Raw genomic sequence first — 72,089 nt, forward strand, 5'->3', positions numbered from 1 at the left:
AATCATTCTGAACGCTTTCAAATGTATGTGTACATTACATTTTCATATTAAAAATAAAACATCTAATGCACTTTGCAAATATATTTTGATATCTAAAGATTGATAAGTGTAAATTACCATCGCGCTAACATTTATATTTAAGTCAGATCATCACTTTGTGGACAACCCTTTCCATCGCGGAAAACGTGATGTAAGGTAAAATTACCTTTCCGGTATCAGCTTTTGTCAGCTCTTTGTAACTAAGTTAGTAATTATCAAAAAATAAAACAAAAAATATAGCAGACAAATGCATCTAAAATGTGATTATTTTAAAAAGAATCAGAAGAAACCGTTTTGACTTGTTCGAACTCCATATGTATCCAATGGTTGTTGATATTATATGAAATGTTTGAAAAAAAGGTCTTTGTCCTCTCTTAAAATTGTTTGACATGAATTGCAATGAATATTTTCGTTAGATTCAGGTAGTCGAGAATAAACATGAGCTTGTAAATGCATTGATATCAAAGAATAACCTAATTTGTATTATCAGACCTTGAACAATTAATAATTAATTTTGTTTAAAAAATGTTTTTTTAAATATTTAAAATAAAATCAAAACAATTAAATTATTTAGTGAGGATTATTGAATCTGTTGTGTCAAATAAACCTACATATAGTTGGGGAAGACACAAACGATAGGAATGGCTATACATGGCGGCCAATATTAATGATGGAAGAAGAACCCGAGAAAACCCCAAAAAGAACCACCGACCCACGAGAAGCTACTGGCAAGCTTTCTCACATACCCACATTAGCCGAATCCGAGACTCGAACCCACGCAGAGGTGAGATGGCAGCGATCCGTAACGGAGAGCGCTTTAGACCACTCAGCAACTCGGGGCCCGTAATGGGCGTGAACTGACAAGTCCTGCAGACACGTGCGAAATGTTTGAGGCCAATATTGGAAATATTACTTGTGAATACTGAATTCGCAACGCAACGGACAAAGCAAGTAAAGCTTGAAAGACGGACAGAAAGATGGTCAACAAAAATTAATTAGCTAGTATATATATATATATATATATATATATATATATATATATATATATATATATATATATATATATATAGTCAGACTAAAAGTAAATTTCATTCAGCAAATAGAGATATACTAGATTTTTTTCATTTCTTTCCACTGTACGGACTGGTTAAAGATTTATTTCCACGGTAAGGACTGGTTGAAGTAGACTTTCCACTGTAAGAACTTGCTGAATCGTTTGGAGACCATTATAAGATAAGAACCGTATCGTCGTACATATGCTGTTGAAACGCGTGCTTCCTTAGAAGAATATATTTCTCTATATGCTGAACAGAGAAAATAGAAAATAAAAATTTACATTTTAATTTCCTGACGACAGAGAGGACTAAGACTCTTGATTATCTACAGATAACTAAAACTGAGAAACTGTCTTTATTAAATGACTTTTCGTCTTAAACATAAATTCCTTAATTGAAATGATAGCACAAATAATAGTGAGTCAACACCATTTGATACCTTAAATAAACGGTCTTATTACGTAGAATTCGACTTATATCATAAAAAGCTGACAATGCGAAATGAGTTTGTTTCATGTATAGAAAGTATAGCACTGAAAGCACAGGAACCGTGGGAAGTAATTAAGACCTGTTAGATTCGGAAAACCGTCAGACAATGTCGTATAAAAGAATCCCGTGTTTAAAATGTACATCTCGCATAAGAGACATTTCGTGAAGATGTAGAATGAAGCTGATATCAAAACAGCTCTTTAATGTTTCCCTGTTCTTCAATAAACAATGATATTCCTTCTGTCAATTGCGACTGGTCTGTAAAGGTGTTGTCATGACGAAGCTGAATAGACATGATACTTTTTTTTCATTTCCCATTCTTTTATAACAATCATAATCGGTTCGCTTGAAATTCTTTTTTCTCTTCGACCTTTATTAAACAAACTCTTCCCAAATGTACACATATTTATGTTGTGATTTATCCGTTGTTTTTCCGTTTCTGCAAAGAAGAAACAATTTATAGACATAAGTCTCTTGACGTAAAGGGAAATCTTATGTTTTCATCATGTCATTTTGCTGACTTAGTTTATACATACTTTATTTCAAAATTTGTAGTTGGAGATTACAATACAGAAGGTAAATGATTAAAGCGAAAGCCAGTAGCTTATACAGTTCTTCTCCATTTACAACGCTGAATTTAGCACGAAGGAAATGAAATAATATATTTGTCTGTCAGATGCGAGTACAATCAAGCAATTATATTTGGTAATGACGTAGCTCTCACACGGTAGATGAAGCAAAGCCTGCATCGGACAGTCGGCAATACAATTTTTTACGACTATTGACGGTTATTATTGTATTATTGTCTCTATATTTAGAAAGCTGAACTATCGTACAAGCACATTTTTTAAAGAGACAAGTTCAATAGGCAAATGAAGATATGAACGTTAATTCCCGATTCAACAAAATGTCACAAAATGCGGGAGGCAATCCTATTCCGTCTGTTTCATGCAAAACTATTACATTTCAATATGATATAGCCTACAACCAATCACGTGATATACCGATTCACAGTTTATGGTTCAGGTTTTAAAATACAGATTAGAAAAATGAAGATCGATTTAATCTAAAGTAATTTATTTTCAATATATATTTGTGAGACGGAAAGCCAAATCAGCAAACATATGCAATGAATGTACTATGCACTAACTGTTGGCATATGTTATCAACACATATATGCAATCAAAGTACTATGCAGTAACTGCTGGCATATGTTACCGACACATATATGCAATCAAAGTACTATGCAATAACTGTTGGCATATGTTACCGACACATATATGCAATCAAAGTACTATGCAATAACTGTTGGCATATGGTACCGACACATATATGCAATCAAAGTACTATGCAATAACTGTTGGCATATGTTACCGACACATATATGCAATCAAAGTACTATGCAATAACTGTTGGCATATGGTACCGACACATATATGCAATCAAAGTACTATGCAATAACTGTTGGCATATGTTACCGACACAGAAGTTGAACAAAATGTAGTTTTTTTACCAACAAAAACAGAACACTTGCTTAGCTAAAGTTAAAACGATTGCCTATATTTTTTTCTTTGTAGATGTCAGATTATAAGAGGTTGCAATTATCTAAAATTATAAGACGAAACGAGATATAAGGCCAATTAACAGATAAAGAAAGATGCCATTTAAATTCCAAAGATATGTACTAACGGTTCACAAGCGCTTGAAATGTAGAGAGGTTACATTCCTTGTAATATTTCAGCGAAAGAATGAAATTAAATGGTCTTTAATAGCAAATTTTAAATGTTTCAAAGGAGGTTCCTCGCCATCGAAAATTCTAATATAGATAATATTCATCTACTGTAAAAGTCATTTTTTCTAATATAAATGAAGTCAATTAGGATGGTAAAACTACACATAGCAGAAGCAAGTGGAGTGGTATTATTGCAGTCTTGCCATGCAATCTTGACCAGAAATCAATTAGACGGCGGCAGGATTAGCTGTGGAATATAATCTTGTAAGGAATGACAGAAATACGTAAACTCCGAGCTCGAATACCCAATATAACAAATTGCAGAATGAAAGCCTTACACGAGCGTTTTGTTACTGTTTATAATGTTATTTATGGTGAGGCAAAGTAAGCAAATCTCAAAGCAATGTTGATCAGGAAAAGCTGACTCATCAAATATTACACGTTCTGTCGGGAAAAAATAATATGTCGTATGAAAATATCAAAGATAGCTGTTGTGCTTTTTTATCCATGAACTCCTAAAGATAGATCAGCTGAGTAGAAGAAGTGTCACGGCGTTCATCATGAGATTTAGACTAAGTGATTTTTCCTAGCCTAAAGCGATTTTAATAATTTTATTTACGAAATGCTTGAATCTGATTCAAATGCAAACTTTGTACGACCGCATTTAACAAGCATCTATTCGCCGTTTGACTGGTCTGTACTTACTTGTCAATTCTATTTTGAAGATACTTGGAAGAATAACATGGAAATGAATGCTTTACTACAGTGCTTTTCTACACAAATGGGCCCTGATAATGCTATAATGATCGAATGGAGTAGGGTTTCATAGTCTAGAATATATATATATATATATATATATATATATATATATATATATATATATATATATATATATATATATATATATATAAAGAATACAAATTCAATGGCGAATAACAATCCTTTCAAGTGCACTGGATCCAGCAATGGATCACGTGTGTCAGGTTTTGATTAAGGTAGATGCAATTAACTGACAACGAACAGTGCAAAACTAATATCTAACCAGTCTGAGCGTTGTCGACTCTTAATGGGTTTTTTCAAAGGTATATACAAAACATAGACAAAAGAAACAAATAAAACACAAATACCATTTTGTTTGCAAAGCTTTACATGGCTGTTTCTACAGGAATTAAACCTTTAAATATGTTATGTTTCAACCATTTTATTTCAACTTGTTGCGGATGCTGGAAAATATTTTTATCGACCAAGAAATCAATGAGCCGTAACGACATCTGTTATTTTATGTAAATTTATGTAAGTGCAAATTATATCCCGGATATTTCATTGTTATATTAGTAATTATATGTTATTAAGCAACTTTGGAGAATTATTTAAAAGAAATTATGTCGGCTGCAAAATCTAATTTTGTTTGTGCATAGCTTTCTTTTTCTAGTCTTTTTGGTTTAAACCGCTTGGTTTCAATGTTCTAAGGTGGCGTATTCAGTAAGATTCCTTTTCTTTCCTGGTTTCGGAACTCCAGCTGGGCTTGTAAGCGATTGAAGTAAGTGTTATATCACTAAAAGTGTGGCCAGGGGAGGAGAAGTGTTCTGCGACCGGGCTTCTGTACCGCTTCTTTGTCATCCAATCAGATCTATGAAGGTTGATCCTTCTTGGTAGCTTTTCAGTTTCTCCGACGTACTGAAGGCTGCAGATCTTACATGTGATGAAAAAAATTACATTCTTTGTTGATCCTTTTGTGTACCCGATGATTTTACCTACTTTGGGGTTGTCTGGATAGTAGGTCAGAATAAATGGTATCATATCAGCCTTTTCCTTCTTTCCATATTTTAGTAGGACATTGCGGTCTGTTTGTTTAACCCTTTGGGTTGCCTCTGCAATCCGGTCTTTGTCGTAGCCTCGGTAAATTAAATGTTTATTTAGCTCTTCAGACCTTTATATAAATGTTTCATCGTCAGAGCAAATTCTACGTATCCTCAGTGCCTGGCTATATGGGATGTTCCTAATGCACTGCTTTGGATGACAGCTGGTTGGGAGTAGATACTGGTATTTGTCGGTAAAATCATCGGGAAACACTGACCCATCGTGGAATCGTTGGACGTACTAAAGTTAATACTCCCGAACAAACTTGTAGCAGCCAACCGGAGCCCCCCCAAAAAACTGAGAAGACATCCTGGCCAATCACTAATCAAGACCACCCTACTCAATCTGGCCCCTCTGGCGATGAAAGGTGCAAAACCTGTCAAAATATGATGTAGACCAAGACATTTTCTAGCACAGCGACAAGAGAAAAGCTAAACATACATGGTCCAAACAAAACGTACAAAATTATTGTAAAATTGTTTGGGTTCTTTTATTTCAAGGAACATATTTTCCCAAAAAGAACTGCATGGATTCTGAGCAATTTTCACATGACGGCCGTAACAGGTCAATTATTACCCCGTGCCTTAATATTTTTTCTGAGGTGTGGTAAATAAGTGTTATTTATTACTGCCGTAAATAATCTACTTGATTCTGTTTTCCATTTGACCAGTTATTCATACAAAACTATTCGCTATTCACAAAGAAACGGATTAATAAACAGATGTAGTTGCAAATATGACAATAAAGGATGGAATAAATGATTGAATGAAAACATGAACGTGATACGTTTGCCGTCAAGCGAAACATCACAAGTTCCTGCCTTGCTTGAAGGACCATGGGCATGGGTACAGACAATATGAAAGTCTCCTCTATTTTGAAAAACAAACGATACAAAAAAGATATGCTGAATTGAAGGAAGTGAGACGAAGATTCCCTTACAGAGAGGTCTGTGTAACCCTTATTAATGATAAGCGGCAGGGAAACATTCTGGACGCACAAGCATACGAAAAATACAGTGATGGATATAAATAAATCTTACAAAATAACCCTGAGCTGAGAATGTTAAAACGAGAAAGACAAATGGCATACATGATGGATTCAAAACATCCTCAAAGAGTTAGCATCTGTGGACATATTTTACACAAAATTTTAGGGGTAAAATAACTGGTTTAAAAATTAACGCTATCTTGTTATTTTTAATATATATATATATATATATATATATATATATATATATATATATATATATATATATATATATATATATATATATATATATATATATATATATATATATATATATATCCACGTCAAAGATGTAATTTATTATTTCTTCACATTGTACTAATCGGATCATCTTGAATGAATTTACAATCTGAATCGAATCATTTTTGAAACATCGCAGGGCGTGTTTTCTGGTGTTAGATATTTACAAACAAGGGTGTAATGCAGTGAGAACGCGTGGGTAGGATGTTCACTTAGTTTTGCGCGTTCACATATTTGCGCTCGCCATTGTCCCACCGCATATGAATAATATGTGTTCCCTCGTTTCTTTGTTGTGCTCCCTCATTTCTTTATTTAGCACTACACAACTGTTGACAAATCAATATATCATTATTATGTAAATTGTTTTCTAACACATCAATCTTAATATAAAAACATAATTCTCTATTGATACTGAGATTGTTTTCTTTTATATATATTAAATTTAGAAATTATTTCCAACACCTCTCTACAAATTGTGAGTTTATACCAATTTACTTACGTTGAGAGGAAGAAACATACGTACTTTGTTTCGTAATTTGTCACAGGATGTTTTGTTTCACTGGGACACTGTTTTACACAGAGCTACTGCATTATTTAAAATTTACCAGTGTTTTCACAGTCTAGTTTATTTTTCACTCTCTTATAAATGGACAATACAATAAACTAATTTTGCTCCCCTCACTTCGTTTAACAAAAAACTATTTTTAAAATTTTTATAAACACCCAAAAATCAATATTTTGCACATAGTTACATGTTTTCATGCGATTTCATAAGTCTATTAAGTAATATAAGTAACATCTATTAGAGAACTTGCAGATTTACTATATTAGATAATGTCAAATCTCAACAACATCTACAAGGTTTTCACGCGTTATCAGTGCCCCATGCCTATATCAAATGAGCGGTATCGCAGGAAAAGTTTCAGCAGTCTTGCGAATATAAATGTTCTCCTCTGTGAATTTTTCCATTATCCAACACGTTGTGCTAGGTTTCTTTCCTCATTTAAAATACTCTATTCTGTGTATACATATGGCTTATACGTGCTTATTGGCTTTGCGGTGGAAAAATCCCCCCCCCCCAAAAATAAATAAATAATTACTGGTAGACTCCGTGAGGCGTACGTTCGAGGAAAGATTATGGACCTAAAACCCCAGTGAATCTGTACAATTCTGGTTCGTCTATTAGCAGCAGGGAAGCTGAACAGACCAGCGTTTCCAGCCAAAATAAACCTTCCTACGCGAACTTTCTCCGTAGAAGCCTCAGAAATCAAAAATAAAGCCTTCTACGGAGATCAATTTTCATGCATTTCAGACCAAGTGCATCGGGTGGTCGCGCCGTGTGTGTTAGTAAATATAGCGTCCAGGACAGGAAAATAAAAATCAGGGAATAATTTTTTGTGTTATTTTTTTTGTTGCATGGTGGGGCTGCTTTTTCATGAATAAATTTGATCAAGACCAATTCGATACCGACTGCGTGGATCATGAAGATTTATCGTGATGAAACCGTGCGGCGTTGCCTGAGCGCGGCTGAATAGATTTTTAAATTTATTTATATCCATGTCACCGTTGCACCAGGTCTGATGGATATTTCTCAGCGTGTGCGTGTCTACGCCATTGAACACAGATAAAATGTTGCAATTGTCCCTAATCACCTTTGGAATCTGCGTATATCTCTGTGTCACGTAAATAACATCGGTGTTCTTGTGTCTGCCACGCGAGAATATCCTAGCCGGGTTGGTCTGCTTGTCCAGCATAACGTCATCGAAAACAACAAGATTATTAACATCGCCGTCCAAATTCTCCACGGATGGAGCTTCATTGATGTCTGTGATAAATTCGATTGTGCCTTCGTCGGTATTGTCGCTAAATTCTTTTAATACTTGATAACAACGTTGATCGTCAACGGATGGTGCAACCAAATACAATTTGTCCCATTTTAGCCATCGCATTATCAAATTCAATAACAATTGTGTCTTACCAGATCCAGATGGACCGATGATTATCATTCTAATCGAATTCGGTAATACCGCATGATGTTTCACTTGCTCGCGTCGTTTCGTGGCTGAAAAATCAATTACATTCATGTTACTAAAATACATGGATCTATATTGTGTGAAGTGCCGCAAGCACACAGCTACGATAAATCCAACCGAAATCGTCACACGCAACAACAGGAACGCAATTGCATGAGAATGTGAAGTTTGTAAGACGCGCAAGTTCAGATTTGTAAAAAAAAACTAGAACCGGAGGAGACATTGCCGCCTCCATGAAAAATCTACCTGGGCTGCCCTGGGCGAAATATCCCGGAGAGAAACGTCTACCTGGATATAATTATTGCGGACCTGGAACGAGACTCGATATCAGACTTGACGATAATAACCAACCATATCAAGGCGAAAATCCGGTAAACGCTATCGATAAAGCTTGTTACTACCACGATCTTGCATATCGCAGCGGAGATTTACAACAGAGACATCTCGCTGATATCAAGCTAATTCATGCACTAGACGCGATTCCTGATAAAAGTTTCAAAGAGAAATTGGCATCCTGGTTGATAAAAGGCGCGATGAAAGGCAAATTAGTATTCGGCGCTGGTAAATAATATGGAGCAGATATATTATTCTTCGCGAGGATTTTGGCGAGGAAAATCAGCGATCGCCAAACTCGCCAAAGCCGCTAAAGTAAAACAATCCGTCGCTGAATCGTGGTTATCGAAACAGGCAATCTGGCAAATATATCTTCCTCCACCTAAAAAAATACCATACGCGAGTTTCACCGTCAGTGTCCCTAATGAGGTCCATCAAGCGGATCTTATGTTTCTTCCTCATGATACCGTTGACGGAGTCACATACAAATATGTCCTGACAATCGTTGATATCGCTAGCAGGTATAAAGAAGCAGAGCCATTATCGAATAAAACAGCAATGGAAATTGCTAAGGCATTTAGCGAAATTTATTCACGATCCCCGTTAACATGGCCGAATCTTCTCCAGGTTGATCCAGGTCGAGAATTTCTTGGCGCGGTTACTTCACTGATGAAAAAGAATAATGTTAAAATCCGTCGCGGTATTGTAGGTGTTCATCACAATCAAGCTATCGTCGAAAGATTCAATAAAACGCTCGCAGAACGATTATTCGGATACCAATACGCGCGTGAATTTATTCAGGATAATCGATCTCACGATTGGGTATCAAGATTGCCTCATGTAATTAACGCGCTGAATAATGAAATAACTCGAACAATAGCAATGAAACCTGCAATTGCAATTACAAAATCGAATATACCACTAAAGCGAGATTTCACGATTCAGCCTGTACTAGGTAGCGTCACAGTCAGGTATTTGTATAAAGAAGGCGAGGCTGAAGGAGGCAGAAAAAGAGCAACCGATCCAACCTGGAGCGTTACAACACATAAAATATCCGCCGTGACAAGATCGTCAGGAAGACCAGCGATTTATATCCTAGATTCGTTAGCGCCACAACGCGGATTTACCAAAGAAGAATTACAAATAGTACCAGAAGATACTCAACTACCGCCAGCGTCACTGATGTAGTTTACTCGAATTCGTCCTAGCTGGGATAATTTTCTTACTCTCGACACTGCCAAATATACCAAATTTGACCAAGAAATTCTGTCATCGACGATCCAAACTTGACCATCTACGGTCAATCCCTGCGATGAATGTATCGTTGTTGCGTAGCCTAATTTCCACGGTGATTTTTCTGCATTTAGCGCTTCATTGACAAGATTAATATCAACAAAGATAATATCATTCAAGACCAAAATCTTTTCCTCTCCACATGGCAAAATAATATTAATATTTTGTCGTCGAGTATTAGCGGGTCTATAACATAACGGTACCTGCAGCGTTGGAAATTTCTCACAATGTAGCTTAAATAACATTTCCTGAATAATATCACGAACAATTTTTCTACTAGCGACAATCAAATGATCGGGACGCCACAAATTTAGAAAATCGCTCATCGGAGTCTCATCAATTATTTTTCTCATGACGTCACATTGAATCTTATTCGGTTGTAATCGAATCAATTTTTTAAACTCGGTCAACAAAATATCTGTAGATCTATAATCAGCGTCAATTTCCTCGTAATAATCAACGAAGTTTCTGAGCCATTCATGAGGCGATTCGCCATCAATCGGATCAGGTTGGCCGTGATCGCCGCACATTATCACAGCGGTATTTTTCCCTCCCAGCCAAGCTAATATCGATTTTAGTATATCTAAATTTACCGTGCAAATCTCATCAAATATAATGATCTTGTTGATATATTTATCGCCCATACGCACCGAGTCCCATGATCCACCGCTATATTTGAAATAACTGTGATACGTGCAAGAATTAACGCCACGCTGCTTTATTTCTCGCGCTAATCTGTGAGTCGGAGTCAACACGATCATATCGGAGTTCGCAAATAAATTTATTACTCGCGTTGTTTTACCGCTACCGCCAGGCCCATTTAGGTAAACGAATTTGCTGCGTGAAATTGGGTCAAAAGCAGATGCGGCTGTCGAAAATTCCAGAATCGAAGATTCTATCGAAGATTTTTCAAATCTACCTTGATGGAATTCATCGCGATCTTCAACATCGGCGTCTTCACAATAATCTAGGATATCCTCGTTTTTTATCCTCCAGGTTCCCCATGAGCTACCGTCGGTGATTAAATTTTCCAACCTATCTTGGTATTTTTTATCGATATAAAACGAATCTGTCGCGACTCTTACTGCGATATCAGAAAATTTGTTTATCATCGAGAGCAAATTTATACTAACATAAGCGAGCATCGATGATCGTAAATGTGTATATTGCGCTGATTCTCCGTCAAGATAGCTAATTACGGTACCTAACTTTGTTCCATCAATCATAATATTCTCTCTGTTACAAAATATTCCTCTTGATACCGTATCGGCGATTATAAAATCCATCTCCGCATCGTTGATAAACAACCTTGCGTGTCGATGTTTGTGATCAACAGATCCACCTTGAGTAAATTTGCCAATTATCTTTCTTCCTATATCTTTCGCGTTGTCACAGTCCGTCGGTAGCCACACATCGGTCTGTGTCCTATACGATATAATCGCCTCGCTCACCGTCAACGACACTAACATCGACGAATCTAGCATATATCTCAATAACACCGTAGGAACCCAACGACGCTGAGATAAATACCTGCCGAACCAAATATAACAAATTTTATGTAAATTTTCAGCAAACTCAAACGACGTAACACAAGCGAATCCGGTCATGACAAAATCAGGCAACGGTCCGTTAATTGCTACTCTTGTCATTTCGCTGGTAGGATGGCCGAATTTAGCAAAATAATCTGCACAATCGCCATATCCAAGGAAACTTCCAGGATAACACGCGCTCATGTCAACGGAGATCATTTCTTCGAAATCATACCTGGTATTCCACAGTCCGCCATGACCGTACTCGATACAACTAAGTTGAATATCAGCGAGATATTCGTTCCTCGTAGGCTTCCACGAGTTTTTCTCTCTAGCGGCATGAGCGGCCACAGACGGAATTGTGAAGCAATTCGTTAGTAATTGATCGGGATTCGACGAATATTTCACCGCGAGTTTCCTCATCGACTCGTGCAATAGTTCGTCTCTGTAAATATCACCGCATGGTAGGATAAATTGATCGTATCTTTCTTCGCTCGAAAACAACCATATCGATATTGGATTGGATGCGCTTATTTTTTTGATAAATCTAAACATGGCATCGGAATTATCTTTCGCAACATCCGCCGTGGAAAATTTCAAGGGATAAAATTTGACCATACGATCCCGCGGAAATATCATTACCGATTGCGACCACGCATGGGAATTGTGATCGACAATCTCGATTGGTGCTCCTCGGGATCTATACGGCGACGAGTATAATATTTCTCCCGATAACGTTTTCACCGTGATTGGAAATTTAAGTTTTTTTACTCAACACAGCTACATCATCCACCGATGCACCATCAGCGACAGTCTTCGCCCACGCGTTAATTTTATCTAGCCTCAACTGGGTCAAACCAGATCCACGTCGAGCGTTTTTCATGTGCTCGATAATACGCTCGGCCACGCAATTTATCATCGGTGATTCTTTCATCGTAGGTAGATTTTTCACATCCGGGTTGTTATTTAGCCGATAAATTCCATAAACAACAGCGCTGGCCGGGTAAGATCTAGCATAATAAGGGCCATCGATTCCAAGTAACAATCCAGGCTTAGAATTCTTATCGAGAACAACGTTTTTCTTGCCACCACGCACAGGATCTCGCTTATCGCGAATAATCCAGGTATCATCGGGCATTTGTGCGATAAATTTTATTCCAAAGATAAATCGCTCTTCGTGGTACTTGGTCTTTATATGCTCGATTATTTTCTTGGCTCGCTCCAAATTCATCGTAGCATCGATGGAATTTGTTTTCCAGGTCGACCAAGTGTGAACAGCTCCATCGTCAAAGAATTCTTTCTTCGCTCGATCAACCTCAGGTATAATATATTCTGCCTCATCAAGATCAAATACATCCATGATTATATTTTAGACATATGTTTAAATTATAATGAATCAATGCAAGTGGATATTAATCGGCTCAACAAAATTCTGTGACAAATCCTGCAGAGGCGATTATTGCGGCGCTCACATACATGCGATTCGGCGTGGTAGTAAAGGACCACAACGTTGCTTAGTTTGCCAAGTTGGCACGCGAGGAAAAACTCGATTATGTCTGGCTTGTGGAGGAAAAAATTTTCGGGAATTGCGGCGGTATTATGAAAAAAGATCCTCGTCGGTCATAACATGCGAAGAAGATTATATTAATCGATTTCAAGCTAATAACGATTTAAACATATAGATATTACTATATGAGTCTGAAATCAGCAATTCCAGAAACAACAATGACATGCGAATTTAAATCTCACCCAACGATCACTGGATACGAGGCGTCGTCCGATGGTATCGTTAGGAATATTAAAACAAAGAATCGTGTTGGTCATGTTTGTAATTCAGGTTATCTTATTTTTACCATTAACAAAAACAAAAAACGAAGATGCGCAAGTTATTTTTGTCATAAGTTCGTATACGAGCGTTTTCACGGACCAATAAAAGTCGTCTTGTTATCGACCACATCGACGGAGATAAACTTAACAACAAACTGTTAAATCTTCAGGTGGTAACTCCGAGTGAAAATTCCAAATTTGGTAATACTGGTGGCGTACGGCGACCATCTAAGGCAGTCAAATCAGTAAATCAAGAAACAAATGAGGAAATTGTGTTTACATCGATGAATATCGCTGCAAGATATTTTAGTATTAATCCAGCCTCAGTAATGCGTGCGGCAGAAAAAATAACTAGCGCGGCATTCTCCTACCGATTTGGTGTGTGGATCAAATTTTATTATGTTCCAATAATATCCGAAGAAAATTAAATTGAAGATTACAAATATAATATAAAATGAACGAGGAAAACGTAAACAACATCATCAAAGCCATCGAGGATCTGAAAAATAAAAATATAAATTTACCTTCGGATTTGGACGCAGGTAAAATCCGGTCCGAATTTGAAACGATCGTCCAAGGAAAACTCGAGTACAGGTACACGCTGCCATCCGAATACAAGTTCATAAAGAAAATCCAGATTGCGATGTATCAATCGCTTGCGTCTGTCAGCGATGATCAAATCGAGGATTTCGTTAAATTATCGACGCTGGTAGAAAAAGTAAGGTCGAGTTTATCAGACGAGTACGAGTCGAGAAAAATTACAAGTTCGCGCGTCAGGCAGCTAAAAAAGCTGGTTGATGAGAGTAAAATTAGAATCGAAGATTCTTAAAAATTTCTATCAACAAAAAAAAAAAAATTTCAAGAATCTCCGATTCTAAATTTTATTATTTTTTTTATTTATTTTACTGAAATTGTGCAATTTTCTTGTTTCTGACTACCATTTACCTAAACAAATTTACGAAATTATATAAATTACTCAATTTGACGGGTATTTACCCCAGCAGATTTACGAAATTATATAAATTACTCGATTTGACGGGTATTTACCCCATCAAAAACATAAAATTACACAAATTTCTTAATTTCTCTGATTTTTATTATTTTTTTTTATTATTTACTAAATTAATTTATTTACTGAAATTGTACAATTTTCTTGTTTCTGACTACCATTTACCCCATCAAAAACATAAAATTATATAAATTACTCAATTTGACGGGTATTTACCCCAGCAGATTTACGAAATTATATAAATTACTCAATTTGACGGGTATTTACCCCATCAAAATTAAAAAATTTTACTAATTTTGAAAAATTTCCTGGTTTTTATTTATTTTTTTTGGCCATTTTTTCTGCGGGGTAGAACTTGAAGAATCTTAGATTATTTCACGATCTCACCAGCAAGTTGATACTTAGTGTTTCCCCGCGTATATCAAGCAAATTTCCATTCTGGTCCGTCAGTTTGAAATTTATCTTCGATAATAATCGATTGTGACATCGCAGATAAAACGGATTTACTGGCTCTTTTATTATCAAAAAACCCGGAGATGCGCTAGGTGAAAACGAATATAAGATAAATCCCTGCTGCACCTGCTCTGACACAGACGCATCTGCGTTGTAGCTACCTTCAACGACATCCGCGTGAAGATAAATCGCGATAACCTCCGTTATGTTAACGATACCTGGCGAGATATGCCGCCCTTGCCCGGCAGGATCATTATTATGTTTGAGAATCGATTCTGATTGTATTTTTTTAGTCCACGCGGCATGTAACTTCGGAAATAACTCATCGATGGTATCAACGACGGATTTTCTCATTTTATCAACGTCATAATCAGGAAATTTGAAATTTGGTAATGTTTCCTCGGTTAATCCAAATACTGTCATGAATTTTTGTTTTTCTCCTGAATTTTTGATCAACTTGAAGCTGCTAATAGGAAGAACGTAATCGGCAATTGATATATCGTCGGTTATCGCCCGAATGAACATATTGTGATAATATTCAACATCATTCGCGAGTTGATTTAAAAACTTCACGTGATAGATAATTTCGCTGCATGAGCCTGATTTATTTAAGATACATTCATGAAAGAATCCCCGCAATAAATTTAAATGTATTTTATGTTCTTGATTAAAATCGTCGATGGTTCTTCTTATCAAGATACCGTCTATGGGGGCTATTATCCTGTTAATGTTGGTAGCGTCGAAGATTTCCACACCAGGGGGAATTTTAGGAAGAGGCAACCACGAGAGAATTTTGTTGTCCCTGAAAGTAAAAGCGAACATTACCAGGTTAAATTTGTGGTTGTTCATGAGGTTGATGGCATTGTGGATCGTAATCCTGTGTCTATAATCTCCGTACCATCCTTCGTCGGTGGTAAAATCTGATTTTTTTGACTCCGGTAGCTCTGGAGGAGCTTCTTCGTGCCAACCTGGAATAATAAAATCAGATTTTTCTGGTTTTGCCAGAGGTGTGATTTCGGGCCAACCTAGAACTGTCCTGATCGACGACTGGTAAATATCGACGACATATGGCGATTTTACCTCGATTATCGATGACAGCGTTGGTTCGTGCGCAGATATTTTTATTCCTGGCGTAGCATCGCCGGTTATATTTGATATCCTACCAGTAAGTTCTTTATCGATTTGCTCAATTTCGTAACTGCCTGTTGGTATGCCAACGACGATCCAATCGGGAGTTCCATCGGGACGGTTTTTATTGGCAAAAACAAGCGAATTATTCGACGATAATCTACCAAATGATTTCGATCTAACATTGGGCCAGCTGTTATAGACGCGTAACTGTGACAGCGCAATTTCTTTAACGCTAATTGGTGTTGGAAAATCGATATTAAATTCTGGCCTGGTTGAGCTTGCCGATATCAGCGTTGTTATCGGCGGTGTCGTGTTTGTCACGATTTGAGTTAGTTCCGACATTATTGATATTCATTTGTTCAATCTCAGAGTAGATATTTACCATCATGGAAAATTCTAGATCGGATATAACGCCGTCGTTGAGGCTCTCAGAAAGCAGCGATGATAATTTCGAATACGCCTCGTTGACCTGGGATAATTTACTCGTGTATAGAGACAATTTTTCATTCGTGCATGATGATATTTTTTTTGCGATAATATTAAGAACACCCGCGATTGTCGTTGTCGACGAGATTATTATCGTTGCTACGATTGGCGCGATTGTTGTTACCGCGGATAAGATTATACCTGCGCCGGCGATAATTGCGCTTACCGCGTATACGGCAACATCGATGGCAATTAATCTGCGTTGATATTTTTTTTATTTTTATCTGATATTCGTCGAGGAGCTTTTTTAACGAATCCTGCCATGAACGCGCCTGATTGTATCGGTAATCCGATGCAGTCATTTATTAGTTAGGTTATCTAACCAATTGTGTGGTATGTTCCGGATAAATATTCGATAATTACAACATAACTGGTTGGTCCCGTCGTGGTTCTATCTGGTGGTTCTAGCGTAAATGTTTCCTCGATATTTACAATCATCAAAATATTAAAAAATTCGTCGTGGGTGTGACCCAAGGTTATTATCTTGAATCTTATCACGGAGAGAAAAAATATTCGATATACTCCAGTAATTGACGCGGTAAAGCTAAATGTGTTATTCTCGGGTGTCCATGTACCTTTGTGTGTTTTTAACACAAATGGTACATGGCAGGGAAGATTTTTTGTTTCTACCTCGGATGGTATATTAATACGCGCTAATCTTCCAAGATTTGTCGACGATATTTTTGTGTTAATATCGTTAATTTTTGTAGTTGCGTCAAGAAGTTTCGCACTTAAATCTCGAATTTCTCCGTCGTACAATGATATATCTATCTTTTGACGCGCCAAATCACGTATCGCATTAATTTCCTCGTTAATTTTGATAATATCCTCGTTGATTTTTATTGTTTTCTCGCTGAGATCGTCGTGTAATGTTTTATCGCTTTTCTGACTCATTACGGTTTTTATTTCGGTAATATCGGCGAAAACGTTAGTGATGTCCCTGTTGATTTTTCCTACCTTTTCGCTGAGATCATCGTGCGATGCTTGATCGACTTTTTTCTTTGCTAGTTCATGCGCGGCGGCGGAATTATCGCCGGATGTTTTTATATCTTCCTCGATTTTTTTGCTAAATTTAGCTAAAGTATCATCGAGTTTTTTAAGATCGTTATTTAGCCTGTTAAGTCTTTTTGTCAATCTGTCCTGAAGATCGTCGTATAATGTTTTATCGGCCTTTAGAAGCAACGTTGCTGATAGCTCGTTGTCCTTTTTTTCCACATCCGCGATATTAGCCTTCAGGGGTAACTTCGCTATAATATCGGCGATATCAGCGATGGATTTTGATACCGAATCTGATAGGTGAGTAAATTGATTAATGCGATCGTTATATTCGTCTCGCTTGATTATATAAGTTATTTTGACGTTGCTTGTTTGTAATCTTCCTTCGCGGCTCTGAAAAACAGCAACTTCGCCAGGATCTACCTCTGACAGCGATAGAAGATTATTAATATCATCCCTGGTTGCGAATTTTGATAGATCGACGTCAGTCACTTCTGCTTCCTTCTTCCTGTAGAGGAATCTCCCGTAAATATCAACCATGATATTTATCTATGGCATATTCAAATACGATTCTATGATACGGACCGGATGATTTTTAAATTGCGTCGAGGACATCAATTGATTCTGGGCCGCATATCGGTGGATCCATTAACGTCTGCGTCGGAAGTGTCGAATACCAAATCGGAATATTTAACTTTGACACGTAATTGACGAATTCTTTTGGTGGCGCTAGTCCATACGAGTCAAAATAAACAACTTCGCGAGGATTAATCGTGTAGGCGACCCAATGTGTGCCAGGACCGGTATTTGAATCGAGATTTATTATTCCCGTCTCGGTGGAATTTGGTTTTTCTGGTAGTTGATCCCGCATAAATACGCCTCTGAAAAATTTAATTTTTTTATTTTTTCCTTCGCTGAATAAATCTAAATTTGAATAGGGCGTGCTAATCTTAGGCCGGATCCGTACGGGAGTCGTCTTAGATAAAGGCCGCTTCCCTTTTATTTACCGTATCGCCCTCCCATTACTTTTTGTACTAGTTTGTCGCCTACAGCTCCGGCCGCACCTAATCCTATCGCTTTTGCAATTGCCGGAAGAGCCCCGGATAATAATCCAGGAATAGCGGCTAGGAAAGGGAAAATTCCGCCCGTTTTGACCATGTCTCTGATGGCACCTATACTAAGATTCACATGAACGCCAGAATTCGCTGATTTGGCTTTGGTAAAGCGTTCACGTTGATTTTTAGTTAGCGATAGTTTGTTAGGACCGCCCTGAATTTGATCGTTTTTCAGGGTTAATTTCACACCGCATCGCTTTGCTGTTGCTGTTTGGAGTTTTTTCATCTGACCCGGGGTCAGAGTTACGCTGACGTGTTCGTATGGCATATTAATAATCGTTTAATCTAAATTTAGAAAATCTAGATTTTTGTTACATTTTCTCGACAGGAGCGTCGATGACTCTCATTCTGCCACTGATGCCTTCCAAGATCATTGTTCTATCGCTGAGAATCACCGCGACTGCTTTATGTAAAGCACCTCCCGTGGTAATTCTGGCTTTGAAATGGATATCGACAACAGATTGTTTTACCAAATCGAGATGTTCCAGAGAAAAGTAATAGATAGGATAGTGAGTATTAAAATCTAGCTGTGATATTTGCAATCCGGTATCGATATTTTGATCGCGACCCATGAAACTTAACAAGCGATGATATGCGCGGGCCGTAGAATAGTTGGCAAAATCAATTGATATTTCCTCGGATGGTTCTTGTTGGCCATTTACTCTCAGAGACACATTTGTTGCTTGGATACTATCAAATATCATGTGACTGTGTAATTGATGATATGTTCCGTTACGCAAAAAAGCGATAAAGATATGCCTAGGTGCAGAGGTACCTTGCTGCGATGCAATTCTCCAGGTAAAATCACCATTAATATCGGTATTTGTGGAATCTGTTGTTGTTGTCAGCCATGACATGACAGATTTACCGCCCTGGTTCATGAATGACAATAATTTTTCTTCCTCGATTATTGATGGAGTTATCGCTGGCATCCACAAAGTAAATTTAAGTAATTTTACCACACCGGCATTTACGACATCGGCATTGGCATCTATCACGCCAGTAATGTAATTGATAGCACCTTCTCGCCAGATAGCATCATCGCTATTTCCTTTTCTGACAAACGTTACGGTATGTTTTGCTCCGTAGATAATTTTCCTGAAATGTCTGCAAAATCCAAATATATGGGATAGCGGAATAGCACAAGAGAATCTTCTGCGATCTGGTGTTAGCATAGATTTTCGCGTGGCAAATCCGAGATTATAATCAGGATTAGTATTAATGATCATATCTTCGATACCAGCAGGAACAGCAGGATTGGCACGATCATTTGGTCGTCTGATATCGAATTGTCTGCTATCAGGACGATCAAAATTATCTTTAGCAAACATCATGCTAGGGCCAGCTGATCTAGTAAAATCATCCGAATATCTGGCTAGGCCTATTATCGTCGTTGCTAAATCAACATCATTGGTAATCGATTCAATTTCTCTTCCGTCGATCATATAAGTGGCGTTTTTGAATAATGCCATAATGCCGTTGTTAACAAACCCGACTCTAAAATTTGCTCCATAGGCGGTATTATCCGCCTTAAGAATTTCCCCAACAACTTCGATATATGCCTCAGATGGAAGAAAATATCTTGTCGTATCGTGAACTTGAATTTCCAAGCGATTAGATGTATTTGGTTCAACTGCGTCGTACGAGAAATACTGGAAATCACGCACGGATGTGTCTCTACCTACAGGCTCGTCCATGTCGAACACTTCGTTTGACACTTGTGCGAACATTTATTATTAAGAATTTCATCTAAAACGAAGACCGCTACCCGATATGAAACTTGTGTTCGCAACTTCCTTTGCTAGGTTATTTGCGAAACTTGTATTTGCAACTTCCTGTGCTAGGTCATTTATTTTTTTATTTGCTGCGTCGTTTATAGCTTTACTGACCTCGGCGGGCATTTCGCTGGTGCTAGGTAATTTGACGGGCTGCTTTTTTTTACCCATTAAATTTGATATTTTGCTTTTGACAACATTGAAGCCTTTACTGGCTAAATTACCAATACCAGAGATGACAGTCTCGCCAATTTTTCCTATTGCTTTTGATGCAATTTGTTTAGCTGCAGGTCCGATTTTAGGGACTACCCGCGTGACGAGGCTTCCAACGATATCGCCTAATCCGTTACCGTGAATATATTTATATACGGGCAATCGAGAGTTAACTATGCGGACCTGTCTAGGTCTGCGTTGATGTTTGTGAACGATCATGTTATCTAAATGTGATTGTTTTAATCGATGAGTTCGTCAACGAGCTCTTTGTAAATGTGGGAATTGATGACACCGCCGCGGAATAATCGCTGGCAAATATCTGAGGCCTCGTTGATTATTTCAGAAGAGTTATTTCCGGCTCGCTTTCCTCCTATTAATATTTCGAGGCGAGATACATCGTTGACGACGCTGTCAGGGCAAATGGTATATCCACTTCCTGTTTTTGGTTCTGGTGTTGTTGGCAATGATAATCGTTTCCTTTGCATCTCTTTATATTCATCGACCTCCCTTAGAAATTTTAAATATTCGTGATCGTATAAATTTATCGGCTTTCTTAAACTACCAAAATAAATTATCGCCGGCCAATCTCCTGATCTGATTATATCAACGAAATTTTCTCGCAAGAATAATCTTCTATTTTCTGGAGTATAATTCGCAGCAACATATAATCTTGCAAAATTATCATTGAGCTCATCGATATTGTCTTCTCTGAAGTAATCATCAGCAGGTTTACTGTAATCAATTGATCTTCCTAAACGAGATGCAATTTCTTCCTCAGTTAATGCTCGAACTCTCTCATCCCCAGGTGGTTTGTAATCGCTTGGTTGAACTTTTTCTTCTGGTATTGGTTCCTGGTCGCTCTTATCCTTTTTCTTTTTTGGTTTTTTCTTTTTTTCCCGAGGTTGACTTTTTTCCTTTGGTCTGGCCCCTAATTCCTGTGGTTGAATATCTTCTTCCAATTCCTGTGGTTGAATATCTTCTTTCAACTCCTGTGGTTGAAATTCAAACTCCTGTGGTTGAATTTCTTCTTCCTGTGGTTGAACTTTTTCTTTTCGTTTTGTTTTTCTTCTTCGTGGAGATTTAGGTATTTTTAGCAATTCCGCCTGTTCTTTATTGTAATTTTGTGTTTCCTGTGCAGCCCTAAGAAATCTTCTGTAATATGGATCCGTTTCTCTCACCTGTGATCTTCCCGAGTAAACTTTATATAACATATTATACCAAATTTTACGATTTGCGTATCTTTTTTTCCCTTCATTAGTCAGATATTCTCCTCGACCACTAAAATAATCTTCCGCAAATTTACCAAATTTATCTATATCATAAATCGTCGAGAACGGCTGTGATATTATTTCCCATCCTTCCTCGGTAAAATTTCCTCTTATATCCTCGAGATGGAATGATCTTGCTCCAGTTTTTTTCCTTTTTATTTTAAAACCAATTGCTTTTGTTGGTTGTGCTTGATCGTGTTGTTGTGCTAGTATTGCCAGTCGATCCGGTAATACTCGTGAATGTTCCTCAATACCTCTCAACACAGGAAGAATTCCACGTTTTCTGATATCCGGATCGTCATCGTCGCCAAAAAAGACTCTTTCGGTTACTTCCGTGACTGGCTTTAATAATTTTGATGATAATTCGGTAAAACCCTGCTCTACGTCTTCGTGCTCACGAACTTTTTTCTTATATAATTCTTTTGCCGGGATAAGTTTCTTTATTGCCGCTAATTGTTCTCGCGCTAATCTAGCAGAATGAGGCTCTCCAACTGTGCTAGTTTTCCGACTCATATTATTTTCAAGTATATTATTTTAATGCGACGTAAAATGGACCAAAGCAGCCCCACCATGCAACAAAAAAAATAACACAAAAAATTATTCCCTGATTTTTATTTTCCTGTCCTGGACGCTATATTTACTAACACACACGGCGCGACCACCCGATGCACTTGGTCTGAAATGCATGAAAATTGATCTCCGTAGAAGGCTTTATTTTTTATTTCTGAGGCTTCTACGGAGAAAGTTCGCGTAGGAAGGTTTATTTTGGCTGGAAACGCTGGTCTGTTCAGCTTCCCTGCTGCTTCTATTAGTCTTAGCTGGAGTGAGAATAGGGAATTGATGTAACTTTATCTATGCTGCGTTGGGCGGCTGAAGCAAGATGGCATCTATCATACAATATCGTAGCATTTGTTATTAATATCAGAACTGTAGTTGTATTAGAGTCTGCCATGGTGATTACTTCTCCATCGATAAAAGCTGACGTCACCTCTAGCACTCATTCGGATTGATCAGTTCATAATGGGGAAGAGTTTGAGGTAGGTATAATTAGGAGACTGGAGATCGGTAGACAGATCAGGCTTTCTACTGATGCAGCTTAGTTCGATCAGTATTCAATCTAAAGTGAATAAATCAAAATCAGTTATTCGCTTGTAGGTTTAATTATCGAAGTCATGCATGATTATTGTTTCTATACTCAGTAGCCTCGTTCTTGTATTTTACTGAAAATGTTACAGGTGCATTGCAGTCGTCACTTGTTCGGTTCGTTTTACGTAGCAAATCAATTATTGCCATACATTTCAGTAAGATGTGTCTAATATCAAAGTTGATGAACTGTAGAGTTTTCTCATTTAAACCAACAGGCATACAGTGTATATACATTCTCAGTCGGAGTAGAAAAGAGAAGAGACCTTCTATCTATTTGCTAACTAGAGTGTGTGTGCTTTGGATTTGAACGTAGCTACAAAATTAATTTTAAAGTCATATTGCTACGGTATCTGCGGTGTGGCAGTTTATTGTGAAGTATTGCCCTGGGGCATCATGCCTCAAACAAGTAGCATCATGTCCCACCCAGTCACATTATCCTTAAATCAGGTCGACAAGTCCTAACACTAACCTCTTAAGGCTAAGCGCTCACCAATGCAGCTGCTAGAACCCTCTTTTTAAAGTCTTTGATAGTATTCAGAAAGGGTTCGATCCCGCTACCTCTCGCATACGAGGCGGAAGTTCTAACCACTAGACCACCGAAGAGGTCTTGCTAACTAGATGAAAAGACATTCAAAAGATTGGCATGATCATGTAATGTAGGCATTTTGAATTTGCACTCCGATATGCTCAGTACAAATATCGTAGAGAACTTAATACATGTACATGAAATCTTCGCAGATAAAATATCACTAGATAGAAATTCTGTTGAAACCGAAGCATATCGCTTATGAATTTAAATGAAAAATAAACTTTTTTCACTCAACTCTGAAAACAGAAACAATTTTTTTTACACAACAATAAATGTCATAAAACCAGATTGCTGCACGATCCCAGATAAGAGGTGATCCAACAGTATAGATTTAGCACATGGCCATGACAGAAGTAAAACAAAACCCATCACTCGCAATGGCTTTACAGGCAGTGTAAAAAAGCTACTAATCGGTATCTTTACATCTGGGTTTTGTAGAACCTGAATACCGCGATTGATGGTGACGAAGGAAGGAATTCGTTTACTTAGTGTGATGGGCCAACGATTCTGGACTGGTAAGTCTGCTGATACTTCGGTGGACAGAGAGTAGCGAACAATACGAGTCCGTTTCTTCATAATTGAACCTGAAATCTAGAGTCGGAAACGTCTCGTAGTTGTTGACTGCACGCCAGGAGATAAATATCATACCTTTCACTTTTGAGAATCCAGTTCAGTATTACGATATTTGGAAATATCAAAGTCACTGTCACTACATGTGGGAATTCAATCATTCCCAGATTGTGCTTGCTGATGAACCCACACATCAATGAGGCTCTTTTATGAATGTCATGCATTGATCACATAGATAGATTCATATGTCAACAGTACTTGTGCATACTTCCATGCATTAGTCATATTTTGCAATACGTTGATGACGTCCGTTAATATACAGGATCATTTATGCTTATTTGTTCAAATTTCATGCTTTGATCGATTCCACTTTAGGAATGTTACTCTTGTATCTAGTGTTGGACTTTTTTTGCACCATTTTGTTACAAAATTGTTGTATTATTTGCTATATTCCCTGTCGGACTTTGTTCGCATAAGCTTTCAGAATTATTCAGTATTCAAATGTATTATAAAGAAACATCTCATTCGCGTAATTGTGTTTAGTATTTTCAATAGATCAAGTCACACCCGGTTTCAATCCTGCTACAACAATTTTCAATAAAAGCTCTTAGATGCCAAATTTCCGTGAAGCTGGAACTGAACCATCGAAGTTTTGAATCTTTCTGACTTGGTGCATTACAGAAAATGCTTTTATACGACTCTTGAATATTTAAATCATTGCACCATTGTCTTGATACTCGGCTAAGATACAAAAACTTTCTTCCAAATTCCATTTTCAAAGGTACCGTCAGAAAGAAACAAATCATGAAAATTAGGAATAATTTTTAATTTTTGTTTTTTGAACAAGTGTTCACATTCAATATGCGTTCAAATAAGTTTCTTGCGACTCTTTACAAACACGAATCCTTTTGATTATATCAGGTGACCATTCCACGAGTATCGCAAAGAGTTCATTTATAATATTATCAGGTGAAATAATAAATGATTAATTTGTGATCCTCAGAGACCTTTAAGAACAACTATTTTTCTATATGGAGTAATCATTTGTTTAGACCACTGGATCAGCATTCTTCTTATTTCTGTTATTTTTGGAATAAACTTTAGTTTAACAATTTTGGATGGGTCTGTTGAAACTTCACTCACAACATGGTACAAAAAAATTTCAATTAAGATTGAAATCATCAGATAGCCTACAACTTCAACGCTGTCAGTCCAAATTAGTTTTGCCTTATCTATACGTACAGAACGGTGTGAGTAGCTAGCAGTTCATTATCTTCTACTTTTAATGTCTTTTATCCTTGGAATCTTCAAAGTCATAATTGATAGTACCTCTGTATGGTTACCCATGTTCAATATATTACAAGTGGTGCAAAACAATTTAAATTACATTTATTTGCCAATCGTTTATATCCGACATGTTACCCTTATAATTCATTCTTTTTTTTACTGAATGCAAATCATATGTCTAATAAGTTATTCTATTGCAATGGATCGAATAGACGTAATTTGTTGTGATACACTGGGAATAGAATAAAAATGCTGGTCCTTCTTAAAAAAAAAGCATGTCTAAATACGACTTACATAATAATGCAAGAGTAATGCGGAGAATGTACGTAAGCCTAGTAAAGCAGGACTGGAATTAATTTATGTCTTGGCTTCAAATAAATCACCAAAGTACTCGTCTTATACGATTATTCCGTTTGAGTTCATCAACTTGCTCGTCTTATACTGTTATTCCGTTTGACTTCATCAAAATGATCATCTTATACGGTTATTCCGTTTGAGTTTCACATGTACAATAGTAATAAGATAGAGGACGATGCACAGCACGAACATCAATTTCAATTTTAATTTGGAAATTGTAGTTTGCGCGCACATAACAGCTGATTTACGCATAAAAGCTCAGCTCGTATGTTACAGCAAAATTAAACATATTCTAGTCGATGGAGCAGAGTTAGAGCATGGAGATCGGTCAATACGTACACAAAAATATTGTCATGGATAAGGTGTCTCTGACGAAAGGTAACAGTCCAAATTGACCTACTTGCAAGATGCTTAGATATAAGAAGTTGAACACAGAGTCCATCATGCGCCGATTCCACTGCACTAACATACTGCTATACGAAAAGAGAGAAGAAGGATAGAGAACGTTGATAGATGAGATTTACTCAAGAACAACAATCTTACTAATTAAGCCAGTTGCGAAGTTATCAGCAACCCACAACCCACAACCCACAACCACACTGAATATACTGGTCTGTGGTCTGTTCTAAGATACGCGATACTATGGAGCAGCCTAGTAATTACAAGAATCATTGGAATAGAACAAAAAATGTTTATCAATCTTAGTTGGAAAAAAGTTTCAGCGACATGTAATATGTGAGTTTAGAGAAATGAACAAAAGCAAAACATATATTCAATTTTACCAATGAAATTGAAGTAAACAACTACCCAGTCTGAAGACAACCTGAATGTAAATTATTCTTACATAATCCTAAAATCAAATATTCAAATATGTTGAAAAGTAATATCATTAAACATTAAAAGTAATGTCAGTTTGCATGCATTTAGGTTTCATAATCTGTATGAAAATCAGTTTGAGACTTTGGAGATTACTGAATTGTTAAGAAACTATTCCTTCCTGGCACATCTAACTGAAGTAGAATATATATATATATATATATATATATATATATATATATATATATATATATATATATATATATATATATATATATATATATATATATACACACTTTTTTGTGTGACAGAATATCAAACAAGGGAAGAATGGCATCATACCGAAAAAGAGTTCAACGAGATGCATTTCGAAAACAAAAACAACACATTTTTATCTCAGGATCAGCGTAGTTTTTCAAGTTACTTCAACTCTTGGCTTCGAATTGGATACTCACCACACGCCTTGGCTGGTTTATTGCATGATATTCAGCAACCCAATCTGTTTTAAATAGCTCTAACAGGTGTTATTAAGGGATGAAGACTGCGGTATTTGCTAGTGTATAGTTTTATCCTACATTATCACTCAGCACAAAAATCTGCTTTATCTTCTAAGGAAAATGTCTGCTAAGAAAAACACGTCTGAAGCAAATAAAAACAAAATACACACTTCAGTTAAGAAAGGGTAAAACAATCATACAAGTCTAACTTTGCATATGGACATCAATATACGAAAGAAATGGGGTAATCCGGAAGTAACACAACCAACGTTAATGTGTGCTTTTTACTACCGATGACATAAAACTTAAACAGACAAGATAACAGCAACCAATAATGTGGTAAAATGTAACCAATTATGCAGTGATAACAGATAATGTGAATCAATGTACTCGATCCTATCCTAACTATTTGTAAGGCTCTTATGTATTTGTATGGTTTATTTCGAATATGATTAAATGGAACTTGAAATACATACTGCACTGGAGAATTATCAAATTACCCATAACATCTTGACAGATAACATATTACCCATAATACCTCGACAAAAAACTTTAGCCATAATATCCTGACTGATAATATATTACCCATAATACCTTGACAGATAACGTCACCCAAAAATAATCTTTTGAACATTAGTAATGCTTAAATGTACCGTTTTGTTCATCAACACTCGGTAAGAGAAAGCCTGGAATGAAGAAGAAACTGCACAAACACGTGGTACTTAGTAGCAAGCATAATTTGAATTGCAAGACTTACAAACTCCCAAATGCCGCACGTGTCTTAAGTATGTCGTAACCCGTAAGCGTCGTAAGCGTCGTGAGAATCATAACGATCGTGTCAAATATGTAGACCGTACTCGATGGTAGCTTCAGTCACACCGTTCTGGCTTCGTAAGCCTCTTCAATAGCCATGTCATTATCTGTGTTGGCTTTGTAAGCCTCTCTCGTCAATATGCACACAATATTCCTTGCAGCCTAAATACAACTAACTTCTTACTAACTGGATATGCTTTGTCTCTGTTTTAAAATTTGAATAACAATTCAGTTCTGAAAGATGTTTATACGATTTCGTGAGCATATAAACGTACAGCGGGAAATTTTAGTGATGAATATGTTTTAGAGAATTCGCTGTCACTGATCAAATTGCAAAAATAAAACCGTTCAAAACTTAAATCCTTGATATCATTTAATCTCTTTTATAGATCAGTATGGCTATTATGTATATATATGAATAGATATGTATGTATGTATATATATGAATAGATATGTATGTATGTATATATATGAATAGATATGTATGTATGTATATATATGAATAGATATGTATGTATGTATGTATATATATGAATAGATATGTATGTATATATATATATATATATATATATATATATATATATATATATATATATATATATATATATATATATATATATATATATATATATATATATACATACATACATACATACATACATACATACATTAAAAATAACATGGCTTATAGAGTGTTGTATAAAGCAATTAGATATACCCAAGCTACTGGTATATCAGATTGTTATCCGCCCCTGGCCAAATAATACGCATATATAAACATTCATGCAATTGATTGTATAATATATACTTACATAAAATTATATATAAATATATGCATGTATTTTCTAGAATAACCATTAATACAGAATTGTGATAAAAAACAACACAAACGCCGAAAGAGTCAACATAAGTAGGAATTTTGAAAATTCAAACAAGAACCAACAGGATGAACAACAGCGAAAAAATTTGACTCCCCAGGGCACAACAAAGAAGACATACGCAGAAGCCGTAAAACGGGGGGAATCAGAAACAGTGGCCATGAGAAAGACACTGACAAACCTGGTAAAGATTTTACAAGGTCTAATAGAGACGACATCACAAGACAAAATAATAGGAGGTTCCACAGATTCAAAAGTAGAAGAGAGTGGAAAAAAGAAACAAAGCGAAGAAAACAAATTAAGAGAGGTAAAGAAACAGTCTTGAACCTCTCACGTAGAATATTAACTGATAATGACTATATACTGTTAGGCAAAGGGCTAAAATTTTGTCCCAAACCAAAATGTCACAATAAAATTAAATTAGCTGAAGAAATTTTTAATTTCTCTAGACGCTTAAAATTAAAAGAATTTTTTTTATGATAAAGCATACAACAATTCAGAGAGTAAATCGATTTCTTTTCATTCTAAAAAAATGGGTTATTTTAACACAATTAAATCATCTTTTACACCAGCTAGTGGATGTGATTCATATTTAGATTTTTATATTGACGCGATCACAAAAGAGATATTAATTGATAATCATAAAAAGCAATATCAAAGTAATATTTCTAAGGACGAAATTAAGTCTTTATATAATCTAATGAATGACGACATTATAGGTATTAAAAAGGCTGAAATATTAAACACTATTATTATTATGAATCAAGATGATTATGTTAAAGAAGTTGAACCTCAATTAAATGATGAAAAATACTACAAACATATTGACAAAAACCCGTCAATAGAAATTAAATCAAATATTTCAACATGCATTAATGAGATTGCTAAAAATAATAATTCCGTAATTGAGGAATTTGATACTTTCCCTCTTAACATACGCACACCTCATTTCTACATATTACCCAAAAATTATAAAAATCCTGACCATAATTTACCTTTAAATTATCCAGGACGACCAATTATATCAGGTTATTATTCATATACTGAAAACCTATCCAAATTTATTGATAGTTTTTCACAACCTTTAATGAAATCACTTCCTTCATACATTAAAGATACCACTGATTTCATTAAAAAGTTGAAGTCTATTCCACAGCTATCTGATAACTCAATCATTGTATCATTAGATGTAACATCACTATATACCAACATTCCGCATGCAGATGGTATTGAAGCATATAAATATTTTATTCATAACAATCTTAATAATAGCACACTATCTAGTGAAGATATATGTAAAATAATAAAACTTGTCTTGGAAAACAATTATTTTCAATTCAATAATATGAATTACATACAAATAATGGGTACAGCAATGGGTAGTCCCATGGCTGCTTCATACGCTTCCCTTTTCATGGGTAAATTAGAAAAAGATTTTCTTCAAAACGAAAGGTTCAATCCATCTGTTTGGTTAAGATTTTTAGATGACATATTTATGATCTGGAACCATTCAAATGAAGAACTGAAAAAATTTATTGATCGCCTGAATCATTTTCATCCGACAATTAAATTTATTTATACTGCATCAAGTACGCATGTTTCATTTTTAGATGTAAATGTAATAAAAAATATTGATAACACTATCTCTACAAATATTCATATCAAGGAAACTAATATCCACCAATATGTAAAACATTCTTCATATCATCCCATGTCATGTAAAAACGGTGTACCATATAGCCAGGTCAAAAGATACCGACGCATTATTTCAGATGATTGTCACTTACAAAATTCTTTGAATAAATTACGAACTTATTTCCAAAATAGAAATTATCCTACATACATAATTGATTCTGCACTGAAAAAAGCCCGTAATCTTACTCAACATGAGGCTTTAAACACAGCATTATGTAAAATAGAGAGAGATGTAATTCCTTTCACAATACAATATAATCCTTCATTACCTAATATAGGTCGTATAATTAATAAATATTATAATCTCCTAAATTTATCCAATAAAACTAGCGTCAACGATTATTAATTATTAAATACAATAATGTCCAAATGGTCACCCCTCCCACCTCTCTCTATCTCTCTCTCTCTTTCTGGATTATCGTACCTACATACGGGCGAATATCGAGTGTTGGCAGTTTTAGCTTTTGTTATACGACGATGTCTCTGTTCCTGTGAATAATGGTAAAGTTTAGTCAAACCGTCCAAACGAGAAGAGAGAGAGAGAGAGTATTTGTATAGTCTTTAGAAATATTAATTAAAGCAGAATAATGACTTATATGAACTGTCAGTATATTAAAATATTTTAATTACCTCTTGTTGGTGCGTCATTTTGCTTAGTTTTTGTTCCACACTAATTTCCATTCGCCAGTATGCGAATGTCTGACAGTTCAGGGTAAGTGTACAAGAAACTATCCGTGTTTATAGTGCACTACTTTCTTCATAAAAAACATATTTCATTTTTAAATCATGAGTGTGTCTTATATTCTTGAATAAACGTGAATAAAAATAGAAACTCAACAAGAAAACACGTCAGCTTATACATTTGCATCTGTGATTGTGAACAACAAGAAAATTCGTAGAACTTTATTTTGTAGCGGACACACTCGAAGGGTTGTGAGGTGTTCATTCACTCTGTCAATACACAGCTGCGCGGAGCATATCGTAACTATTTTCAAAGTACAATTATGTGTATTTGGATGTGATATAAATGAAATATATATATCAAGTTCACTTTCATTTCATTTGGCGCCCCTTGATCCATGACGTCTTAGGCGACCAATTAGTTCACATAGGTAATCGGGCCAGCTCTGAGTATGAATGATACAATCTACCTAATTGGTTTAGGACGTAAATACAAATAGCACGTATCCTAAGTTTATTACGCACATTGGTACTCGGAGGAATTAAGTAATATGAACGTCTAATTTTACACTATCAGATGCAAATTTCCCCACGGGTAATAGCGTTACATTCAGCAGGTTGCAATTAAAATGCTTGATTTCCCTACGCTGTGATAATGTATGCAACAACCAATCCTAAATAATTATACACGTCTCGAAAATGGCTCATCTAATAGCAAGCTTGAAAGCTGTACTTAAAAGAAAATGAGATAAATTACTATCTTAACTGCGCACATACTTTTAGTGTTTTGTTAAGCTAATTACAATTTTTGAACATCGATAAAAGGCAATTGAGTCATGGAAAGAAAGTGAAAAAGTTAGGTATCCACTACAATATCTAGTGATGAAAGTGATTAACTTAGCAATCTAATATAATAAATAACACCGTGCAACAATGTTTTTGTTTTTGTTTTTGTTCCTGGCTACTAAGTGTCATTTCCTAATTGCTTATTCCTCAAAATTATAGAAAATGGTTAATATTCTACAATAATATTGCTTTCGTGACCAGGGACAATGATATTGTGAAACTTACCTATTTTCAAGAACATTCCAGATAGATTCAGTGCTGATTAAACTTGGAATGAGTTCTAGACCTTTCTAGAACTTTCCAGTAACATAAATGGTAGTATAAATACAGGGACCTTTAGCCACCAGTTAGTTTAGTTCCAGCTGCCTACGTGGATACATAACTGAATTTTTCCGAAATGGCATAATGAGGCCGCAAGCATCCAGCAGACGCGATTTACTATGTCTGGGCTGGAGTGTATTCCATTTGCGGACACAATTTGTGTCCTGTCGACCAAGTAGGACTTGAACCACAGTAAGGCTGTATCATGAATGCCAAATACATGCTGGAGACGGTGAAGTAAAATATCATGGTCTATTGTGTCAAATGCTGCAGACAAATTAAGGAGGATGAGGACTGTAATCTTTCCTCTATCCAAAGCAGAGAGAATGCCATTAACTACTTTTAGAAGAGTAGTTTCAGTACTGTGGCAAGGGCGATATGCAGATTGTACATTGCTAAAAAGACTGTTTGAATTCAGATGAGATACAAGCTGGAACAACCTTTTCTAAGATTTTTTTTATACGAATGGGAAATTAGAAACTGGGCCGTAGTTCTTTAAATAATTTTTGGTCTAGTGTTGGTTTCTTCAACATAGGCTTTACAACGGTAGTTTTGAAAAATTATGGGAATTCCCCGGTTGAGAGAGAGGTATTAATAACATCGGTTAGTGAAGGCAATACTGGATCTAAGCACTCAAGTGTTAATTTTTGTATTACTTTAGTATAAATACAGGTTAATTCTTATTCCTATGTTGATTTTTTCTGACTTTATGTGAACGAAAAGACACAGATTCGCCGATTTTCTCATTGGAAATATATATATTTCAAAATGTCACTGTCCTGGTCACAAAAGCAATGTCTGTGTGTGTGGAATAATAGCCATTTTCTATACTTTTTAGACATAAGCAATTACGAAATAGCACTTACTACCCATGAACATCAATTGTGTTACATAGTGTAATACATACATAACATGAAACAGAGAGAGATTTGGGGTTTTGGTATATTTTTTTGGGTTCTTTTGTTGGTATCGCCGGTAGTATATGTGGGAGACAAGCACCCACTTCCCTTGGAAATTCTCCATTGGCTTGCGTCTGACAGCCTCAAAACCAGACCAGGGCAGATGGGGCTGGTTAACCTTGGATGTCGCCCATCTAGGAGAAGGTAAACTCCGATTTCAAACCTTCGCTGCCTTGCGACTATACCCTCTCATGGGAAAGGCTAAGGGAGTAAACCCTAACAGAAAATCCAGAGACGTCGTCCCTAAGGTGACGTGGCGTTGCTTTCAGTTTGTCCTTTCCCTTAGATCCATCAGCTGCGTGGAGAGGCGGAATCAGCTTCATGGGCAACAGCTGATTATCCATATCACCCTGCCCAGGTTTGCTTCATAGCGTCGGCACAACACGGGAAGCAGCAGTTTACTGGTTATAAGTCACCGTTCGCTTGGCGCAGAGTCAGACGCCAAGGGGTGCTTGCGACGCTGGGAGAGAACAACAGGTCTCACTGGACAGCTATCGCCCTCCTCAAGCTGGGCAGCCCCCAGCCAATAAGGTGCCGTCCCGCCACAGTTCGTCAGAAACTCTCTGCTGGGGATGATAGAACCCTATCAACAAGGAAACGAAAGACTGTTTTCCCTCTGGCTTCACAACACAAACGAGCTTGTCAACCTCATCAGCGTTTACGTTCCCACACGAAGCGCCACCACAGATATCAATGAAGAGTTCTACGACGAGTTAAACTCGCTCATCGACAAAATTAACAATTTACTGGGAGACATCAACGCTAGGGTGGGTGCCGACCATGACTCTTGGCCTATAAGTCTTGGCAAGTTTGGCATTGGGAAGATGAATGAGAAAGGGAAGCGACTCCTATAGATGTGCTTCTACCACGACCTGATCATCACCAATTCATTGTTTCAGACAAAGCTACAGCATAAAGTGTCTTAGAGGCATCCCATGTCCAAACACTGGCACCCATTGGACTTTATCATTGCGAGACGGTCTGCCATGAAGGGTGTGCTTCTTACCCGTACCTACCACAGCGCTGACTGCGACACTGACCACTCGCTGATGTGTTGAAAAATGAAGCTTCAACCAAAGAAGATACATTGCTATTGGCAAGAGGGCAAACCAAGCATTGATGTGAGCAAAACATCATATTCAGACACGGCTGAAGAATTCGTTTATGCCCTCTCCAGGACGCTTGATTCAGAACCTCCCAAAGACAGTGCCAAAGAGAGATGGGATCACACCTGAGAGACTGCGTACAGTACAGCCACACAAATCTTTGGTAAGAAGCAGTGAAAAAAAACAACGACTGGTTTGAGGCTAACCCCGCCACACTCATGCCAGCCATAGAAGAGCGTCGCAGTGCTCACTTGGAATACAAGTGATCCCCACTGCCAGAGGACACTACAGGCACAAAGATCTATCAGAAGAAAAGTGCAGATATTAGCACGGCAGTGCGCCAGTGAATATTTGCTTCAGCTCTGTCAGAGCATCCAGTCAGCAGCAGATATCGGAAACATCATAGACATGTACGATGGTATAGAGAGAGCAATGGGTCCCACGAAGATAGTTACAATACCATTTGAAATCTGCCGTAGGCAATACCATCCACGACAAGGGCAAGCATATGAAGCTTTGGGTGGAGTACTACTCTGAACTGTGCTCCATAGAGAACCACGTGACCAACGATGCCCTAAACGCCATTGAAAACCTCCCTCTTATAGCCGAACTAGACAAGAAACATACTGTGGCAGAACTAAAGAAAGCCTTAGAGAAACTTGCCTTAAGTAAAACCCCAGTAAAGGATGACATCGCAGCATTAGTCTGCAGCTCACACACCTGCACCACCTTCTTTGCCAGTGCTGGGATGAGGGTGCAGTGCCTCAGGACACGAGAGACCCAACATCGTAACCCTGTATAAGAACAAAGGCGACAGAGGTGACTACAACAACTACAGGGGCATATCCCTTCTCAGCGTTGTGGGTAAAGTCTTCGCACGTGTCATCCTGAACAGACTGCAAACGATTTCTGACAGACTGTATCCAGAGTCGCAGTGCGGTTTCCGTGCAGAGAGGTCCACAATCGACATGATCTTCGTCAGGCAACTGCAGGAGAAATGCAGAGAACAACACGGGACCCTCTTTCTGGCCTTTATATACCTCACCAAGGCGTTCGATCTGGTCAGCAGAGATGGACTCTTCACAATCCTGGCGAAGATTGGATGCCCTACAAAGCTGCTAAGCATTGTGCATGGTGTGAAACAGGGCTGCGTCTTTGCCCCTACGCCCTTCGCCATCTTCTTCGCTGCACTGCTCAAGCACGCCTTTGGGACTTCCACAGAAGATATCGACCTGCACAGGCGATCAGACAGCAGACTGTTCAACCTGGCACAACTGAAGGCGAAAAGCACAGTGCGTTAAGCAACCATCAAGGAAATGCTCTTCGTTGATGATGATGCTCTAGCCACTCACACCGAAGTCGAGCTGCAGCACATGATGGACCGCTTTGCTAAAGCATACGATGAGTCTGGGTTGACCAACAGCCTAATGAAAACAAACGTGATGGTTCAGGATGCGGACCCCCAAGCATCATTATCAACAACTACGAACCTCGGCTCTACCATCACCAACAACATCTCGATCGATGCTGAGCTCAACAAGCGGATTGAAAAGGCATCAACAACTCTCTCCAGGTTGTCGCCGAGAGTGTGGAACAACAGCATGCTGACCCTGAACACTAAGATCTTCGTGTACCGTGCCGGCGTGCTAAGCACTCGCCTGTACGCCAGTGAAACCTGGACTCTACGCTTCACAAGAGAAAGACTGATCGCCTTTCACATGCGATGCCTCCGACGCATACTTGGGATCACCTGGAGCAATCGACTAACAAACAACTTGGTTTATGAACGTGCCAAGATTCCCAGAATGGCCACACTCCTCTGCCAACGTTGCATTAGATGGATGGGCCATGTACGTCGGATGGATGACGGACGGATCCCCAAAGACATTCTTTATTCGAAACTTGCCTCTGGGACGGGCTTGCACTAGACATGTCAAGCTGGCGACACGCTTTGATCGCTGGCCTGAAAGCAGGCGTGGATAAGCTACGCCTCCCAGCTGATAAAAAGCGATCTCCGAGGAAGAAGAAGATGCTCCAACCCACACCAGACTCATCCTTTAAGTACATCAATTTCAGCAAAGACTGTCACTCCCATGTTGGGCTCATTAGCCACAGCAGATGCTGCACAACCACCAACCGGGACATCTCTCATGGGCACACTTCCATCGTCTCTCGAGACTAACGGATGCCAACCAACTGGTATATTTTATTATATTTCATCTAGCTTCCATTTCCCCCTCGCTGTCAGTTTTTCTCATTCCAGTTCGTTATTGGTTTTTTTTCCTTGTATCTAAAAGGCAAATTTTCTTTATCTCTTTTAACTAATGTTACCACTGTAACTGGATTAAAACGTCACTTGCTATTACTCTTTAAAGGCTTAATGATTTCTAACGAGAGAAAAAGTGACCTTATATCATGGCCCTGCGTCCTTCGCCCTTTCGTATTATGGAATTAGTTGCGCCTAATTATGTTTTTGCTGTTTGTTTTATAGTATACAAATGTTTGCAGACAAATTTGGTTTGTCATTTAAATGCGTTTGTACTAAGCAGACAGTTTTGTCCACTTTACTCTTCTGGATATGATTACAATATTTTCTGATCTAATTATGCCGCGCACAATCTTCTTCAGGGTATTTGTCTGACTTTGTGTGGGTGATACAGAGGTCCATATCACATTGTCGGAAAATTATATCTTTGGCCTCTGTGTGTCACATATAATTATAAAATAAAAGGATCACCTATTCAATAGCTCGTATAATTTAATTAACACCAATATATGTGGATATTAAGCAGTCATTCATGGTTCTATTTATGTAACTGATTTCACTACAGATGCTATGTTTCGCATTATTTTATGATAAAAGCTGGTAAATAAAGATATACATAATCATGATCTAGGGTGGGTTAGGTTACGAATGACACCTGCGCATAATAATAAAGTATTTTCACGCAAGTAAGTTGAGCAATATCAGACACCACTTGACCATTTTGCTTTCAGTTACAGGCAAAACTAATTTTTAAGCCGTTGTATCAATAGCTACCTGAGTGTGTATCAAGTCCTGATAGACCCATACTCCACCTAGCGTGCTTCATTTGATAAATCAAAAGAAAACATCATATTGGGTGGAAATATTTTCATGCTAGAATAAAGCATAAGCTAAATTGAAGTGAGAGATATAGATTTGTTTAATGATATATTTTCGAATGGGAAAAAAGGCCAAAGTCTAGTTGCAAGCTTCACTGTGTTACATTGAATAACGGCCTGAGGATTACAATTTTCCCAGCTTCTTTCTTTTATGGCAATGAGAGGGTTGTCTTAATGCTGTACTAGTTTCTTATATGAAAACAAGAACTATCCATTAGCCGTGGTAGAGTAGAAGAATGTTTGTCTGCACCATTCAATGTAATCAATAAATCTTTCGCCAGCAGAATTGTCATATTTAACAATTCCCATATACTTCTTCATATACTGGCACTTGGAGAAAGTGTGCGTGTATGTATGTATGTATGTTATGTATGTATGTATGTATGTATGTATGTATGTATGTATGTATGCAGCTATAGAAATTGCCTTTGAAATTAACTGCAATCATTCAAGGAAGAACCGTTGCAAATGTCTCTGAAAACAACATCTTCCGTGGATGACTCTCCTGTCACCTTGTTAATTACTTAGATTTGATTTTTTAATAGAATCAAGCCGTTTTAAACAATGCAATAAAAGTACACCGCTCCGTCAAAGAATAACCAGGAAACCAAGATCTATTTAACACATATTTATACGACAATTCTGACAGTCAAGGTGGTTACTTAAATATCAACCATCTGTGGATAACAAATTTAATAACACAAACGATACTAAGATAGGCCGAATTGAATAATGGCTAACTGAATATTCCACATTACATAAAAAATGAATATGACAATGACAGGCAGGCATTGGTCACATGCAAACATATGAAGAAAGCAATAATGGATATTAGTAAATGTAACTGTAATAGAAAACTGGAAGCGAAAATAGATTATAGCCATGATGTTTTTAAAGAGATCTTCAAAGAAAGAAAGCATCAAAAGATAAATATGATGAAGAAATCCAGTTCCTCACCATAAACGTTATGGATTTCTGGAAAACGAAAAGGTTGATACTTTTGAACCTTTTTACTCAGTCAAAATGTATCTGTAATGGGAAACTTTAACACTCCAGATAACTAGGGTTGTAGCACGCAAGGTAGAAAAGATAACAAAAGTATGGTACCGATATGTTATCTTTTGATTGATACACTTTGAACACCTAAATAAAAAACCAGTGAAACGGAATTTCTGAATGAAAAACAATTTTTGGAAAATGTTACCTACCTAACTTTACTGAATAAACATTAAAGCATTGCTCAAGCAAATTGAGGTAATTAGACTGTTAACAAACTGGAAGACTTGAAAAGAGAGGATATTGCTTGCATGTTTCATCGTCAGAGTTATTTATGTATCGAAGGATATGAAATATCTACAAATTTCGAAAAGCTTTTTGAAAATATAGATAAATGGTAAAATGTGTTTAGCACTGAAATGGAAATAATGAAAAAATGAAAATATTATGCGACTAAAATAATTTAAAAAATCACATTATTATATACTCTTTTTTTCTCTACATTATCTTTACACTGTTAGAATCGTTCAGTATTTTACGAAACTGAACACCTTGATATTGTACGCACATTCACGATACGTGTGAATCAAAATAGTATAGTGTGTTAGAAACTACTTTATAAACAAACAATGTACAATCATGTAGTGGACTTTAGGTTTTAGTTTATTAGATTTGTTTCTGGATGAACTAAACCAGCTGCTTCGTCCACTTGAAAGTAGAGATGATATAGTGAACAATGCGGATGAGTTTACTGAGTCACAAAGGAAACTTTTTAACAAGCAAACGAATGAACGTGATATTCGCAATTTCCTCAACAAACGTGAGAGATGCTGTATTGAAAGTGCATTGTCATCATTTAAACAGTTATTTAGGAGACATGTTCGTAACTTTTCTGAATTGGATTGGTACGGACTGTAACCAGTGTTCTCTTGGGTATATAAAAACAGCATCGAAAATGATACTGAGGGCAAGGACTTTCGCATATCTATCAGATGCGCACAATTTTATAACTGAAAGTACTAAACTCGTGGGAAAATGCAACCGAAGGTTGCGTGTCAGCTTTGTTGATACAATGCTTCGGCTTTAGGCTAGTGATAGACGCCATACAGGGTCTTCTTCAGCTTGTAATAAAAATGCTTAAAAATATACTTATATTTTTGCATCTTCAAATTTCTTTAAAATGTACTTAGTTCTCCTAATCGGAATCACACGAGCTATCTCATGGGTTCTAAAGCTTGATTACGCATTTCAAAATTGTACTGTAATTCCGACTACATTCCAAGTATAATATAATCCTCCTTATTGCACTCAAGATTAAATGAACATTATTTTTCATTCCGACTATGGATAATTACAACTGAAAGAGTTCATATTTTCCCACATTATGATTCCGAGCATTCAATGACAGACCAGAAACACATGCAGATGAGTCAAGACGCCTCCCTTGCAATTCAAATCAGATGCACTTTATGTGGAACTGATACCAATCTTTAATCACAAAATTTAGTAGAATCGACACAAATACCAAACTCCATTCATTGCAGACCAAATGGAAAAGTTGTTGCAATGCGCATTCATTCACAATATGAATCAAAATTTCAATTTTAAGTTGACAAAAACGACAATTACATTTTAAAGTGAAGTCGAGCGCGCGACTAAGATAAATTTTCGCTGGGCGGAGTTATTTGCGCATTAAGATTGTTGTTGTGTATCGATCAATCTCCGGTTGTTTATTTAGTTTGGAATACAGCATAAATTCAAATACTGTGTTCCCTGTAGTGTATTTTTTAATATAATTAAGCTTTAGGTGGAATAAGAAAATTATCATAAAATAAAAAGGGTACTGCATTTGTATGGGAAAATGTGAACTCTCGTTTTGTCGGATAAATACTGCACTCCACAAGGTCATGCAGTATCCATCTGATACAAAAAAAATTCGTTCATATTTTCTCATACAAATTCAGTGACCTATATATAAATAGAGAGAACTGTATTAGGAAACATAACACGTTCCGTTTTGAAAAATAAAAAATCTGTTGAATATTACTCTTGTGTTTTTAAGATAAACGTATTTTCGTTCCAAATATACGCTGAAGTTGTTGCGGAATGACTTTGCTTTGATAAAAATGTGTTGAGTATGTAATAGTTTAGCCCCCGCTAGCGAAACCTAGTTCTCTTGCCCTTTATCAGTATTTGAAGAACCTTTGGCACGTGCACGGGAAGTCTAATAACTGTAAATCGGAATTAAGCTTTCGATGTATAATGCAAATAACATCTTTCCTTTTTTTCTTTTTTTTCATGTACAAAACACGTTATACTATTGGTTTTGAATGCATGTAATCATACTCAACATGTCACGAAATGGAGACGACTCATTTTGTCTGTAATTAATGTCTCTGAAACTGACATGCAGTCCTGAAACAGTGATTCAAGTGTGAATGAATCTGCAACTTCTACAAATCAGAGGGCATGGTGGTCATCTAGCATTCCTAAGATCCTTCAACATATCTATGTAATACCATGCTAGTTCTACCTGTTATTCCGCTCTCAGTTATCATCAATACATCATATTTGGATAAATGCTCTAATTGTACATCCGATACTTTCAAACATGCGGCATGGACTAATTGGGAAGTACTATAATAGCGAACAGGATCTTGTTTGCATTTTCACACATTCCAAATCTTCTAACGGCATCACGTTGCGTCGGTGTATCTTTGTTGTAAAGTCATTTTAGATTTCAAAGTGTTTTCAGATTGAATTGTTCAATTGCATCTTTTAGATTTTTGTTATCATTATTGGTATGTTTAAATCGTCAAATGATGAGTAAATTATTTGTAATGCAGGGATAAATTTCTCGTTAAACCTTGCATATTATCCATACAATTCAATTTACGATAGTGACGTTCTGGAAGTATAAACTTGCCTGTTACGAACAACGTGTGAGAGAGCTTCGCCGTTTTGAACTTGGGTCTTTGTATTATCCAAGACAATCACAAGTAAACTACGGCATGATAAAATATTAAGTAAAATTTTAAAACAAACGTTCATTAACATTTTCTGCCTAATTTCTTTGTAACATATTTAGAATTTTTTTTATCTTACTGTAAAACTATATGCATGACCTGAAAGTGTGATTTTCTAAGCCTGCAAGATAAATTTAACCGAGTTAGATCATTTGAAAATATAGTTTAGTTTCATTGAACACATAAAGCAAATCTTAAGTATTCATGACATGAAAATCTCATTTCAATTTGTCTTAAACGACTCTCTTAAAGTCTTTTAGTGATAATTCGTTTTAAATATTGCATATTCATTCATCTGAATTCTTTTCTCGTTTGAAGTGGTATAAAGAGATTTCTAATTTTTCTAACTTGTTTTGGTATTAATTGGTTTATCATAGAAGTTTAATTTTTGAAATTGTGATATAACTCTTGGGACAATTTGGGAATTAATTCACATTACTGATAGCGTGACAGTTCCTCTGAAACTTTCCATTTTATCACTTAGAGAATCAATCTTTTTATATGTTAATTTTATTAAACGTGTTTGTTTTTATTCTTCCTGTTAGTTTAAGACATAGAATCGTCACACATATCCGGCGGTTTGGTCATCTGTTCGATCCCAGTTACTGGATTTATCTTTCTTATGGTGAATTGAATGGGTTGTCGCCTCGAGTTCCTATGTCAGATTAGTCTGCATGTCGCTGAACGGTAAAAATTAGACGGGTGAATTTAAACACAAATGGAGCTTCTAGGTCGATACAAAATTTTAAGAATTGAGGAAGTAATTGAACATGTAGACATTAAACATTTCTCCGGAGGTTTAAGTCGTAACTCAGTTTCACATCCCTTTTATTCTATAGTAATGTCAAGTCATATGCTTGATACCGATTTAGTGTCACAATCCCTCGACTCATACCACTCAATCTAAACAACTGTAATAATTGCCCAGTCATTAGACTTTACTAAAAAGTTGCTTATTGTCAATCAAGACCCAGACAGCAGACTTGCTGCTTTAAACACATCGCTTACACGTCTGTGCTACTGCTCTTGCTTACATAAATTGTAAATCAAATGTATGCTGACAGATTAAAGGGATTTCCATAAGGGACAGCACCATTTAAATATCACAGTAGCAGTCTCCTTTACAGACATCCAGTTTTCCTATTTTCAAACTTCATTTTTAATATTTATTTCAGTAAGATGGTAAATCATTTGCCGCAAGATAATTTCTCATTATTTCATGTATGCGACATATTTTAAAATCGCATAGAGAAACAATAACACATAATGCAAACTTATATTCTCTCCAATCACATTAAACTTCAAAACAAATGTTATAGTATTGCTAATAGTTCAGAATATAGTCCCTAGTAAGATATTTATTTGTGAAATATGTGTTGGACCCTGAAGCAATGAATCTGGCATTGATAAGTAACATCAATCACATTATCTCGGAAGGTAAAATACTCTGATCGCAATTATTTGCTTCCAAAATCCTATTTGCAAAAAATGTACTTGTACTTCAGTCTGAGCGGTTTGGTAATATTAATGATTTTCAAGATACACCCAATTTGTGCTGTTCTAGTGATTTTCAATTTATCTCTTTACAGACTTATTCCAACACGAAAACTTGAAACGAAAAGAAACAAAATTGATTGATTTTCTAAATTAGTCTCATCTATACTGCTCTAACAAGAACTAGCTTCATTGAAGGGACTTTGAACACATGTAAGTTAATGTTTTAATGCATGGGGATCGTATGAGTTGTGTTTCGAAGAACTTTTATAAAATGCTTTAGATTTAATCACGAGATGATTTAAGGAGGTGCCTTGATAATGCGCCTGGAAATCTGAACCTGTCGTCGATATATTCAGCGAATCATTGATTCATGAAAGAGGAAGCCAACATATATATTTTAACTGAGCGCTCAGCTTTTAGTAATGAAATTCCTGTACGATGATTAACGGTGTAACCATTCTGCACCGATATTCCGTAGAAGTGCAGATGGCAAACCAAATGATCTGAATAATTACTGTTTTGAACTTAATGCTTTAACTCCGCATTGACAAAACGATACGGTCCATGTTCTCATAAGTGTCACCATACTTAAGCAAACACATTTAAAATCGAGATAGTTTCTGATTTTCTGTCTTGCAATGTGCACTATATGTTACCTGCCTTGAACGCCCACCTCCACTATACAGCCCAAATATTTACTTTATGACATCTAGCTTCGTACGAGAGAGAGAGAGAGAGAGAGAGAGAGAGAGAGAGAGAGAGAGAGAGAGAGAGAGAGAGATTACCAATCATTAGTTCTGGAATCCGAATATTTGTATTACCCCACCCCACCCCGCATAACTCCATATTTATATATAATTGTGATCACATAACAGTCTTAGGATATCGCTTTCAGGGACCTTATTGAAATGGTGTAATTAGGCGACGTGATAATAAATTAAAATAAAATTTACGTAAGATCCAATAAATAAAACAATTTAAGAACACAAATGGAAGTGAGAAGTTGCCACTTCACCCATTTAGTTTGTGGAAAATAAAGTATACACATTGAAGACCTATAGTAAACTATTATAAAGATTATATGGTTGTAGACAAAGATTCACACAGTGAATAAAAATTGTATCGAATGTCATGCATGGTACGTAACTCGTTGCTCAAATGATAAAAGAACATCGAATTTTATATTTATGTCTAATAATAAATGGTACTAATTTTAGGGTATTAAGTGTATCTTTTACTCATTCCATTTATACTAGCACAATCCAATTAAAGAGGAACCTTTACAAAATACACAACGTATGATCATTAGCATAAAGTAATGCATGCCTGATATTTACTCGATGTGTACCCAATTTATACTATATGTATGTCTTATTTATACTCAATGTATACCCAATTTATACTCAATATATGTCTTAATTATAGTCAACATATACCCAATTTATACTCGATGTATATCTATTTATACTCGCTGTATACCCAATTCATACTCAATATGTACATCTTATTTATGCCAAATGTAAATCTAATTTAAAATTTATAACTAATTTGAACCCAATGTATACCCAATTTATACTCAATGTATGTATTATATTCACCCAGAATACACCTAATTTATACCTAGTGGCATTTTAAGCAATAATAAAACAGACTTTAAGTTACTGTAGCAAAGCATCATGTTATCTCGCTCTCTCCTCTCTCTCTCTCTCTCTCTCTCTCTCTCTCTCTCTCTCTCTCTCTCTCACACACACACACACACACACAAACAAACACACACACAAACAAACACATACACACGTCTTCACTATTGCTTTCAACTATATAAAAATAGGTGCTGATAAAAAAAAAGTTGTATAAATTATATACTTACCGAAGAAACATAGGGAGAACACAGTTATATAGCAAGCCACGAATATTGCACGTGTGAACGGTTGGTTGAATACATTTTCAAATTCATCACTAGTCTGATTGCTGGTGGAGTTCTCCCAGAAGTCGACGATACTCTTGTTGTAATAATCCACCGAATTACTTACATTGCTGTTACTTCCATCCATGTCCCTAATTCTCGTGGATGCTTCTTTCCTTTTCTAAATCATACAAGGTTTCCAAGGATTAATAATTCTACCTAAAACATAAAATGTTACAGAAGATGTAATATCCATTATAGTATATGCAGACTTTGTTTAGCTTATATATATAAAGAACACAATCAAAAGTACATAATTAAATAGATAATTCAAGCGTTCTTATTATTTCTAGGCATACATACTCTGATAATAAGCAGCATGCAAGTCCAATCTTATTCGCAAAAAGTCATTTCTAATATAAACTGATTCGCATCCAAGAATGGATGGAAGTATATTTGTCCGCGATTTACTAGTGTCTTTGCCGCAGATGCTTCAGAATCCCATCATTCGGTTATGTGACAGAGAGTCACTTAACTAGTCTACCACCTTGTCGATCAGCTGCTACTACGCATCGCGGCCTTCTGTTCATTGGTTTAATTGTGCTCTGTGGGTTTAACGCTACTTTTCTGCACATTCTCTCATGATAAGCAAAACATAGCCTCTGGTGGAGGAAGAACCGGAGAAGAGCCAACAACCCACGGGAAGCCCCGTTGAGTAGTTTAAATAGTTTAAAGATTTTTTTGTATGTATGTATGTGTGTATGTACGTACCTAGGAACGTACGTACGTATGGGGGGCCCTGAGTGGCCGAGTGGTCTAAAGCGCTCTCCGTTACGGATCACTGCCATCTCACCTCTGTCTACGTCGGTTCGAGTCTCGGATTCGGCTAATGTGGGTATGTGAGAAAGCTTGCCAGTAGCTTCTCGTGGGTCGGTGGTTCTTTCTGGGGTTTTTCCGGATTCTTCCTCCACCATTACTACTGGCCTATAGCCTATCGTGTGTTGTATGTATGTATGTATGTATGTATGTATGTATGCATTAATGTGTGCATCTCTCTCTCTCTCTCTCTCTCTCTCCCTATATATATATATATATATATATATATATATATATATATATATATATATATATATATATATATATATATATATATATATATGTTTAATGCTCAGATCTAAACTTACTTCCGTCACCTAGGCGGATGCGTATTAGCGACAATAGTATGCGATTATTCCGAGCTTTTTTTCGGCTGGCATATTTTAATTCAAATAGAGTTCTTCTGCAATGACAGCATGGATGAAAAGGAAAATACATTTCATAAATTTTTTACTTCTAATTCTCTAGCAAAGCACTTTACACAGCATTGTTTCGATGCTTCAAAGAAAGAAAATAACTTTATTATTAATTATTTATTTAGTCAGGGAGTCAGTTAGCTATTTAGTTAGTTATAGTTAGTTAGTTAGTTAGTTAGTTAATTAGTTAGTTAGTTAGTTATGCATTTTGGGGTGTTCCTTCTATTTGTTTTTTAATACTGAAATGGTTTAGTCACCTTCCATTCACTATTTTACCGCTCCGGTGGCCTAGTGGTTAGAGCGTCCGCATCGGATGCGGGCGCTCGTGGGTTCATAGGTTAGTGTTAGGACTGGTCGGCCTGGTGTCAGGATAATGTGATTAAGTGGGACATCTTGCATCATGTATGTGGCATGATGCCCCAGTGCTAGACACTATAAACTGCGACACTGCAGACATCGTAGTGATAAGACTGGAAAATTGTTACGGTTACGTTAAAAATCCAAGTCACACACACACACACACACACACACACACACACACATCATTCGCTATTTTAAAGCAAAACCAGTAGATTGTACCCAGGAGTATAGGTTTCCTTAAACTATTCATCATTTCAGCAGTAGGGGGGGGGGGGCATCGAAGCTTTTTTCAACATTTCAGCAGCGTGTGTGTCAATGAAGCTGATTTCATCATTTGCAAATGCACTAGTTGTTTAAACAACATTCTATAAATATATATATACTTCGTGTCAAGTAGAAGAAAAAAACATGAATATCGTTCATCTGAGGTCATGATAACTGGCTGGATCGTTACGTATGTGATCACATGCATTTAAGCATACATACAGCATCCATACCTGCAGTCAGACAATGGTCGTTTGAGAATGACGCGAGGGATGATTGATTTATTGAGGGTTTGCAGTAGAGATTAAACAAGAAAGATATGAGGCAAGCAAATTGTTATAGTTGGACAGCAAATCGGTTTAATGACAGGAAATAGGTTATATAAATTAACTGAAATTGATATTAGAGCCGCCTTGAACATCGTCGTATTCTTGTTTGCTCTTTATGTGTGTCATATGTATTGGGCGCTTTTAAATTAGAACGGTGTAAACCGTTGTAATTTGTGCCAAATCGGAATTATTACGACCATTAACCAGAACTGGCACTTATATATATGAACCTATATGAACCAGAATATATATACGGGACGATATACGGACAAAAGTATTTGGACTATAAATACAAGAGGAATGGAACAGGGAAGGTGACGTCACAATACTAACGATTAGCAACAATGTTGCAAGGGGCTGACCTCAATTGACCAAACAGCGGTGGAAAAAAAAACAGAACGCTTGGCGGTAACGGAACTGGCGGGACAGAGACAGAAATAACAGACAACAGACAATAGACAACAGACAAATAACTATACAACACACTAAAAAAAAAGTTAGGCAAGAAAGCAAATCTTTTTGAGGCATATCTACAACATACATTATACAAATACTTATACAACTATCTAAAAAATAATTTAAGCAAGAAAGCTAATCTTTTCGAGGCATATGAGTGGCCCTGAAAAGGGCCTTTGGGTTCTTCTATTTTCTCCAGTTGTTCCACCAGCTCCTCACTTTCCCAATTATTCATATCTTCTTTTTATCCTCTGCTATCCTGTCAGGATGGCCCATGGCTCTAACATTTTCCTGTACCTGTATTCAATTTTTATTCACTTTGTCAAACTCCTCTTTCTTCTTTTTGTTTTCTTTCTCCTTTCTCTCTTTTCCCCAGGTATCTTTAATTTTCTTCACTTCTTCTTCCATTACCTTTTTCATAATTTCTTCTGCTTTCTTTAGTCTGTCCAGTCCCCTTTTGACAAATGGCCACTCTGTCAAATTGAAGATATCATCCAAAAATACATCTCACTTTGATAACAATATCAAGGGTCTGCTTCAACGTTCCGACTCTTACATATTTAGGATTGATTAAACCTCTCAACTTCTCAGCTTCCTCTTCTATCATCCCTTGTATGCGGTCCTGGCTACTTTCAGGCTGTTCGCAAAGTCCAGGCTGCCTGGGAACCTCCATTCTCTTTCAAGTCTTTCTACTACATACTCCACATCTACCATCCAATACCAACTATCCTTCAAATTGTTGTACAAGTATATTGCCATCTTGGTTTATTCAAGGCTGAATGGCGCGAACGATCATCATCATCATATTTAAATCATAGACGTAATCGCCCATACGGGCATGCACGTCTGTTTAATATCCAAAACGGACTATTTATTTAGTCATGGGGAGCGGAATGGTACTACATTCCCTAGTCATTACTGTGCATAGAAGGCACTATTTAGCTGAGCCGTCATTACTGTCTTCATAGACCCTAGCGACCTGGATGTAAGGCTGCACTCGAGTGGGGATAGTCCCAGCACTCATCCGAGTTAGAGGTGGTAATTCGGTTTGCATTTACTGAGCCTGGTGTCGACCAAGAAGTATGTGAGGCCAGTAGCGATTGATCGACACTATAACGTCACATCGGGACACCTAGGTTTTTTAGTTGTTTGTTCATGAAGAGAGAAACAAAGTGCCTCTCCAAGCACATTAATTAATTTTATGTATGGAAGTGACAAGGAAGAAAGTTCGGTCAGGGAGTATCACGCGCATCAGGAAGGCACCTTGGTGTATCGGGGATATTTATTTTTGATCCCCTTGTCAAAAGGTTACTGAATTGTCGTCTTGACGGACTTTTTGAGATATATAGCTAAATCTATTTTAATAAGACAGATACCTTTGCCGAATACTTGAGTCGCTACGACATTTCAAAGACATCTGATCTTATTTATTCCCTAGTTTTAAGTTTATTAGCCTGTCTACTAGTTTTGATAATTGTTTCTATTTTGTTTTATTTATGTGATATTATGGTATTTCAGGCAAAATCTATTTTAGTAAGACATATATATTTGCCGAAATTCATCTGAACATATGTATTCCCTAATTTTAGTTTTGTTAGCCTGACTACTAGTTGATTGATCGATTTAATGATATTTATTTGTTCTTTTGTTTAAATCCCACCATTTTCCCCAATGCCCGTAAGGAAATTTATGATATTTTGGTAAGTATTGTCCTTATTTAGGTTTTGTTCTTTAAGGAAATCAGGTATGTTGATGGGGGCCCTCTTTTGTGTTCTTTAGTCCTAAAACTAGTTCTTTGAGTTCTATACTTATGGCAGGTGTTGAATACATTTCTAAGTCTTCTTGGAGTGGGCAGTGTTGGCATTTGCCATTTGAGTTTGTGGTGGTTGTTAAATATTTCCCATAGCAGGTGGCTAATTTAGTTTTGCCTATTATTATCCTATTGATAAGTTTTTGGTCCTGACTTCTAACGAGTTGTGGTGGCTTGTTATGTCTTGTGACCTTATTTAGTATGGGCTATAGCTTGCGTCCTTTTTTGCTGCTATCCCACAATTGCTGTCATTTACTGTCAATTTTAATTCTGATAATACTGTACAATTCATGGACGCTGTAGTATAATGCCATTGAGTTAGGTTCATGTAGATGTTGTTTAGCTACTTGATCTGCTTTATCGTCACCTGTTAGTCCGATGTGGGATGGCACCCACATCAACTCTATTTTTTGTTTATTTTGTAGTAGTTGTTTAATTAAGTGATTGGTTTCCATCAGAAAGTTGCTTCTTGTCATAGAATGGTTTGATTTGATCGAGTCGATGACGCTAAGGGAGTCGCTAATGATAACTGCTTTTTTAATGTTTGTTAGCTGGAGCCATTTTAGGACTTACATAATGGCCCAGAATTCAGCTTTTTAAATGGAATAGGTGTCGGGTAATCATGCTCCGAACTCTGTGTTTGTTTCAGAGATTACTATTGCTGCTGAAGTTTTGTTCGGATTTGTAATTTTTGAGCCATTGATTTATATCTTGGTGTACCCTATGTATTTTTCTTCTAGCTCGGCTAATATTTTAGTCCTTATATCATGTGTCAAGTCTAGTGTGTTGCCATACGTAAGGGCTGTTGTATTTCAATTTGGGTTATCTCCGGTCCAAGGTGTTGGGTTGGGATAATTACATTGCTCGGCTTGTAGTGTGGGTAGGATAAGATCTTTGGTTAGCTCATGTATTTTGTTCGTACCGGGTGGTTGTGGTACTAGTTTTCTACTGAAAGGCATATGACTTTGTTAGATAATTTCCCTGGTGGGGTAGCTAGTTTTGTGAATTGAAACTCGTGCGGTATATCTTAATATGTTTTCATTTCTTATTAGTGTAAGTGGTAGTTCTCTGAGAATTTGGAGCTCCTCTAGGGGTGTATACTGCTCTAGTGCAAATGTTTAGTACCGTATGTTTTATGGAATCTAGTTTGTTAAGTGTTGTTTGTTTAGCTGATGTATAGACTTGGCATCCGTAATTTAGTATGAATCCTATACGTGACTTGTATAATGTCAAAAGGGTTTATTGATTTACCCCCATGTAGTTCCCTTGAGGTTTCTTGGTAGGTTTAGATCAGTTTTACATTTGCGGGTGAGCTCTTTAATGTGGTGTTTCCATGCAAGGTTTTCATCAAGGTACATTCCTAGGAATCTGGTTATCTTGGTGAATATTAATAATTTCCCTTGTAGGTATAACTTTGGGTAATATATATTAGTTCGATTTTGTGGGGAGAATATAATCGCTTCTGTTTTAGTGTTTGAGATTTTAAACCCCATTTAGCAGCCCACTGACCTATCAAGTCTGAATGTGCTCAATGACTTTTAGGCTTTAGGATTTCCTGCTTTCCATATCCCGCTATCATCAGAGAATTAGAATAGGTCTATTGTATTTTGGTAGATTATTTTATCTAGATCGTTTATAATGATATTAGAACGTGTGGGGCTAAGCATGCTACCTTGTGAGTTTTCCATTTTCTAAGTTGTACGTGTCTGAATATTGATCCCCTACTTTAATTTTTATTTTACCATCTGTCAGGAAATCTGATATCCAACTGTGCCTTCGGCCAGTGATTCCGTATAGGTTTAGTTTCACAATTATACCCTTTGTCCATATTAGATCAAATGCTTTCTCAAAGTCTAGAAATGCTGCGATTAAATGTCGGTCGAACTTGCGTTTGGCATTGAATGCGAGTTTGATACTAGCTTCAAGTCTAAATAGCTGATCTAAGGTGAACCTTTTGTTGCGAAAGCCGCTTTGATTTTCGGATATAAGATATAGTTTTCCAGATGGTATCTGAGTCTATTGTTAATCATTGTTTCCATTAGATTGCAGATGTTATCAGTTAGTGATATGGGCCTATATGCATTGATGTCAGTTGGAACTTTGCCTGGCTTAGGTATACAGATAATGATAACAGTTTTCCAATTTTTGGGGATTTTCCCATTTTACCAGATAGTGTTGAGGAGGTATAGTATTATTTCGGTTATATTTTCGGGGATGTGTTTATAAATTTCATAGCCGATTTAATCTTCCCCAGGCTAGGGCAGATGTCCATTGGGCTTGTGTAAAGTTTTAATTCAGTGTTGACTATTTGTCGCCAAGATCAGTATATACACTGGGGTTGTATTTTTTTCTTTCTATTGCTTGTCGGTGATCATGAAATTGTTTTGTATGGTTGTTGTTACTACTCATATTTGTAAAATGTGTTGCCAGACAGTATGCTTTTTCATTGTTAGTAATTTTACCAATCAATTGGGGCGTTTGTTGTTTTGGTTCACCCTTAATTGCTCTATTTTTTTATCCCATACCTGTTTTGCGTTTGTTTTGAAAATAATATTTGAGCAGTATTTTTGCTAAGTTTTTCATTTGCATTTCTGACTATAGTCTTCGTTTCCTTTTCCTTATTTTTATTTATTTTAAAGTCATTGGAATTTCCTGAGTGCTTGAATTTATTTAGTGCTTTTGTCTTGTTTTTAAGGGCTATTTTACATTCATTAGTGCACCATGGGACAGTGGGTTTGAGTTCTTGTCCTCCTGTCTTGGGGATATTTTGCTTTGCTGCTGAGGCTACGGTGTTAACTATATTTAGGTTAAATTGGTCTGTATCCTCATTGTAGAGGTCTTCTAAGTTTATCGTTGAAAGGATGTTTCTAAACTGTTGCCAATCTGCTTTATCACATCACCATTTAGGTTTGTTGCTTGTTGATTGAAATTGAGACATTATATTTAGAGTGAGTATAATGGGGAAGTGATCGCTTCCAGGGGAGCTGTCTTGATCAACTTCCCAAGTTGCTAATTGGGTCAGTTTAGGTGTGACGATGGTAAGGTCAAAAGCGGAGAGTCAGCCGGAGGTTTGCTCCAATCTTGTTCCAGGGCCGTTGTTGATGATGACCAAGTTGCGGCAGCCCATTTTTCCAGTAGTGTACCTCTTATTTTATTTAATTTGCCTCACTGCCGTGTATTGTGCGCATTGAAGTCCCCACATACAATAGTGTTTTCAGTAATGTAGTAATCATATTTTTGTAGCTATCAGTTGTTGTGGGGTTGTCACCCCCTGGGTCGTAAACATTAAGGAGCTTTATGGATTGTTGCCCATTGTGGAATAGAATGGATTGTGTTTCAATGTGGCTAGGTGGGTCAGAGTTTTGATTAGTGATAACCTCGGTGGTATTGGGTAATGAGTCTATAATGTATGTTGCCAGACCCTCTTTTTGTTTTCCATTGGACCTGTTTTAATAGTATACAGATTAATACCCTGGTAGTTTTGTGATATTCTTGGTGCCCTTTGTCAGGTGAGTTTCCTGTATACATATTATATCAGGTTTTTGTTGCATTGACTCAATTTTATTTATTAGTTCGGGCAAATTGTTAATGATCCCGCGGCAGTTCCACTGCCACAGTATCAGACATTTACGTAGTTTGGGATGCATAATGGTACATTTTGTTTAACACTTAGTTTTTAACTTTGCTACTTGAATGTTTTTGGATGTACCTGCGTGTCTGGAAAGAATTTGGCGGTTAGTTTGTATAGTATCTGGTGCATACAGTTTGTTGTTACTTGTCTATTTGTGATATTTTGGAGGATGCTATTAGTGAATTCATTTATACATTTGATTTATCTATGTTAGAGTTATTTCCCTTGCTAGCTCTAGCGTTATTTTGGCTGTTTTTAGTTTGAGGGAGGGTTTTATTGGTCTGATGTTTAGTCTTTACTGGTTTAGTGGTGTTATTTGGGCTTATGTTAATTTGAGGGAGTGTTTTATTAGTTTGAATATTAGTGTTTTCAGGTACAGTGGTGGGTTTTATTAGGAGGGGGCAGAATTATTTGCTTAGAGATTGTTTTTTGCCTGGCTTCTTTATAAGATTTCTGTTCTTGGTCCATGAGTTGGACAATTCCAAATTCCCTAATGGTGTAGTGACATTCATGAGAATTAGAGTGTTGTGGCCTTGTGCAATTTGCTCACTTAAGTTCACTTCTTTTGCACCGCCCCCCGCCCATGTGCACCCCCATAGTGGTTACACTTTGCTGAGTACCTACAAGAGGAGGTGAAGTGACCCCACCCTTTACAGTTTCCTCAAAAGCGGGGTTAGATTTGATATTCCTCTAGACGATAGCGAGTTCCATATGGCCCTAGTCTTATGAGTGATTGAAGTGATATATTGAATTCTATAACTGTGGCTGATGTTTCTAATTTCTGGGAGTTCTTAAGTTTATATACTATGTTTTTGTTGTGGCCATAGTATTTGAGCTCAGTTTCCAATTGTTTCTTTATTTTATGCTGTTGTCTTTTGGGGAGTTTCAGGACCTTTTTTTAAAAACTGTTTTGGAGTTGTTTGTTGGTGGTCTGATTACAATATCATTTCCTATAGCTATCCTGTTTTGGTTTTCGGTAGCTGTGAGGGTCGTGGTTTTCTTATTTTCATTATTTCCTTTGAGAGCAAAATGCCTTGAGACTGACTGTTATTGAGGCCATTGATTCAAATTCCATGTATATGTCAACCTGTTTGGTTGTGTTACATTTAATAATGGCATAGTTTGTATTAGGCCTTACTATTGTGAATTCACCCCACCCCCCGTGAGCCTTAGTGAGTTTACTAACTATGAATATATGTCTAAGACTGAGGAATTTAGAGCCTTTTGCTTGTTATGTAAATAGTTGGATCAATGGGGTGGAAATTTTGCCTATGCCTTGAGTTAAGTTCTAGTTGTTGTGGGTTTAGTTTTGTTTTTGTTGTGACTTTTTTATCCCTTGTTCAGCTGAATGGTGTTTAGTTTTTTTTTGGCATGCTTGATTTGAGTTTGGGTTTATCCTGTTTTGGTTGTTGCATTGGGGTTTATTTAGGTTTTATTTAGGTGTTTGTTATTGTGGGGTTTACATGGGTTGTTTCCCTTTGCCTATATAATATTTCTGGGTTGCCTGCTTCATTATTGGGTTTTGAGCGTAGAAAGGGTTGTCAAGGCTGTCCATAAGGTCCTGTATATCATTTAATTTATCGATGTCTGGGTTTGTAGTTTCCTTAGATGGGCCTGGTGTTTGGCTACTGTGGATTGTTTGTTTTTTTCTGGTTGATCTGGTTTTGGTGTTAATTTGTTTTGTTCTAGCTTGATCAATAGTTTTGGTTTTCGTGCAGAGTTGTGTGGTTTTATCCTTGGGTTATTGTACTGAGTCTGAGGTTGGATTCTTGATGGGGTGGTTACTGAGGGTCTAATTGTGTCTTCTCTACATATTTGGATAGATGTCGCATTTCCTTTAGGGGGAGTCATTCCAGTTATGTATAGGGCATTGATATGGTTGTTGTTTGGGCCTTACGTAATGGTAGCATTTTGATTTGCCAGTGGTTTAGCTTTTGAGGTTTCCGTTGGAATTGTGTCATTTACGTCAATAATAATTTCTGCCCTCGGTCCTGGATGTAATTTGGGGAAGGTGACCGGCAAGGCAGCTGGCCATGCAGGAGAATTTTGAAAGATTGCTTTGGGCTGTATGTTGGTTGGGGTCCCTGTCCAAGTTCCGGGGGATAATGTAATTGGGGGGTTGGTTGGCGTTAATTGGAGGGGTTGGTGTGTCAACATGGGTGACTATGGAATTACGGACGTGACCTCTAGTGACTTCTTAATAATGGTCGTACTGGTAGGGCTGCTATTAAAACCAAAAATGATCGTATCGGTTTTCATGGTTGACGCGAACGACGAACGCTTTAACTTTATATTTGTCAAGCACGGGCGTGAAGGAAAACATCCCTTAATTCACTTCACATATTATCTACTAACCACACAGAGGTGAGGAGCAAAATGCAAACCATAAATATACTATCCACACACGGGAAGGAGCAAAAACAAACCACAAATATACTAGCAATACATACGATGATGAAGAAAAAAACCACAAATATACTATCTACACACGCGATGAAGAAGAAAAAAAACCCCACAAATATGCTATCCACACACGCGAAGAAGAAGAAAATTAAACATAAATATACTATCCACACACGGGAACAAAACACAAACCACTAATACACTATCCACACACGGGAAGGAACAAAAACAAACACTAATATACTATCCACGCAGAAGGGAAGGAAAAAACCGTACACTATACTAGCCACACAAACGTACGCGGACGCTTACAAGCCCCAAAAATCTACTATTCATACAAGCGTATGCTTACTTCTGCAAACACATACTCTACTATCCACACAAACATACTTGAGCTCATACAAACAGACCCCCCCCCCGACACACACACACACACACACACACAATCACATCCGTAAAAGAGTGAGTGTTTATTATCACACTACTCCATATTCACAGAAATTGGCAACTTGAATAGCGTCTCTGTTCTAGAGCTACGGTTAGCCCTGAAAAGGGCTGCTTTTATGACTACAGCTGCACCTGGCTAATGGTGACATCTCCCGAGTCTGGCACCACAGACACATCTTCCGCTCCAATCCTGCTCCCAATTGATTCATGTGGATGGGAGCGCTCATGGAGGTTGACTGGCCTCACTCTCCCAGTCTCCCAGTCTTCACTTTGAGGGATAGCGAAGACTTCCCTCCTTCTCTTGTTCTGCACACGTGGATGTTGCTTTCCATCCTCCTGCGGACGCTGAGGATCCCACTTTTGTCTCTGCAATTCTTGGTCACAGTCCTCTATTTGTGTGACGACAGGCCTCTGTGCTGGTTGTGTCTGTTGTGTTGGAAGTGGCTGTGGAGGATTCCTCACCATGGGCTTAACTTCACAGCTCTGTCTCAGCATCAAGTGAGGCAGGATAATTTCTTTCTTTTCACTCTCTTCTTTCTTTTTTCTTTCCTCCTCCTCTTTTTCCACCCTGGCCTCTTCGACTATGGCCTCCATGGCCAGCTCACCAAGGAGTCGCCTGGCGTATTCCAGGTGCATCTGGAGATCCAATAACTTTAATGTTCTGCTACTCATTTTTACACTTGATGAATCAACAATGGGTAGCCAGACTGACGAGCGTTCCTTTTATATTTCTCATGTACGGACGTGAAGGAAAACATTCCTTGCCACCTAAACTTACATTACCCATATCATTACCTCAACAAAAATGGAAGGGTCGGACCTAAAAGAAACACTCACTCACTTTTTACTTACAAACCCTAACTACTATTAAAAACTCACTGACTATTTGACAAGCTACGGAAAACGAAGTGCTTATAGACAAACTTCAAATAAAGATACATAAATGAAGTGCTTATAGACACACTTCTAACAAAGTTAACTAAACGACGTGCTTATTGACACACTTATATTTTTTCTAACTTACTAACTTACCATTGGTAATTGAATTAGTATCTCTTTTCATAGGGTATTGGGTAGCCCTGAAAAGGGCTGTTTTTTTTTGTGGACGAAGAGTGATGGCAATCCTTTTTTGTCTAAGATTGCGTCCCCGTCTGGCGGTAGGCTTTCCCACAGGAGCTGTCTGCTTTTTCGGAAAGAGAAGAAGACCTTTTTGGTATATACAAGGCAGTCGACAAAAACTTTGTTTCCAGCTGTTGCTATTGTTACTGCTGATCTCTCTGTTGTTTCTGAAGTCTGTACTTCTCCGTCCATTCTTCCTTTTCTTTCTTGATTTCCTCTCTAAAGAGCTCTTATATCAGGTCTTCAGTCATTTCAACTTTCTGACATTCACTAGCTCTTCAGGTTTCGTTCAGCTTGGCTAGTCTTGAGCACATCTTCATAGGAGAATGGCTTAACAATAGATGGTTAGGCTATCTTTCTATCTATTATTGGATTAACGAGGTGTGCGCACATTAAGTGCATTTACCTCGGATTTATGACCACACTGCGGCCTGTTAATTGTTCATGGGGGGGGGGGAAGGAATCAGTGCCTCATCCCCCCGGCATTTATGTGCTCAATAAGCACTGTTAATTTAACCTCAGGCCGTAGGTCCATATAGGTCGCTAAAGACCTGAATGGAAGGCTGATATGAGTGGGAATGGAACCAACACACTCTCTTGTTTTAGAAATAAACATCTTTTTCATTTGATGGGATGAGTGGGAATTGTGCTCACTCACTCATGTGATCATTGGGAAACATTTATGCGTGCACTGCGTGCTGATAATTGGTGTCTGTCCGTGGAAAGGGCCGGAATGTGCTGGAAGGCAGGCTGCTGTTCGTTGTTTCCAGGTTGATCTAAGATTCCGCTATCGTTCTAAAGTTTTGAAATTTGGAAACATATTCTGTGCTGTTTAAGGTTAGTAGAGCATACAAACAGAGGGTCTTTTAAAATTAAAATTTAAGTGTAAGTCTAAATTTAAATTTTAAAAAAATAATAATTAAATAGATAGATATATAAAGAAAGATTGAAGGTTATTGTATTTTATTTACCTGTCATTATTCAGTTAACTAATTTTTGGTCAACACTGTTACATTTGGGTGCTTTAATGGACCTGTTAACTGTTGTTAGGATGGAATGAAGTATCCTACCTTTATGGGTGGAATTCCAGTGTTCCTGCTCGACGCATATTATTTCAAAACACAACGTTTTGATTCAAATAACTTACAACCAATAATTAACAAGAAACAGATTTTTTAAATAAACAATAATTATCTTTTTTAGACAAGGTTGACATGGTTCTGAACTGAAGTTAGACTTCCACTGATGGAAGTCATTGGGCCATTAATTTACACTTCGTTTCCTAGCTAAAGACAAAAGATAACCATAATGGTCACAAAACCATCGATCTACTTTCTCACTGTTTCTAGATGAGTGACGATCAAAATAAGTCACTAAATGTTCTAACGAATATCCGAGACTGCGTACGATATGCCGTGACTGGTGTTGGTTCCTAACTGTCCGACAGCTTCGTACAGGGACATGTACGACCTCAAGTAATTCTTCTTGTTACCAAACGTAGGTTCGGTAATTCTTCTCCTTACCAAGAGGATTTTCCTTGTAGGTTCCTTTGAAAGCTGAATTCTTGACGATACCAATAATCAAACGTTTAGGTTACTGTCCTTGGAACAGATAATATTCGATCATAGCGAGAATGGTGAACGTTTTCACTTCCACGCGTCGTATCGGGTACTTGGCAGTCGCTCTGCTCAAAGTGTGACTGATTTCGTTTCCCTCTTTAGGCAACTCTTCCACGCGACGCACGCAGAGTCTGGCTTCTTCGATTTTTGTTTTTGTTAGCGTCATCTGTTTCAGCTAACAAATGGAATGCTGCACTACTACGATTAAGTCTGAGGTGGACATCCACACCGTTCAACAAATACTTTTCTTCCAACCACATGTCCAAATGCAAACGATCCATCAGTTCTAAACTTCGGCTTCTAGCAACATTCTTTCTATGCTCGATAAAACCCAATAAATTTTGATCGTCCCCAACAATAGTATCCTTGTTGAACCTGGTCGCTCTGTCAGGTTTCCTTACCACGCAGGCATCCAGATGGGTGTTTTTGGCTTCTTTTCCGTGTGTCGAGATTTTCCAGGTTCGCTCGATAAGGGTAAGTATCCATACTGCTGCTGACCAGTTTGTTATTCAAGTACAAATCCACTTCGCTGAACAAGGAATGCATGATATTGTTAAAGGGAACTACTCTGTCATCGGCACCGAGAGGGTCGCTGTCCGTTTCCGTCACTTGGACTTTCAGGCACAAGAAACTACTTTTCAGGTCGATGTAATATTCTGGCTGTCCCTCGATTTCAAATTCAGTGGGAGCTGAGGCTGTCAAATAGGACACGGGATGAAATTCGACCCATTGGTATTTTTGCATCGTCATCATAGTGGGTGGTATGGCAAACATATCCAGTTCCAGGCTCTCGGTGCATCATTTTATGTTTCCTAGATTTAATAATAAAAAACGTCTAAGTATCGGACAGTTCTTCTTTTCGCAGTCTTTCTTACATTATGAGTATGTTGGCTTCCGAAGGGTGTTTTCTTCGTCGTCTCTTTCTACCTTGTCCTTGCTGTGGCGTCAGGGAAGCGGGAATGCCTGACTAAGCAGCACCCAGGGCATTTATAGGCGTTTCTCGTCGGCCCAAAATGTCTTTGCCTGTTTGCAACAAGACATTTTTGCCTGCTCTCAGGAATGCTTCTTATGGGTTTTGTTTGTCGATAATGACATTTTGGAGAAATTCTTTCCCATGCGTCAAAGCGACATCGATCGAAGCGTGCAATCCTCATGTCACCATCGGTTTCAACGAAAGGCCGATTTCAGTATATCTCCTAAACCATGTCCTCGCCGTTGAGCGACGCCTCGGTACACAGGAAACATGACTTACGAGTCGTTAGAGAATCGTTTTCAGAAATGGAGCTTCACCGTGACTTTCCCTTTGGTGAATGAAATATTTTGTCCCAGATCTCCTTTTATAGCAATGTTGACAGTGTCAAAATACGACTTACTGACGGGTAAATACTGAGTATGTACACATTCGCGGTGAACATGATAGGTGTTTCCACCTTCCTCGTCTGCGTTCGTGACAGAAACCACCTTGAAAGGAATGACACACAGTAACGGTACGGAGGTGTGTCTCACCACGTTGTACTCCAAAACATCGGAGTACACAAAGGTCAAATTCAGTCCTTGGTTCATTTCAATAGGGAATCGAAAATATTTCTCAAAATCCAAGTTACCGGTAATGGCTGGTATTTCGTTTATAATCGTGATCATCTTGATGTCTCCACCCAAAATGTCATATAACACTGGTCAACAGTGAAATCATTACTGACTTGAAAAGGCCCTAATCTGTAGTATTTTGGTGTGCCGAACACGAATATAACCGTGAAAAATTTGTATTGGCTCTCGTTTTGAAGATATTCATATACCTCATTTTCTATGTTTCACTGTGTAAATTTCTCCAGTAGGACTGCAGCAACATCCAGAATAATGATGTAACATTGCATAATACCATCATGCTCACATCATCCACAGTTGATTGCATCATTTTCTGATGCAATGCAATACTAATGCCATGCGGCTGCTGAAGTAAGTTGACGTCAGCAGTGTACTATACATGTGTAGGCCTATTATACTAATGCCAGGCGGCTGCTGAAGCTGACGTAAGCAGTGTACTATATAAAGCCCAATCAGATAGGTTCAGCATTTAAAATATTTTAGACGTTGTGCGAGACAGTTCAAGCTACTGTTACATAAAACTTATTATTTTATCCATTTACGTACAATAAAGAACAGTAATGCCTCGAAAGTGTGTTAATACCGCGGACAATTTTTGCTATATTTGTGGGGAAGTGACATTTGCCAACCAGAAGAAAAGTATCAATTCTCAAGTGAAGAAGGCATATCATCTTTACTTCGGATGCAAGGTTGGTGACCAAGACAAGCCTTGGGCTCCGCATATATGCTGTGCTACATGTACAACACAGCTTTCACAGTGGTTGAAATGCAAAAGGTCATCAATGCCGTTTGCAGTCCCAATGGTGTGGAGAGAGCCAAGCAACCACCTAAATGACTGTTACTTCTGCTTGGTTCCTCCTCTTTCCGGCGGAATAACGAAGCGAAAGAAGTCGAGAATAGTCTACCCAAACATTCCGTCTGCATTGAGACCAGTTCCACATGGTGAGGGACTTCCTATTCCAGAACCTGCAGCAGAATATTCTCTTGATTCATCTGACGAAGACAAAGGTGAGTCGACCTGTTCTTCTCCTGGTCCATCAGCATGCAGTGATCCAGATTTTCACTGTGGTGCATCATCAACCCCACACAGAATAACACAGGAAGAACTAAATGACCTGATTCGTGATTTGGACTTATCAAAGAACAAGGCAGAATTGCTAGGATCAAGACTCCAACAATGGAATCTTCTAGAAGAAGATGTCACAATTACTGCATATCGAAAGCGCCACCAGCAATTGGAGCCTTTCTTCAGAAAGGAAAGTAATCTGATATTCTGTTCCGATATTGAGGGCCTCATGAATGCTTTAAAAATCACTCATGACCCACAAGAATGGAGACTATTTGTGGACTCTTCGAAACTGAGTCTCAAGGCTGTGCTTTTGCACAATGGAAACATTCTTCCATCTATTCCAGTAGCGTATGCTGTCCACATGAAAGAGACATACGATAACTTAAGGCAGCTACTGAATTCCATTGAGTATAACAAGTACAGCTGGCACCTCTGTGGTGATTTGAAGGTAGTTGCCCTTTTAATGGGACTGCAGCAAGGATATACAAAATACATGTGTTTCTTATGCGAGTGGGATAGCCGAGCAAGGGAAATGCACTACATGAGGAAGGAATGGACTCAAAGGCAGAATGTAGCCATTGGAGAGAGGAATATCCAACACCCAGCTCTGGTTGAGGCTCAGAAAATCTTGCTACCACCCCTTCACATCAAACTAGGTTTGATGAAGAACTTCGTGAAAGCCATTGACCGGACTTTGCCAGCATTCCGATACCTGCATGAAAAATTCCCTCGACTCAGCGAAGCAAAGATTAAAGAGGGAGTTTTTGTGGGTCCTCAGATTCGAGAGCTTTTCAAAGATGACCGGTTCAACAACTTGCTGGAAGGTGACGCGAAACAAGCATGGAATGCTTTTCGCCTAGTTTCTACAAACTTCCTCGGAAATGTTAGGGCAGAAAACTATAAGGAACTAGTAGAAGACATGTTGATGAAGTATAAGAAACTTGGCTGCAATATGTCTCTAAAGATTCACTTCCTTCATTCCCATTTGGATTTCTTTCCTAGCAACTGTGGTATTGTTAGTGATGAACACGGCGAACGTTTTCATCAAGATATCGCAACAATGGAACAAAGATACCAGGGAAAATGGTCCACTACAATGCTGGCTGACTACTGCTGGACACTCCTCAGAGATGTTCCCGAACAGCTGTACAAGAGACAGGCGAAGAAATCTAAGATGTAGTCAATGACTTGATTTTTTATAGGTAGGCTATTACAGTTGACCTTTTACTATTGGAATGCATTTCGTTATGTAAACATTAATTTCTTGCAGATTACAAAAAAACTAGAGCCAATTTTGCAATTTGACTGTCATATTCGTGTTCAGCACATAAAAATTGATAAGAATTGACTAATTTTATTTCAGTAACATGACTTTTGTAAAAATTTGTTGTCCAGTGTAATTCATGACAAAATGTAATGGCCAACACTTTGTCCTCTAAAAATTTAATCAGCAGGGGTCGAGTTATTTTATGGTACTCGATCGTGACACTTTTTTTTGAATTTGTTTAAGGCTTTGCCAAACATTGCATTGAATCATGTAGCAATTGTGTTTACCAGATGTGGACCACTAAAATCTTTGCCTTGTGGAATTGACAACAGATAGGTGCACCGTTTAGTTTTGGGGTCATGTATGTTGATAGAGTCACTTGTAGCTGGATTTTCATTCAAGAATTGTTGCACTTGTTCGTCATGAACTTCAGCCTTAAAAGTGTTTTGATTGTCAATGATATTTTTGATTTGTGAGGGGTGAATGATTTCCACCAAAGCTACTTCCCAATAGGCTTCGTGATCTAACTGGATGACCTGAGGTAATTTGGCCGTGAAACAACACAAAATATTGTGGGGGAAACTCCTCCATGGAACTGTCACTGGGTAACGTTAAGTAAAATTGATTGTTGTTGTTCATAATTTCGAGTACTGCGGCTGTCCGAAGGGTCACTTTAAGTCAGAGGAGTGTCTCCGTCCAAGGTGTTGTTTTTGTTATGGTGGTGACTGACATTGGTGACAAGGCTTCCGTTGTTCCCGTTCGATGAGTATTTCAGGGAAGGATTGGGAAGAAGGCAACCGATGCAACTGCTCAGTAATATAGTCCACAATTGTTTGTCTCCGTGTTGCAAACTCAAATTGGCAATGACTGCACTGAAGACACAATACACTACACAGATTTTACAGAAAAATACGATTTGCATTTTAGGAACAGGTTCTCCTCACCACACCCACGAGGGTTGCTTTTGTAGATCTTGCAGAGAAGAACTCGGTGAAGGAGTGGTCACTGCAGAGGCAGCGTAACTGAGGTTGTGTGAAAGGGCATGATGATCACTTCTTTTTATAGTTGATGACATGCGAAGCGTCGTTCCAAGAATCAATCCTGGGAAGATATACTTTCCAACGTACTTTGACATCTTTGACACGTCGTTTTCCCACTTTAAGGGTTTTTCGTTCGAGAATGCTTTCGATGTCCTACACGTCGTCTTAGTTTTCGGTAGCACGTTGTAACTCGGGCAAGGAAAATGTTCCTTTTAACATTTCCCCGTTTATGTCTTCTAATGTATAGACGGTAGGGTGACGGCCACGCAAAACTGCGTTTGGTGTTGCCAATGCACACCCAATCTCCTACTGCCAACACTTTACTTTTCTTGGGTACAGCCACAGTCGGGGACATGCCATATACTTGAGAGTGTGTTGATGCGTAAAATATTTCCACATGCGTTCTTTCAAAGTGCGTTGAAAACGTTCCACATGCTGGCTTTGGTTTCGGGAGTCTATGTGTGAAAAAAATGAATGTCACGTTTCTTTAATTCTTTTTGGAAAGCTTGGTTCAGGAATTCGGTGCCTTTGTCGGTTAGCCATCGAAGAGGGAGACGACCACTTTGTTTCAACACCAGTTGGAGGGTTCGCACTAATTCACTGCTCGATTTGAAAGTCAATGGCACGACCTAGGCAAATTGGGAAAAGACGTTGATAACACAAAACACATATTTGTAGCCACGATTGTAGGTGGTCAAATGAGAGACATCGGCTAAATGGGATTGCCATTGATGATCGATGATCTCTACTCCGGTGCGACTTCTGGAACATTTTCGTCAAATGGGTTGTGTAAAGTGTAAATGGCTTGTTCGTATAACCATCGTTGCACTCGAGCTAAACGGAGACTTTAAATCCATGAGTAAATAGGCGTATGGGATTTGTGTGGCATCGTCGTAAGCAACTGTTTGGCTAAGACTTGCATTTGCGATTTATCTCTAAGGCCACGTAATGAGCATTGAAACTGATGGTGCGATGGGCTCTACTTTGTTGAAACAAATTTTGAGTAATGTAAATGACACTGGCATTACGATGATGCCCTTTGCACGTAAACCACAGTTTAATTTTTTCTTCGTATTCTCCTAGCATGTCATCGAAAATGTCCAGATGGGTTTGACTGGGATCAGACATGATCCCATCGTCTTCTCCAGGAGTGCCTTCTCACAAACACGATGGAATCGCCTTGAATTTCTCACAAGAGGATGTACGCCGATTTCCACTCTTTGTAACACCACACGTTTCGTTGAGGTAAACGATCGATCAAATGATGTTTATGTTCGATCAAACGTTTGACGAATTAGGTTTTGCCTGAACCACTAGGCCCATCAATTAAGATGTCAAAGGGATGGCGAAGATACAAGGCCTCTTGATTGGTACGATCTAGGAAGAGGGAACGGAAATAGCAAAGGTAGCCATAGTGCTAGGAATGTCACTTTTGACACGAAGACAGACAAGACAAGAGTTTTTATACCTTTTCAGGACACGATTATTGCAAGTCAAAATAAAACGACACTAAAGACAAAAATGCATAAAAGCCAGATGGTTAAGGACAACGATAATATACACATCAAAACTATCAAAATGAAGTATAAACAAGTCTTGTTTTTGGTAACCAAGGTGTCCTAGGGATAGTGTGTAATGTTCTTACAGTCTCTACATGTGGTGCAGTCACACAGGTGTCCTCCCGGAATGGTCTTTCAGGAATGTTCATGACATCCTGTCCTGAAGGGAGTGGTTGTACTTGGTGACCCGTTCTTCTTGCACTGTCACTAACACAGGTTTAAAAGTGACTTTTTTCCTTGGACGTATAAATTGAAGATCACAACTCTTGAGCATAATGGGCCGCTTCTTTGATCCAAGTCTCAAAACACCAATTTTTCCAGTCACGTACGTATGTCCAAGGAAGGTGTAAGTCACAAGCTTCACAAACATCGTCATACGCATCTTCGGTACCTAAAAGTTGACGAATATTTTTTCCCGTAGAGGTTGAGAAGTATCCAGATGTAAACGAAAAGCTTTTACAAAATGAGTCCCTCGTCGACATTTAAAGGAACCACTTTCACGTTTTATTTGGTGGTAAGTACTCTTCGAAAATAGTCCACAAGGAATCGACTGGTAAACGAAATCGCAGAAAGCAAGTCACTAAGACACACCACACGACGACCCAAATTGAATGGGGACATTTTATGTACTAAGTGTTGGTACTGTCTGAATAGTTTCATTGATTTCCTTCCACGGAATTTGTTGAATCACTAGTGATAAAGTTCGTGGCATGGTAACCTGTTTTTATACCTCTTTTTGTCGGAGACAATAAGTGTACTTTCTGTACAGATATGATTTTACTCCAGCGGCAAATCTAAATGGTTTAGTCAATAACTTGCACATCATAAGACACCGTTCAGGAGTTTCCTCTTCATCTGCGTTTGCGTTGTGAAAAAGAATTTGGTACCTCTTTAACTCTTCCTCTGGAATTCATTGCAGTAAGTTTTCCTTGTAGTAAAAAGAACGAGAAACAACAATCCAGTCCTTTGTGAAATAGGTAGTTGATCAATGTTTGACCACTTGAACACTTTCATCTGAATCAGTCCTTTTATAGCATTCGGGTATCAGTGGTTAAAACACCAGTGACGTAACGGATGCATTTGTTCTTTGCGTTTCACTTGTATTTTGACCAGCTCTGGGTAAATGTGTTCTCTCAACTCTACAGGCAAACAACGAACGTTCTCTTGTAAATTATCCATGATCATGTCAGTCAGTATTATTTTATTTAAAATCTTGTCCCAGAGCGAAGTAATGAACATAGTGGGTAATTTCTGACCACTTCCATTCAGGGTAAAATTCAAGAATGTCAATAAAATCTTCTGATCTAAACGGTCTAAAGTGGAATAATAGGATGAACGCACACTTGATCCAGAGAAATGTGATCCGTTTGTTGACTTCTTTCACTTTCCTCTTGTGAATTTCTCGACACAAAAGTTGTACAGTCACCCATTACGATTTTGCTCATGCAAGTATCTGCCAAACTTCCTTATAGATCTTCTATTGCAGTTCGTTTGGTAATACCTAAATATTAGTTTTTAAATGGGGTTTTAATGCTGGTCTCGGTGGTGTCCAACGTTTGACTCCAAGCCAATCTGGTTTCTAAAACGACATGGTATGTCGCTTCAACAACTCGGTCCCACTAAAGGAAGGTAGTGACAAATCGGAGACCATGGAGCATATTCCAAGTAAACTGAATCTTTCTGTCCCCACTGGTGAAGTGACACACGGCAACAGAAGCATTTGACTTTTTATCCCCTTCGCCCAAGTAGAAAAACTCGGCTCTGGCTAATTCTTCGGAGATAGGTCTGTACAGATATGTAGGCCATTTTCTTTGGAAGTCGCAGTCTTCAGGCAAACGCATCAGAAAACGAATATTCGTCTTTCAAAGGTTCGTTTCGATGAGGGCAGGGTGAAATCGATAGGAGTTTGCTCAGTTTTGGATGGCATGCGTCGGGTCGTAAACGCATGGTATCGCATGAAGGTTGACATTGACAACGAAAACCAGTAAAGAGTCAATGGTTTTCATTGTCAAGAGTGGCAACGCTTTCGCATCCGACAGGTTTGACACGCACAACATCACTTTCCATGGTAGGTGTAGTGGTAGTAGTAGTGCATGACTGAGGTCACAGCGTACGGAATCGCTCTCATCGCAAGGCACAGCATCGCACTCCACTTGAGAATCACCGAACTTGAATGATGTCTGTTGAAAAGAATTCCTCTTTCTCGCTAGGTCTTGGTAGTTACAATGAACTATCAGTCTTGGACGTTGTCCCTTTTTATATGCTGACCAATATCGACTTGACCGTTCGGTAAAGTGAAGTGGTTGGGAAGCCGCACTCTCATCTGGTACACGATTTGATACACCTTTTTCAAGTGTTGACTGACGATTTACTGAGTGGGTAAACGTACAATCTTATGCGGTTCGTAGGTGGTCTCTCTAAAATTTCCATCCTCTCCAGCCTGCAAGGCTTCTTTCAATACGCCCAAGTTCACCATTTGACTGTTTCGATAATCGAGAGTCAATCCTTTCCTTTTACACTCCGTGTGCACTTCTCCTTGTTTGTACTGGTATTCGCAGCCGTAATGTTTAGGACCACCACTAGCAAAATTTAGAACCTTCTCGTCGGGATGTTCGTCTGTCCAGGCTCCTAAACGGTCTCCTTTAATGTCACGGTGTCGTTCACCCGGACGATCAATGTCGATGCAACTGTCCGTGTCAAAGTACAGGACGCGATCACCTAACAGTTCCAAAGCTTCGTACAATTTTAAGAGAGCATAGGCTGTCACGTAAGCAGCAATGATGACATTTCCAAATTCGTCGGCTTATACAAAGTCCAGTTTTTCTTCGCATTTGTCTAAGATCGAATCATCACGAACGAAGTCCACGTGTTTCATGTATTTGGTTTTGTCGTGAATCATCTGGAAGTACCGGGAAGGTTCTGTCAATACTCCGTCTTAGGTAAAAACGGTCATTGTGTCGTTTTGCCCCACAAGTAATTTAACATCACTACCAGTATTTCTCTATGAATTTCTTTTGGTCTTCGGGAGTGTGGCATGAGGAAGGATAGCCACTGGCTTCTTGATTCAGTTTCAAAAAGGCATCCACGTAGTCTGCGAAAATATCTTTCTGAGTCTCGTCGCCCTTGTGGTTCTGTTCTGTCTTGGGAAAGTGGTAAATTTCGTACACTTCTAACAGCTGGTATCCCATGTCCAGAATTTTGAACAATTCTACGTTGACCCACGTTCCCGTCAAGGCGCGTTCTTCTGGAGTGTGCCGACAAGGCTGGTCTTATTTGCACGTTTCAGCACAAGTACGGCACGAAGGAAACATCAGTCTTCCATGGCAATGCTGAGGTAAAACGGGATTGTACAAGAGAGTGGGAGGCAAGACTTTGATTTCTTCTCCTTTCTCTTCGTCAGCGTGGTACAGCAAACAGTTGGCATTCGTCCGTCCTCCGTACAAACTATCCCCCAGGTTCAGTGGGTCCACCAGCGAGTAAGTTTCCACGATGCGTTCAAACTCGGGATCGGTTTTCAAACGGTAATCGTAGTCGTGTTCCCACATTTCCATCACTTGTAATTCTTGCTGTTCTAACTTCAAACGTTTCTGACAAGTGGCCTGGTACAAGTCTTCCAAGGTCAATTGTAAAAACTGATTTTAGTACCACGTTGAGGGTAAGACAGAGGACATCCGTGAAATAAGCAACCGTTCTCGACATTTTCCACAGCAACGTCGTAAAATGTCCACGTCTGAACGACAATACTTTAACATTACTTCCTGAAAGTCGAAGGGGTCTGATGCGTGAGCCTGGTACCAAGCGTAGAAAGCTTCTCGTTGTTCGGTGCGCATGTCGTCGGGGTCGTAGTAATGAGCCTCATGCAAATGGGGTAGAACGGCGTGTTGATTGGCTTCAGTATTGAAAAAGTGCGTAAAAATAGAATTTGGTCATTTTAGTCATCCCAAAAGTTTTAGGCATTCGGCTCAATGGCATGGCCAAGTAACTCATCAAATCTTTAAATTATGCTTGTCCCACTTGCATGGAAATGATTTTGGCTCCGTTCAAAGTCACTTTAGGACGTTCGGTACTTTGTTCCGTATGTTATCTCAAAAGAAACTGTCGATCGTAGCCCGAGACATTGTGAGCCATCATTGTGAGCCATCACCGTGGCATGGCGACGACAATCTCCGTAACGATCGATATCCTCTTGGCTCCACGTCTCGTCGATGTGGTCTAAGATCCATTGGGCGAAATTACTGCGGTGAGGGCAATGATTAAAGATAGGCTCTTGGACGCACTTCTCGTACGCTCGAAGAGCCACGCAAAACTTAGGAATGTGAATGCCAGTCTCTTGCATGCATTCGAAAACAAAAAAAAAATGAAACTGCCTTTCTCCTAGTCATCGTCTTCCTCTTGATGTTTGGAATGGTATGTTTGAATGTAGCATCGGTGTTTCCACGATTTGGTGACAAATGTGACATCGTTTCTTTCCTTAACATACGTGTGCCTTGACGTTATTGGTACGTATACCTTGTCCACACGTAGGCCACAATCTCAGGAGGATTTGACAAGCACTTTTCTTCTGTGAACCTTGCGTCTTCAGATGTTGTTGGTAACAGGCAGGGCTGACACAAGTGCGCTGACAAGCAGGGCAATGCATTCGTTCTTGTCCTTCGTCCAGACAGGGTTAAGAGGCCAAACATCCTGAGCATTTCGATTCCCAATGCTTGTGTTGCTCTCGGTTGTTATAAACATGGTCACATTTCTCACAGTAATGCCGTATCCAAGGAATTCAATTATACTTGTGATATGTTCATCGTGAAAATTGACGTGAATGAATTTTCCGTCTTTGAAATCTTAGCCTCAAAACAATAGAGGTAAGCGCACTTCTTGAGGGTGCATTTTCAAGGTATAGCTTGGAGCCAGGACGTCTTGCAATTTTTGCATTTCAAGAATACCACAGGATGTGTCTTTGGACAGTCACGTTTGCTGTTACAGGAGTGCTGCTTCTCTTCGTAGTTGGGCACGATTAAATTTTTAAATAGTTTGCCAAGCTCGTTTCCATTCTGCCGTGTCGTTCTTGCCGGCATACCTTCGTCCCACCACGATGGCACAGTCTAAACACATCTGGTCTTTAGAGATGTTATTTTGGACAAGGCTACACTTGATGCTACGAAGGTCGTCCACCAATAACACCTTTTCTGCGTTGTCCGGTCCCTTTGAGAGTGATACATTGGTCATAAACAGTGTCGCTTTTCCATCTGTGATGTGAAACTTGTCGTTTTATTGTTGAACTTGTTGATGACATTGAATTGAGTCAATTTTGCTGGGCTGCTAAACTCGATCTAAACGGGGGTTTTCAGACTGACGTGATGAATGGAAAGTCTCAAGCGATCGTCTTCTTTGGCTCTACATTGTCGTTTCAGTGTCGTTAGCGAAAAATCCCACACCTCGGTGATGAAGCCCTCTGCTTTCTCCATTGGTACACTGGACTTGTAATCTTTAAACTTCACTGTGTAAGTGTAAGATGTCGTTCTAAATTTTCTAGAGGAGCACTTTCCGTCTCTCGAATGTGGTAGCAGTTATGTGAAGTTAATGGTGGTGAACTTTGGCTGAGTGAAGACCCTCTGGGTCTTGATTCTGACTCACTCATGTCATCTTCAAAATCACTTGCATGAATTTGTGGCAAGACTTCAGCTAATGTGCGAGGCGATAAGTCACGTTTCTGCATCTTACTTTCTTCTCCTTTCTCCGTGACATGATGCGATCGTTTCATCTTGACTGCGAAAAGTCAAATGACTACATTTTAAACGCTTTGGATCACTTTATATCCTTTTCAGACCAGCGTATTTATAAAACGTGTGTGTCTTCCCTTCCAATATTCATTTCATTCTCAAACAGCTCAGAACGACGGAACAACCCACACAGATCGAACTTCTGATCAGAGCTTTGCGAGGTGTCATAAGAAAATTTTCTTCAGACAAGCCGACGGACTACTCCTTGTCCTTTCGAGATAAAAGTCAAGATACGTGTTATATCTGTAAGAAAAAAGAACATTGGTCTTCAGAGTGTCCAGATTGGCAACAAATTTTAAAAAAAGGGGTCAGAAGAGACAAAAGTCAAGAAAAGCGTTATCATTGTCAAGAAAAAGGAGATTGGTCTTCAGAGTGTCCAGATTGTCAAAAACATAAAACTGGTGTCAGAAGAGACAAAATTCAAGATACCTGTTATCATTATCAAGAAAAAGGACATTGGCCTTCAGAATGCCCTAAGAAACAACATGACCAAGAGGAAGAGAGGGATTCAGAACAGGAAGACGTAGAGGTATCTTCCCCAATGGTAGAACCCAAACACGTGTAGAAAGAGAAAAAAGAGAAGAAAAGAATACGAGGAGAAAGTGGGGATGAAGAGGAGGAAAAAACTGTGAAACTGAATATATTCAAATAACAGAGAGAATGAACAAAGACACAAAGAATTCTAAGAACTTTTTAAAGTCTTGTGTTGTTTTGTAAATTGGATTGTAAAATTGTACCAGAATAGACGAGGCATAAAATGTAAGTGTCTCTTGGTTTTGTTGTTTTAGAATATGGACCTACACTCACGCATTCACTCACTCACTCACACACGTACATTATGGGTTAAAAAAGGGCGTTTGAGTTTTAATTGATTTTGGCAATTGAAATACTATCTCTTTTCGAGAGAAGTGGATGGCCCTGAAATTGACCGTTGGGTATTTATTTGTTTTAAAAACCAAACTCAGGAACGTGACGTAATCATCTTTAACTGCCTTAAGCCTTTGCCACGGCCA

The 72,089-nt window shown here is 38.0% G+C and overlaps 1 long non-coding RNA gene across 1 annotated transcript; it reads right to left on the reverse strand.

Annotated features, from left to right (window-relative positions):
* Positions 1-1,798: 1,798 nt before the first annotated feature.
* On the reverse strand, positions 1,799-45,530 carry LOC149800911 (uncharacterized). The gene is made up of 3 exons (XR_016420434.1): positions 45,396-45,530; positions 44,997-45,251; positions 1,799-2,022 (listed from the first exon to the last, which is right to left on the reverse strand). It is a non-coding gene; the product is annotated as an uncharacterized LOC149800911 (long non-coding RNA).
* Between the last annotated feature and the right edge of the window lie 26,559 nt (positions 45,531-72,089).

Source organism: Sinohyriopsis cumingii, chromosome 4 (genome assembly GCF_028554795.1).
Source record: "Sinohyriopsis cumingii isolate HCF-2022 chromosome 4, ASM2855479v2, whole genome shotgun sequence".
NCBI classification, from domain to species: domain Eukaryota; kingdom Metazoa; phylum Mollusca; class Bivalvia; order Unionida; family Unionidae; genus Sinohyriopsis; species Sinohyriopsis cumingii.